This window comes from Lagopus leucura, unplaced genomic scaffold (assembly GCF_019238085.1).
Source record: "Lagopus leucura isolate 7727_CA_CO unplaced genomic scaffold, USGS_WTPT01 Super-Scaffold_100017, whole genome shotgun sequence".
NCBI classification, from domain to species: Eukaryota; Metazoa; Chordata; class Aves; order Galliformes; family Phasianidae; genus Lagopus; species Lagopus leucura.
Genome location: NW_024962271.1, coordinates 14,471,712 through 14,532,659, shown reverse-complemented (window position 1 = coordinate 14,532,659; position 60,948 = coordinate 14,471,712). Strand labels below are relative to the sequence as shown.

At 41.2% G+C, this 60,948-nt stretch overlaps 1 protein-coding gene and 1 long non-coding RNA gene across 2 annotated transcripts; one reads left to right on the top strand and one right to left on the bottom strand.

Annotated features, from left to right (window-relative positions):
- Positions 1 to 230: 230 nt before the first annotated feature.
- On the top strand, positions 231 to 2,641 carry LOC122183295. The gene is made up of 2 exons (XR_006180204.1): positions 231 to 868; positions 2,342 to 2,641. It is a non-coding gene; the product is annotated as an uncharacterized LOC122183295 (long non-coding RNA).
- A 13,744-nt stretch (positions 2,642 to 16,385) lies between these two features.
- SMPD3 (sphingomyelin phosphodiesterase 3) lies at positions 16,386 to 50,065 on the bottom strand. Its single transcript, XM_042877303.1, has 7 exons — positions 48,487 to 50,065; positions 38,179 to 38,254; positions 30,213 to 30,368; positions 25,431 to 25,520; positions 24,119 to 24,182; positions 18,325 to 18,487; positions 16,386 to 16,832 (listed from the first exon to the last, which is right to left on the bottom strand). The coding sequence occupies exons 1-7, from the start codon at positions 49,822 to 49,824 to the stop codon at positions 16,731 to 16,733; spliced, it is 1,989 nt and encodes a 662-aa protein (XP_042733237.1). The 5' UTR covers positions 49,825 to 50,065; the 3' UTR covers positions 16,386 to 16,730.
- Between the last annotated feature and the right edge of the window lie 10,883 nt (positions 50,066 to 60,948).

The following is a 60,948-nucleotide window of genomic DNA, read 5'->3' as shown; positions in this document are numbered from 1 at the left end:
AATATGGAACACTTTGCATATTTTAGCACCTGCGTGTTCTTTAGAGGAACAGAATCTGATGAATGTACTCAGGAAACCTGGTTTGCCATGAGTGATATTAACATTGTTAATGCTTTCTGGTTATGTTCATGTGCTTAGGCATTGAACCTGCTTTGGGGATTTGATTAGAACACATGGAAGTTGTTAGGTTGAACCAATGATTTGCATCAGCCACACCATTCATTAAATTCTGTTCGCTAGAAACATAAAAATATTGTTAAGAATCTGGGTGAATCAGGGGAAGCTTTGTTCACCTGTTATGAGGAGCATATCATCATAGAATCATCAGAGTATGCATGGGGAGGAGACCCTCATCTTGTTCCAACCCCTGCTGTGAGCTAGTTGTCACCCACCAGGTCAGGCTGCCCAAAGCCCCATCCAGGAGTGGGGCATCTGCAGATGTTCTGCAGCCAGCCCTGTGGTGTAGCAGTATTCCCTGGCTTCTGTAAATTCCTTGGGGTGGACTTAAAAACATAGTGTGATCTGTAATTGTGTGGAAAACAGCTTCACGTAGGAGGCAACTCTCCATTCCTTGTATATGTGTATTTTTAAAACAAAGCGCTTATCTCTGTCCTTTTCCACAGGGTATTTTACTGCAAGCACACTGCAGGAAAAAAAAAAGCCACATTATCAGAAAAACACATCTACCCAGTAGCAACATTTCAACTCCTATCTGTTCCCAGACTTGACAGAAGCGTTGCTGTGATGTGATGAGTTGGAAGAGCTCCTGGCTATTGGCATCTCAATAAGTTGATCATCCTGTTTGCTCCAGGAAAGAAACTTATTCACTGCTGCTTCCAAAGGCATTTCCCCCCCTAAATGACGACAGGTTTGATCCTGACTAAGCCTGCAGGCATAGATGCATGTCTTAAAAGAAACAAAATCTCCTGCCACCACTGAACTGACATTACAGCTCATATGTTGCATGAGAGCCAGTAATGGGCTGATTTTTGTAAGTGGCACAAGAAGAAATACTTCCAGTAAGGACAGGTTTTATTAAAATACTAAGAATGATCATACATGAAAAATTGTTGCCATCCACATTCCCTACCATAGTGCTGCTGCTAAATAACTTTTCTGTAGCTCTGAAGTTTTACCAACATTTGGTGGATGTTAGTACGTGGTTATCCTAGAGCCAGTCCACAAGAGGGTGCTGAGAATCCACTCCTAATATTTCAGTGCATTTTCAGTTCATGCATGTTTACTTCTGTTAGGGAAAGGTGCACGGACTTACAATGCAGCTGTCTCATCTGTGCAAATAAAATGTTTGTGATGCTGTAAGATACGCCATGCATACACACACTGAAATAGAAAAGGAGTACTAAAGCTGACAACTGCTGTTACGACTGATATGGACTTGTACTACAATGAGCAGGCAGGTGAAGTGTCCCATTTTAAATACATCACATGAATAATAGAACAGTGAAGTTGTCAGTCCTGATGAAGCAAAGTCTTGCATTTTATTTAAAAGGTGTTTTCTAAGTCATGGCAGCTGCAAGTTCTGTTTCTGTGTTGCAGAACTACTGCCTTTTGTCTGAAGGCCGGGCGACCCAAGGCTGGGATCCAGGAGCTTGCTTTTCTCCTTCATTAGCCCTTCAAAACTGCTCTGTGAAGGCTTCCTGCATTTAACGAGATAGAGGATGCAGTTCAGGACTAATTCATTTAGGCACTCATCTTTTGTATTCTATTTGTAGTTACAGCTGGTTGTTAGGAGAGGAGACTTGCAGCTTCATCACAGTAGATTTTTCTAGTGACGGTGGTGAGCTGAATACAAGAGGTGCTTGCGTCGTCATTTTACCTTATTGACCCTGCTGGCATTGCAGACTGTTAATGTGGTTTGGTACTTAATGGCCTTCAAGCTCCATGTTTCCAGGCATTTAATGTGGATTAATGATTCGGATGCTTCTTCTCAGAGAGAGGTAGCATTATCAGCCCTGTTTTTCAGATGAGGAAAAACCAGGAGTGGTTTGTGTGGGCGTTAAAGTATTTCATGTGCCCCAAGATCACTGTAAGATTAGGGCCTCGCAGCTAAAAATGACTTGCTCAGGGCTGTGCAGCATCTACTAATCCCCTGGCTCCCTTGCTCTGCTTTAATCATTTGTTTGCTTAGTGCAGTGTGATTTCAAGTGCAGCCTTAGGAGGTTTGACCGAGATACGGCAGATAAAGGCTCGGAGGCAGCAAATCCTTGGATACTTCGTAATTAAAGCCATGGTTTAAAAATATATATAGAAGGCCATAGGGCTTTGTTGTTGTTTTGAAGGCTGTCACAAAGTTGACCCACATTTTTTTTTTCCCCAGCAGGGTTCTTATCTAGGATTTGAGCACCCTGAAGATGCCACTTCTGTGGACACAGGCACTGATCAGAGAACGAGAGCTGCTCTGTGTGAAGAGAAAGCCCTTCGACTGAGGGCCGATGGCTGGCTGTGGGCACGGCCCCAGCCTGTGTTGGCTCTGCCACTGCTCGCAGGACCTTCTCCTCTTCCTCAGGGCTGTGCTGAAGGGCAGCTGCAGAACACAAACAGCGAGCACTGGTTTATTGCAGTCTGCTCAGCAAGGCTGACGGGTCCTGCTCCAATAAAGTGACTGCATGCCTCATGTTAAGAGTATCTGAGAAACCAATTATTCACAGCCCTAAGAATCAGCAAATAAATCAGGCTGCTGCGATGAATGGCATTGAGAGGGAGAGAGGCAAACAGCCCTCGTTGCAGCACTTGAAGATGACAGCTGAGAGGAAACACGACATATTTCTAGGAACCTTCGAGGTGACTGTACTGCAGGTCTGCATGCACAATCTTACACTCCCCCAGAGGCAACAGCACGGGCATTTACAACAAGGGATCGGCGCCCAAATCGCTGTTCCTGGATGGCTGGGGGTGTCTGCGCTGGGGAAGGTCAGGGCAGCTCCTGTGAGGAGGGCTGTGCTGCAGCCCCTCGGCCGCTCCCGCCTGTTTTCCCCTCCGCGCGGCGGCGCCCGCTCCTGACTGGCCGAGCCCACTCCTCAAGGCGGTGGGCGCCATTTTGGCCGCCCGCAGCCTCGGCACTGGGCGCACGTGTTCTCCTCGCTCCGCCCGCTTTCCTTGACCAGGGAGCGGCCGCTGGGGGCAGCACTTCGCCTGAGCGCCGCTGGACGCAGCCGTGAGGTGTTACGGTGAGGAAGGGCTGGGCTGGGCTGGGCTGGCAGAGCTGGAGAGGATGGCCCTGGGGTGTGAAGGCCGGGCGGGGGCCGCCGCCGTGGGCCCTGGGCAGTGCCCGTCTCGTCGCGGTGGCTCTGCCCGGCGGGCTGCGGCTTCACCCTGCTGCTCGGCCTGGGCTCCGGTGGTGTTTTCTGTGTGAAATAAGCAGTGCCAGCTGTTTTCCAGGCTACAGGTTTGCACGAGGGAGCAAACTTTGCCTGGGTTGGAGGTCTGCTGTGTGCCAGGAGTCACAGTGGAACTTCTGAAACAACACCTGTGGTGTTGAGTCTGTCTGTGTGACTGTCAGACCAAAGAAACTGTGCACAACTGTGGGTGTGGAAAAATGCTGTGCAGTTTTGCTTGCTCCTTTGTGCGTAGCTTGACATACCAGTCTTGTTCCCATCGAGCAAAAGCCAGTACAGCCACTTTGGTACTGCATGTGCCCACCTCTGGTGTGCTAAAAGGTGTCACTTTTGTATTCTATCACTGAAATTTTGTTGCTTTCAGATCTAATTTGCAGGATAACTTTCGTTTTCCTTGCAGAACTGTCTTTACAAATAAGAAAATAACTCGTGCTGTCAGACAGAAAAGCGGAATGTGGTGTGGGGGGTCTGTTTGTTTTGTGGTTTCTGAGTGGCATTTATATCCTACTTTTCCTTCACCAAGAGAAAAGAGGAGGAAGGGTAACAAATGAATGCATATTTATTGTACCTCCTGTGTGATGTGAGCCAGCTGAGACAGGCTGACCTCAGCTGTATGCCTACAGCAGTCTGTCATTCTGTCTCTCAGGTAGAGTGCTTCCATCCAAGTGATTAAAATGGCTTCTGAACTTCAGTCTGGTGGTTTTATTCTGCTCACAGAAGTAATGTGGTGGTCCCTGAAATGAACTTGGTGTCACATCTCCTTGAGCTATGGCCTTGCCCAAATCAACGGCCGTCTCTTCCATTCCTCCCACCTCTATGTGAGGAATGAGCTGTCCAGCCATGCAGAGTTTCAAGAAGCTCACAGAAAAGCAAGCCAGAGGCCTCCCAGAATTAACATTATCAGAATTAGTAGAGTTTCTCTTAAACAAAAGGTGTTTCTGCCATTCAGCTAAAGCTCGTGTTTCTGGAACTGCGCTGTGGAAAGAAAGCCACAAAACTTTTATGTGAAGGAACCGACAAGGCATGTGGAAAATGTGGTAAGATGACAATGAAGTCAGTCTCATTTGGACTGTGTGGCATTAGAGAGCACTGTTCCTAGGCATAGCATGCAGAAGGATGGAGGTCTTGTGGAGGCATGTTAATGTTTTATGGTCTTGTGTAGAAAACTGGGCTAATGTATTATGTTACGATGGGTCTTAGCAGCTCTTTTCTCAAGAGGACATCAGAAGTTTGTGGTTTTGGGTTTAACTGCATGTGTCTGGATGTTTGTAGTTAGTAGGTTGTCTTCTGTTAAGTTTTTTCATTTCATTATTTATGTCCTTGACTCAATTTTAGCTTCACACAGATACTTCTTCCATGGTAGTTCAGGGCTGTGATTCTAACTGTAGTATGATGGGTTGTAGTCTTTGCCACTTCTTTTACAGGTCATTTCTTGTTATGTTTCTGTTTTGTATGAATCTGGCAGGGAAAATGCAACTCTTCTACTTACCTATCCCCACCTTTCTCTGTGCATAATACACAACAGCCAGCATTCAGCAAAATCTAGCAGTGCCCTCTATGTCAAGCAGCAGAATAAATAGTACAGTATATAGTATAGTAAATAAAAGTAAGGTCAACTTTGATGTTAAATGTATGTTTTCACCCTCTGGTATTATCTTGGTGCATACATTGCAAGATGTGTCAAAGAAGTCTCCAAAAGAGAAGTCAGGGAGAAATCTAGGAGGGACTACATCTTTGTCTTTCAATACAAAACAGTACTTCTGTCTATTTTAGCAGGGTACTCACCTCCACAGGTTTCACAGGTATATATTGACAATACGTTCAGTTTCCTTGTGATTTCCTTTGTGTTTGTCACAGAGAGGAATCTCTTCAAGATCGGTCTCCTGTTGTCTTCATATGCACTGCCCTTATTGTTGGGCTGTGACATTTATGTGAGGTTTGTAGATTATATGAGCAAAGCTGGAGGGGGGAGAGGAGGAGAAGTAGCGTTTCGTTTTCCACAGCACCTTGACTCATCAAAGCAGTTCATCCTAAAATGAGTTAGGGCCAGGGTTGTGGGAAGTTGAACTCCTAATTTTCCTCTGTAGGTATGCTAATGTACAAATGTGCTGGCAGCAGGTTCCTTGTTCCACAGTGGAAGTTGTCAACGGGGGTTTTGTGATTAGGTTACGAAGTGATGCTTCTGAGTGCTGGCTAGTCTTTTCTTTTCTTCTTTTCTTTTTGCTTTAAGCCTTGCTCAACAGGAAGACATCCCATTTAGAATGCTGCCATGTTTGTATTTGTCATGGTGCCAGTCAGCCAAGCCATGTAGTCTGCCTGAATAAATAAAAGTATTCTCTCACAGGAGATCTTCTGTTTGGATCAATGCAGTGCCTTATATCCACTGCCAGCTTCCTGCTGCTTTCTTGGAGGCTGCTGCCTACATCCCTTTGCTGAAGGGAAAAATATTCCACTTGTGTCAGCCTCTGGCTGAAAACGAGGTACACTGCTCTGTTCTTTGCCTCTCCAAAAAGCTGAGAGCTTTTGACTCTCATTTTGAGGCAGTGTGTATTTGCATTCCCTGGGTTGTCTGGGCAACAGCTTATCAAAGAATTCTATTTAAAATAAGATTTTGTCCAAGCATCCGTAAAACTAAAGGGAATATCAGTACAATCGTGCTTCTCAGAAATAGAGCTAGCCAGAACTGTACATTCTGTTGAATGGCTGCAAAATAATTAAGGACCATTTAATATTTTTTAATGTTCTTAACTTTATTTTTTTTTCCTTTGTATCTTTATAACACACCTGCAGACCCAGTATCTCCTTTCCTCTTCCCTGTGCCTCCCCTGCTCTGGATGGAAGCTCCAAGTATACAAACAAGCTCCTTGCCCAGAGCAGTGACAGGGAGCCATTTGTATTGGAGTGTCTGCTAGCAAAAGCCAGTTCTGCCCATGTTTAATACATGAATAGAAGTATCTTTTTTTCTCTCTCTTTTTTTTTAAGGAGCAAGCAGGGTCCCAAACAGATCATTATGCATGCACTTGTAAATAATCACTACTTAAAGTAAAAGAAATTCTGTATTTTTCTCCTGACCTCAAACCAAAAGCAGAGCTGAATGGAACCTTCTGATTTGCTCTGTCTGGTCCCCTCCTGTGGTAAGCCTTAAACATAACATCTTTCTTCTCTTTTCAAATACAACAAACCACTGAAGGACAAAAACAGTTAGGTTTTTTCTTTTTGCATTCCACTGTGGTTTGTTGGAAGCTGCATTTGAACTTGGCAGGTCTTGTGGTTGGAAACCTCCTTCTAATTGTCAGCCCTGGGAGCTCAGTCCAAGACCAGGGCTTTCTGTACTGGGTGGGGAGTCACTGCCCAGCACCTAACCAGGCTCAGCATTTGTTTCTGTCAGTGTACAATAAATGCTGCATTTACAACATGTGATTTGCTCTAACATTGGGACAGACAGCTGCAGATTGGCGAGGGCAAGGATTTGCAGGGAGGTGGAAGCACGCACAGGGTCAGCTGTGGGCAGCAGGGATCTCAGCAGGGTAAGCGCCAATAGCCTGTGTGTGCCTCAGTTCTGAGAACAGGAGTCAATTAGGGAAGTAGCTGCAGCATGAAGTCCTTCTTATGTGCTTATTGTGAGTTACAAGACGTGTTCTGTTAAAAGTCTGAGTTTGAGGCAGCTATAAATAAGGAAAAGTGGCAGAGGGAAATTATAGAGTTTAAATACCTGTTTCATAACACTTCTAATTTAGGGCTGAGATAATGGACCAGGCTGCATACTGAGAATCAGTTTGTCTTGTGTGATACACCTTTCATTAGAAATATATTTAGCATAGTGCTTGGCACCATACTAGGCCTGGGATTTATTTATTTTTCTTCAATTGGTGTCTTGTAGACCTTGTGACAGCCTGTTCCCAGATGGCCCAGAGGTCTTAGCTGAGCTTTCCAGTAGCTGACAGTATTGCTGTTGACTTCAGGAAAATTTTTTTAGTTGTAGAGAAAGATGAAGCTGGATTTTGCTGGGATTCAAATCTCTGGATTTGCATTTGGAAAGCATTTAGGAATCTGCTACATCCATTTTAAAATATTATACCTAACTAGATTAGAAAAACTAATGAGGATATTAACTCTGGACCTGCTGTCGCAGGCCAGAGCATTTAAGCTAATTGAGAAGCTCTCAACAAGGGTACCTTATTGCCTTTGATGTGGAAAGCTTTCTTCTTCCCCCCCTCATGCCCTTCTCTTCCCACTCATTGCAGCAGGATCCATTCAGAGTACACTGCCGTTGGGTGATGTCAGGTTGCACGCTGCCGTGTTCTGGTGTTCCCTGCAGGATGCCCATGCGGACCCTGCGGCTGCCTGCTCTGCCATGTGGTGCTGTGGCAGCAGTGGAAGTCGGTGCCTTTGTTTTTACTGCAGCTTTCAGAATCTTAACATTACAAGAGTCTTACTGTGGAATGGGGCAGCTCTTGCTATAGCTGCATCATGACCTCTGCTGTGTGAGTCATACTAGGCATTTGTGAGAATCACAGCTCACAGGCTAGATGTGAAGGTCTGCCTTTTCCCTCCCTCCATTTAAGAGGCTGTTGCCATTCTTTCTATGTGCAGATCTGTTTCTCTGGCATAACTCTGCAATGACTTACTAATTGTCTTCCATTTTGTATCGTTAAGGTGGAAGGATTTATATCAATTACTTGCTATTATCGTGTTCCATGTGTGTCTCTGTGAGGCTGATTCCGTTTTGGCTGGTTTGAGAGTGGTCAGAGATATCAATATTCAGTACACTAATGATCGTGTGGCATTCAGGGAACACATTAAGGTCTGCACTGAGCTCATCAGATTGACGCATCTCGTTGCTGTGATTTGGAAGAGTAAAACATTTGCAGATAGGAGTGGGACATAAAAGGCTTCAGGCTGCTTTTGACACATTCTGTTGACTTGAGGAGTTTCAGCAGAGCTTTGCAAAACTGATGCAATCTAAGTGATGGCCATGAGAAGCTTTTACCAGATAGGTTTGATGTGGCTCAGTGTCCTTGTTGTAGAAGCTGGAGGTTTTCTGTTTGAGTTGTTCTGGGCTTGCTTTCAGCTAGCTGGATTTCTGTTGCAGTGTGTGGGTTCTGTGGGCGAGTTGGGTTCCTCTGAATCTGTAGATTTCTACCAGGTTTCTGATGCAACAAATGGCCTGGGGAGTCCAGGTCATTTTTAACCTGGAAGGTGGCCTTTGAAGCCTGATGTGTGTAAGCTGCTACTGGCTGCTGAGTAGGAAGCCCTGTGTTGTTTTGCTCAAGGATGCACAGCAATGACTTCTTTATTTTTTCATCTTTCCCACTGCATGTGTTATGTAGGGACCTTGGGAATTCCTCTGAAATTATTAGAACAAGACGTTAATGCATGGTCTGAAACTTGATGTGAATGAGACGACTGGACCTCTGCCATGAAGCTAATGTGGGGATACATTCTGGAGCTGGTTTTTGATACCTTTCATGCTAACACCTCTGGAGTACTTCCAAAATAAAAATCACTGCCTGGAACCTATTATAGGTTTAGAATAAAGAAATGAATGAAAATAGCAATGAAACATGCAACCACCGCTCCAGCCTTAGATTGATAGGGATTACAAGTTTCTCTTCCTTACTGCAAATTGCTTTGCCTGTTTGGGATCTTGAAAGTGGGTTGTGTAATCTGAATTTGAAATTCCTGTTCTTGAAGTACTGCCCAACCTGTCTGTGCACTTTCACATACTTATGTTGAGCAGGGATCTTCTGCTTTGGCCGTGTGAATAGATCACTCTAAAAGCACATGTAGGAAAAGGAAGAAAAAAAAAAAAAAAGAATTTGAACAGCAGTGAATTTTTTTCAGGTTATTATTGTTCTGGAGACTTAGTAACAGCCCAGCCATGTATAGTTGTATTCAAGTACTAGAATTGCTACCTTTTGGAACTGCAGGTGTCTTGTGTGAATTCCTAAATAAAGGCAGCAAAAATAAAAAAATCAGTTTCAGTTTTCTGTATTGTGACATTGTGCCCAATATGATGCTAAGGTCTGTTCAAAGCGATGCAAGTCTGTGACAGGGATACTCAACCAGTGCATCTGTAACAAAAAAGTGAATGAAGTTCACTTGAACCTTACTGATTTGCACGAAGTTTGGGGGACTTGAAGTTGTTTAAAATTTTTTGAAAAAGATGAGGTGCTCTGAAACATGACACGTAGCAGTGGAAATCACTTGATCTGTGAAGCTGTAGGCTTTTATTGCAGTGTTTAAAGATAAGGGGCGTTCTGAAACACGTGTTTCCTGGCACTTCAGGGGGTTTTGGAGTCGTTCTTCCAGACAACTGCAGGCGGTGTTGGAGGATGGCGTTCTGTGTGGGAGCTGGGGAAGGTGGAGTGTCAGCACGGGAACATTTCCAGAGCAACAGAGCAAAGGTGCTGTTCTCCAGGAATTGTGCAATTTACAGATGAATATTGACAGACAGAATGCTGAAAACTGGTATGTTAATAGGGAGGTATAGGGAAATGTCCGGTGATGTGATGTTTTCCATTATCATATTATAATTTAAAGCACACGGGAAGGCTGGAGCACTTCTGTTAATCTCATCTTTTGATTACTTGTTATTTTGTTGATGGCTCTCAGTCCGGAGGAACCATTTTATGTGACCACATGGTGCTGGGAACCGTAAAAGGGCAGTGATGTGCTCTTCTGACCCAGAGACTGCGGGAGACGGAAAGAGGAGGGTGCAGGTTGGGACTCGGCTGCCTTCATCCATTTGTTGGCTTCGAAGGCGGGGAAAGCATCCGGCATTGTGAGAGGTGATGGCATTGGTGGGCACTGAGATGTGTAGGCTGAGGACAGCTTGAAATGTTCTGCAGTCATAGATGTTCCTCAGACTTTTGTGGAAGGAAAGAAAGGCAATGAATGTAAGGCTTAGATTCAACGTTACAGATTCTGCGATCCATCTGCCTTCAAATTCTTTTTCTTCTATCTCAGTTGCCAGTAATGCATGTTTCTTCCCATGCACATCTGGTGGCTGTGAGGAGCGGTTGTTAAATCTCCCATTAGGTGAAGTAGGAGAATTGGGGTGGTTGTTTTCCTAAAGCAAGCCTTGTTTACTGATTTCACGGATGGCCACATGGAGCCTATCCTAAATGTCAGGGGAAAAAAGTATGGGGGAAAAAGTATGAAGGGCTTAAAAACCTAGGAGGTGGTAAATAGGAAATATGGATTAGTCATAAACAACAGTAGAAGGTAACAGCATGTGTTTTGAAAGGCCATGAAAATGTATATGAGCAACTTGAATTTGCATCAACAGAGGAGGAGAGTTAGTACAGCAAAGTATTAAATCTCCAAAGAAAAGGACTTGAAGAATACTGGTTCAGCAGAATTCTGAGCAGAAATTTCACTGGGTCGGGAGGCTTGTGTTTTAATGGATGCTTTGCCAAGAGAATCTGTATGATAGCCAAAGAGGCAGATGGCATTTTAGTTCTAGGGCTGGCTAAGAGGCAGCTGTGGGCAGCAGGTCGTAAGAAGTACATTAAACTCACGGGGCAGGGAGAACAGGAAGAAGGACCCACGCTTTTCTGTTCTTGTTCTTAGCAAAGTGTCTAGAAAATATTATGAACTCTCAGGAATGATTGTTTTTTACCTTGTGGTTCTGCAGTATCTAACACAAGGAACCCACTCTTGAGGGGCTGACACTATAGTTCAGACTCAGACAGTGGAAAGACAGATCAGGTATTGCAGAAGAGCCACATACTGTGCATCCACCACTGGAAACTGTCCAGGTGGAATGGTGGTAGCAACAGCATGCAGTCAGCTCTACAACAGTGGAGGAAGCAGCAGAGATGTGTCCAACATCCTGTCTCTCAGAGGGAGTGGTTCTTTCCTTAGCTGATTGCAGGAGATGTGTGCGTTGTGCTCTTCCTTAACTGCTAGCATTTCACTAATTTTTTTCCCTCCTTTCTGCTTGTGGAGAAAATGAATTCTTCATGGTGGGTTTCACTATCATCTTATGTAAAAGACTGGGGACTGTTCAAAAAGGCTGAATCACCGAAATGGATCATTTTCCCTTGACGTTCTTCTGTGAAATCTATGGACGTATGTGTGTTGTGTTCTTCTTTTTCTGTTTTTAAAGTTGTTCTGACTGTACAGTATACAGATCAAACCTGCTTTCAGTTCAGGGACTGGGAAACTGTTGAGATACCAAGGTGCTGCCCAGAGAGGCTGTGGATGCCCCGTCCATCCCTGGAGGTGTGCAAGGCCGAGTTGGATGGGGCCCTAGGCAGCCTGGGCTGCTATGAAATGTGGAGGTTGGTGGCCCTGCATATGGCATGGGGCTGGAGCTTCATGATCCCCGAGGTCTCTTCCAACCCTGGCCATTCTGTGATGCACAGCTGCGTAATAAACTGTTGTTGCGTTCATCTATAAAATGCTAGCAGAGTGCAATGCAGTATGAATATCCCAAACTGAAGGTGTGGACTTGGGATGAGGCGCAGAGTTCTGCAGCCTGCAGCAGGTGAAGTGCATGCTTGTGTGAACGCTGCAGGCCTTGAAACTGAGCAGGGTTTCTGTGCAGGGAGGTGTGTAAGCAGTAGAAGCCAGGCTGTTGAATTCAAAGCACTCGGATCTCTCAGCCTTTATTGTCTGCAGACTCACTGAAATGGGCACAACGCAATGGCGCTGCACTTGATCCTCCAATGAGACAGCAGGCAAGTGTTTAATTAAGGAGCTACATCTTAACAGTGAAACTTTTGTTAATGATATCAGACCCTACACCACAAAACCAGAAGAAGGGGACTGCAAAGAAACATTTGAGCCTTGAAATTTTATTATCTTGTCTGCATCAACCAGTAATTCCTTTCAGCACCAATAAAAGACAAAAAAAACCTCTCCCTGTTGTTCAAAATACCTTGTTCTTACCAGGTCAAAGGTTGTGGTTTTCTTACAGGCAAAGAAACCAATGAAAATATTTAATTTTTTATTTTTTAATACAGTTATAACAAAATGTCAGAAGGTGTGTGCTTACCATATAAAAACGTTAGGTCCCAGAAGGATACAATACCGAAAAAATTATTGAAATAAAAAAAGGTTGTTATTCTTACAGGATTCTAAACCTCAGCAATAATACAAGATTTTAAAATCATCGAGATTGTATTTAAAACAAGATGGCATGGAAAAACGAGACCTTCAGTAAGAATTTGAACCTCATAATAATGAATGGTAAAATTGGGAGTTTTTCAAAGTGCTCAAAATTGTAGGTATTTCTGTTCTCATCCTGCGGTGCCAGGAGGAGGTGAAAATGCTTCACTTCTGAGCTGATGATATGTGCTGACACCGATGTGATCTGAGGGTAGCTCAGAGACCAAACTGGAGACAGTCAGATCTGCTTCATCTGGACCACCAAACAAAGGCTATTTAAAAAATAAAAATAATGGATTTGTAAGTTCCTTAAACCCTACTGTCTTATCCAGCAAGCAGGACTGAGCTCTAGCCTGACTAGCTGAGAGTGCTTCTGGAACAAAACCTTGTAATAATTCTTGCACAAGACAAGTCAACTCATTAGACAAGATGGCTTCCTCCAGAGTTTCTCTAAGCTGGCCATACCTCAGAAGGCTGCAGGCTCCCCTCGGAGCCATTGTGTCACAGTTTGTTAAGCTGCTTTGGACTGCTTCAATTAAGCATCCAGTTGGCAATGACAATAGAGCTAGCTGGCCACTACTGTAACTATTTGGTAAACACTTTCTCACGTAGCATGAAGCATTACGACCCTCGCCTCAGTGGCTGAGCTGTGGTGGAAAGCAGGTGGCTCGTGTGTCCCTTTCAGGCCGCCAAACAGTGCACAGAGGAACTGGCTCTGAACGTGCCTGAGAAGCTACATTCTGTTCTCTGTAGGTTGTGTTCCTGAAGTGATCTAAAGGTACTGACTTTATAAGGACCTGACATCCTTGAATCTTCTGGAAGTTCATAGTTTTCAGCTGTCCTCATTTGTGTCTTTTGTTCACTTGTTCTAGAACTGCTATTGTGAAATGCAAATTGAACATGAGAAACAGAAGATGTTATCTAGCTTTTATAAAAACAGATGACACATCATCTACAGTAGCCATGTTGAGTGGCAGTTATTAAACCAAGAATAGCATTATCACCCACTTCTTGATGATATCTGAAACTCCTGTACAAAGTGGGGTAAGCAACAGTAGATTAAGCTTAACTCAAATTTCTTATTAATAACATCCTACTAATAAATTGTCGTGCCGTCCTTCAGCAAAGTAGGATTGACATCTAAAAAAGCTATCCAGGGTTCAATTTCCTGGGAATACTCTGCCCTTTTTTATTTTTCATGTGAATATGCTGTTACGTCTAAGGCTTGTCATGATTGATATCCTGCCAGTACTGACATTGTCGGAACGGTTCTTTGTGAGACAGGGTATGGAAGAGTAGTAGTAGTGTAGCTGAACTGTTTTCTACCCAGGATGTTGCTCTTCTGGAAAAGCAAGTTTCTGTACAGTTTACCGGTACATATGCTCTCTGACTTCTGCAAGATTATCAAGGCATCAGAAGGCACAGGATCAATGCAAAAAAAGCAAGGAGCATCTGTACAGTGGTGCCACACAGCTGTACCTCCCAGCATCAGTCTCTTGCAAAGGTAGATCCTTAAGACAGTAAATTAGTTAAGAACTACTTAGACTGGTTAAATGCGTGTGCACTGTTTAAAGAGAATGCTTTACATCTATCCATGTACTGATCACTGAAAAGCTAAGAACATCAAAATCTAAAACAGTTTACTTCGAATTTGAAAAAATATTTCTCAACATATTTCAAAAAGTTGACAAAAGTGCCTCATTTTTGGTCAGCACAAAGCTGTTGAACTAATTTTGAAGTAATTTAGACAAAGTTGGTTTTACTGTAAATAATGAAAGATTGTTTGGCAGTAGTTTATGACTATGTCCCACACAGTGTCAAATTCAGCTCCTGCAACTGACACTTAGCGAAATGGATATCAAATTGTAATTTACATTGTTAGGAAAGCTATTAAAAATACCGTACCTTATATTTAATCTTACTACTGAGAAATAGCTGCTGGACAGCACACAAATTGCTACTGATACTGTTTGTATTTTTTTTTTCTTTTTTAAAAAGGTTCATAAAATACAAGCAAGGTAGAAAATAGGATTAAAAGCATTATTTCAGGTACAAGTCTTTCTGAATTGGATGGAAAGATAAGAAACCAGAAAAACACATTGCACTTACGTGCACCCTCTGTATAAAGAGAAATGTACAAAGTGGGAAACTGGTGGTGCACTGGGACAGTACACTGAAGTCTCTGATGCTGTAAACTTGAATTCCTAATTTTATCAAAAGGGGGAATTGAGTCTGGATCCATTTTTTGAGTCCCCATGGGTTACTTTGCAGAGTACCGCATGGTTTGGCACAGTACACTTGCAAGAGGCAGTCTCTGCTGAAGGGAGGCCAGGACTGGGAATGAGGCGTAGGACACGTCAGTAGTAGAGGGGCCCTGGGAGAGCGTGAGCAGGGGCCTACAGCCTCCTGGGAATGAGCCAGTGCTGTCTGAGCAGTACTTCCGTGACTACGAAGAGTCTGCAACTTGCAAAATCAGGCTGATCTAAATATAAGTTCAGTTGTTTACTGTAGTTAATTAAGCCAGTACAAGAGGCTCTGCAGACTAGGATTTCTAATTTAAGTCTAATTTCTTTTGATTTAGCTCAAGCTGATTCCTAGCAGGTATAAACTAAACCATAACAAGATCATTAGGAGTTTGTGGCCAGCATAACTGAAAGAAGAGTTTATTTAATGGAGTTAGTATTAGACTAATTCTCCTCAACATGGGGAACTTGCAATATAGAAGTAAGACCTCAAATATTGGAGAGGAATTAAGCAGAAGAAACTAAGTATTGGTTAAAACACAAGGGGTTTCATTTTTCTATCAACACAAACCCTTTTGAATTGGAATCTCTATGGACCTGACTCTCAGCTTTTTTTTTTCTTTTTTTCTTTTTTTTTAATTAAATTAAGTTATAGAGTCTGAGCAGGTCAGGTCATTGGGATAAGATGGCAAACTGGGGGCGGCCCCACATTTAAGGAGCTGCAGTGGGAAGAATATATGAATTTTACTGTAAAACCCCTACTGGAAGTCTGCGAGTGTGTAACAAATGGGCTGTGTCTCACAGACTGCTTCTAGGCTCAGCTCAAAGGCAGTCATTGCTGAGTGCTGAGTCACAGTTCAGTTCTGTAGCTACCTGTGCTGTGCTTTCCCTTCAAGTGTACTGATTCCTTTGGAGAATGAAGTCAATCCTGCCTTATTGGTTAAACACTGTTCTATACTTTCCCCCAGAACGTCATTTACGTTAACTCTATATCTAACATGCATTTTACAAGCTATTTCCCATTCACTCTTCCTAGCTAAGGCAGAATGTTGGCTCTGGTGTTCCCAATGGTACTGCAGGAATCTATTCACTCTACTGTAATACATACATCATCCCATACCATAATTCAGAACTGCCCCACGTGGATAAGAGAAAAAAAACATTACAGGGGAACCGTATTTCTTCTTAAGGGAATGACTTGTGGTTAGAAAAGCAAAGGCCCAATTCTGGAGTCATTATTCAGACAAAACACTTAACAGTTCCAGTGGCAACGCAGCTGGAAGAAGGGTGATAAAATGTCTTAATGTCTTAATTCTACTTTTCGTTACAAATATCCTTAAAAGAGAGAGGATAATATTGGTTTTCAAATAGAACAGAGTTTTCCTTTGTTTGCTTTAATATCTTTCTGTAATGATGGAAGGGTTTGCTAGTCCCAGAATGCCTTGTTTTGGCTGGTATCTGATTTTTGAATTAACTTCCATTCTGATATTCCCCATGGTATCTTACTAGTTTATCTCAGAGTGGCATGCAGTGCGGGCGCATGCTACTGATGCAAGCACGCTACTACAACTTCAACAGGCTAAAGAAAAGAAAAAAAGCTTTAGCTTCTTAGTTATACAAAGAAATTAAGCAAAAAACCATTGAGCAGCACTAACCCACAGACTAATTACAAACTAAATTGTGCTATATATTAGTATAAAAACATGTTTTAGTAAGAATGGCACTGGTTCAGAAGGAGTTAGGACTTCCATCTTAGTTCCATTCGGTCCACAGTGAAAACATTGTAGTACAGGCCTGCCCTGTTGCCTGAGCAACTTGTGACAGTGGCTTTTGGCCACAGCCTTCAATTTCTTCCCTTTTTTTATACTCCATTGTTGGTACGTTCTGGGGAGTAGCCTGGGTCAGGTCTGGTCATTTTTCCTAACGTGGCACCAGAATAGTTCATTCCAATCTTGTGATATTTTCTTAATATCGTTAACATTTCCTTCTTCTAATCTCTCCAAGCTGGTAAGTTTTAAGGGTCATCTTCTCCTGTAGACACCATGAGACGCATTGCTACTGGTAGGTGATCTGTCAAGCCTGCTAGCTGGGTAATAAAGCTGAACTCTTCTACTTCCTGCAGGTGGAAATAAAAGCAAGAAAGAGGAAATTTGAAAATTTATCTGCTATATCATGCACTAAGATGCATCTTCTAGCCACTCTTTAGCTTTTGGCTGCCTTACAGTATTAGTAGATGTATGGGACTAGTCTGGCATTGGCTGGAACTGATGGTAAATCAGTGCTCTGTCGCACACGGCACGTCAGTGATGCAGTTAACCAGGAGCACCGCTTGGGCTATAGCTGTACCCTTTTCTTTCTGCTTATAGTAAACCACTGTTATTCCCAATAGGCTTATCTGTAATGCTGTGGTAGGTAATCCTTACCTGTAAGGAAATCTCTCTTGGAAGGGCAGGTTGTACTGCCGTGGGCATGGCGTACAGCTGAAAGGCTGACTTTGTTAGGCTGAGATTCTAAGCTTCATGCGAACATGAGGTGGTCAGGGCCCTGCTCCTTGTGTATCAGTTCCAGCCTTTGTCCTAGCAAAGTGTTGTACAATCAAATTAAATTTCTGTATGAAAGACTGCTTGCTTCCCAGCTTCTGAAAGCTGAATATTAACAGTCTTAATGTTCTCTTAACCCAATTCAGCTGTCCCCTCCTGTAGGCTAGCTACTAACTTCGCCAGTACTCTGAAATGGCTTGCAGAAAGCAGAGAGATGCAGCTCTGCAGGAGCTTTTTGGCCAGCGTAAACTAGCGTGTCCTAAGGGGAAGCAGTCCGTAGCCTCTTCATGGCCACGTATTTCTTTATGCAGTCAGCATGAATCTTATCAGAGGCATAATCTGGGTCAAATCCATTCAAATGTTGGCTTGACACGCTGATTGTGTGAATGGAAGATGGGTTTATCATACAGATGCTCTGTGGGCATTTTTGCATTTGAAATGGAAAGCCTTAAAAAAAGTTAGCTGCTCAGCAGCCGTGCCTGTGGAGTGTGCAGATGGATGGAGTTATCATCTGCTGAGCTATGCTGAATTGCTTGATTACCTGCTCTTCTGGTAATTGCGATGGGTTATACAGAATAAGTGTGAACTAGTTTGTCATTTTCATCCTGGAGTTCTGTTTAAGGCAAGGTCCCCTGTGAGGGAGCAGACAGTGCACTGCACGTTCTCATTCTAGTTACTCCACGTCAGCTCCTGCATTTGTATCACAGACTTGTAAATTTTCATAAGCATAATAAAAGCACATCCAGACACTTTAAAAGATTAAAGAATATTCAGATTGTTGGTAGGGGAAGCATCAGCCAGAACGTTTTGTCTGGCAAAAGTTTACGGAATGGAAACAAGGTTTACTGTTTATTTTGGAGGGCAGCATATGGTCAAGTGTTCCTACAGCTCCATCTAAAATGTATCTAGTAGGCTTACAAACTCAGTACTTGCATTAATGTAGAAGATACCAAAGCACTGTGTTTTTCTGGGAATGTAAGCTGGGACTCAGGCTGAAGGGGCTGCAGCGCCATCCAGACAAGTCTGTTGTGTGAGCTGTGGCTCTTCTTTGTTAACTGTGAAACTCACCACTTTCCATTCCAGGTAGAGACCTTCTTCTGTATAAAGCATGTAGTCAATCCTCCTGCCGTTTCCTTTCAATGATGCCTTCCTCCCCTTTTGACTGGAACCATGGTTCTTGCTGGTGGGATAGACTAAGTATCCTTTCCTTCCATCTTCACTTTCCAGCACCCTGTTTCATTGGAAAAAATAAAATTACATTCAATGTTGGCTCATCCTGTGCCTTTGTGCATTACGCTGGATTCTCTCCAACTCCCCACTAAGGGCAATGCTTGTCCAAAAGAACTGTTAAACGTGCAGCATGAAGAACAATTTCTTCCAGAATTTTTCAACATGAGGTTGCACCACTGCTAACGGTGCTCTTACAGCCTTGTTTGGCAGCACTGATGCTGTGTGCTGGTCCTGCAGACCTACTCTTGTAGCCAGGAGAGCAAAAAGCTGAGAGGAGAACCTTGCTGACCTGCTCTCTGTAGTGCAATGCAACCCCCAGTTGATTTCCAGCATTGCTGAATCCAGCAGAAAGGAGATGATTTGCAGATAACCTTACAGCACAGCTAAGGACTTTTGATACTCTCAATTCTGTGTTCCTCTGTTTGAAGGAAGACAGCCACGTTTACATAAAGGGTATGGATGAGCTGCGTGGTTTTCAGGAGCTGGCATTTGGGCATGCGGCAGTTGGTTTTGAGCAATCCTCTGCATCAAGTTAACGTGTCTTGAACCCTGAGCTTACTTTACTACCAAGTAACAGGTGTTTGATTCCTGAATGTGACACTATTTTCATTTCCCTCATCTTACACAGAGATTACACAGCCCCAGGCCATGCATTAAACAGTCAAAATGAAGAATTACTTCTCCAGGTACAAGTCTTGTATTTGGGCAGATAAGTTGCACATTTCCCATTAAAAAAATTTAGTTTGGGTTGTTAAACCTTAACAGTGTATTTTATACAGAAGGTTATTAAGGTCCTGAGTAACTTGATTTGACTTTGAAGTCAGCTCTGCTTTGAATGTGATTTTTGGACTAGATAGCCCACAAAGGTTCCCGTTACTCTTCTACAACAATTCTGTGTTGCTAAGCTATTATGTATTGTTTTACTGCAAACTTGCTTTACAATCTTGTGTTCTATTTAGAAGATCTACCACGGTGCCTCTACAGACAACAGGTGATTGTGCATGTCAATGCAGGAGCTGCAGTTGCAGGATAGCACTCAGTGTAACAAGTACAGTGATAGCTGTTTTGCATGGTTACTGCATGCAGAGAGGGACAGACTAGGTGGTGTTTTTTTCTGTCTGGCTCAAAATACAGAAGCAAATGTTTTTCAGTCACCTCCCTGAAAATCGTTTTCCTTTACTACTTACCTGCCAAAATCTTAGCATGAGGCTCTGTGGTTTCCATTGTAGAATCACAGAATTGCTCAGGTTGGAAAAGACATCAATGATCACCGAATTCAGCCACAACCTAACCAGAACTCCAACAGTCCTCCACTAAACCACGTCCCTGAGCACCACCTCCAGACGGTTTTTAAGCACATCCGGGATGGTGACTCATCCCTCTCCCTGGGCAGCCCATTGCAGTGCTTAACAACCCTTAATGTAGAGAAGCTTTTCCTGATATCTAAACCTCCCCTGGTGCAACTTGAGGCCATTTCCTCTCATCACCTGTGACCAGTAAGAGACCAGCCCTGCTCTGCTGTAAGCACCTTGCAGGTATTGGAAGAGAGCAGTGTCTCCCCTCAGCCTCCTTTTCCCCAGACTGAACAGCCCCAGTTCCTTCAGTTGCTCCTTGTAGGGCACATTCTCCAAGCCCTTCAAAAGCCCTGTTGCCCTTCTTTGTATCTGCTCCAGAGCTGATTGCACCATTAAGCTGCATCAAACTGCTGCAAGAGAAACACTGCGCCTGAGCTTGGGTCCTGGCGGGTACAAAGCCTTTAATTTCACCTTGGAAGAACATAAAGTGCTCTTGATCACCCAGTTTAGAATACTCGACTTCGGATAATTTTTATGGGTTTGGGAGATTTTTTATGTGAATATACAGAATGAAAAAAAAAAAACAAGAGACAATAACTAGATCTTCACAACATGTTTCTATGTTTGAGATTTAAATGGTTTCTCTGTCAAATTGTCTCTTTCAAGTCTCTGGCTGGTCAGAGAGGGGACAAAGTACTTGGTACAGTTGATTAGGTCTCATTAATGTTACAGTCAGTAAGACTGGGTCAGTTGAGATCTGCAAGTACTTCATGTGCTTCCAGAAGATAAGAGTGGCAAAGCTACAGTCATATAGTTAGCTACTTAGTCAGACATTTTCTAACTCCCTTTGGACTTAGTGAAGCATTGGAGATTCCTTGAGTTTACAGTAACCAGTTTACATAAAAGTAAGCTTCCTTTTATGTACTGTGCAAGTTTAGACTGTCATCTAATAACTGGTATGAAATTAGCTTACTCTCTGCAACCCATTTGCAAGCTGATTTTAGAGAACTACTGCAAATGACTGAATGCCTGAAAGCAATCTCTTTGATGGAACTGACCTCTTCCAAAAATTGTATTTATATTTGGCAAAGCCAATTAAGAAACAAAGTAGAAGAAACTGCTGATTAGTGCTGCAGTATCATCCACAAAAACTTGCATGCATTAATTTAAAAGATGGATTTGTTTTAGTGTCAGTTCTGTCTTTGTGAGTGTGAACACAGGGCAACTGGGCAAGGAGGAGAAATATTATTTTTCAGATACCTGCAGAGAACAAATTGCAAGAGGGGGTGCATCTACTTTTGGTTAAAACTTCTGTCACTTTATTCATAAGGGTTTCTCCCTATGAGAAATAGGGACAAGTACCAAAGATCAGGTTATGAGATTCTAACAGGTAAGGTGAACAGAACTAATGACTGCTGCAAAACTAAATCTGATTTATTTATTTTCAGAATAGTTGCCTTAATTTTTAGGCAAGATAACAAGTAATTGGGCCTTTTTTTCCTTTAAACATCTCCTATCCCAATTAATCCATAAGTGTGAAAGTTCTGTCAGGCATTGCTGTGTTGCTAGTTTGTAGTACTGCCTGCAGCTGCTTTGAGCAGAGGAGCGTGAGGAGCAGCAGAGGTAAGGCAGCCGTAAGCTTACTCCTCAAGGGACCACCTCCCATTCAGCTGAGAAGCCACTGAAACTTTTTCTGGTGTTCCTGCCGGTAGGCTGGAGCCACTGGTGGCAGCGGAGTCAAGAAAAATTTCCTTTTAAATCACTGTTTGTTTTTTTTTTAGCTGTGTTGTGAGGTGCTCTTCTGTTCTGGACTGTGTTTAGGGTTTCAGAGGTTAAAATGGCCTCGTTCCAGTCCTAGCTTTAATGCCAATGTTGCGATAGATCAGCTGTTTGCGTTTCATGAAGCCTCTGAGCAGAAGCTTGTGCAGCTTCTAGCACTGCAGCAGGGCCTCGGATCATTACGCCCAGCTTATTAGTTGTTCTATAATTATAAATGCCTTACTCATTATTTGTACCAAGTCGGTTCTCCAGTTCCAGTGTTCCACGTATGCTGCACTTAACGTTAAGTAGAGACTTAAGAACTAGGTTGTTCTGCTTTCACTGTCTAATTAGCTCGCTAACGCAAACTACTTAATTTTATTTATAAACTACAGCAGACTGCTGACGTAGAAATAATTCTCTGCATAGCTTACGTTGCCAATTGAAATGTCTGTTTTAAATATCTGTAAAGCTTGATCAAAGTTTATTACTGAAAAATTGTAAGAATGGTTCAATTTCAGGCCGTAACCTGTTTTGCTGAGTATCTGAATGCTATCTGTTAGCTAGAAGGGGCTCCACAGCTTCAATGCTGGCAATAACACTCCACAGTCTCTAAGTAATTCATTTAAATGTTTGGAAAGACACTTTAAAAATGCTTCCAACGTTTTTAAGGCTGGCTTTCATGAATGACTTTGAATTTAGCTGCATTTATTGGTAATTTCTACAACTGCAATTACCAGTACCTCGCAGGGATGAGAAGACAGGCTGTCTTGGCCTCTTGCAGAAGCAACTGTTTCTCTAATATCAAAGCACATCTACATAATTTACACATTCAGATCCTCATTATCCTGCAGATGTGCATAAGAAGCTACTGCTTTTTTCATAGGTTTAAAAGAATTGTCATATATTGAAGAAAACTGAATGCCACTTTTAGTAGTCAGAAAGTCTTAACGTATGTTCTGTTACCAGAATTTGAGAATGTTTTCCAGTTATCTCATGCTGAAGCCTTGTATACACACTTAGGAAGTACAAGTAACATTCTCAATCTCTGTGGGTCATCTAATGGCTATTTGTCTATCATTTGGATACGTCAGTGGAATTTAATTACAAGTAACTTGTAAGGGAATAAAGCAAAATATCCCCAAATTAATTTGGTGACAGATTGGCTCAAAAAGCTGCTTGAAAACACAGATTTTATCCTTTTATTTTTTAAAGAGCTCCAAGCCTGCTTTTGGAACCATAAAATAGAATGTTACTCCCACATACAGATTTGCATTTGCAAACTTGATTGTAGAGGCCAAATTACCTTTTACTTACCCAAAATCCTGTACTAAATTCATGTTTTTTAACATGTGAATAGAAATGTCCAGAAATTTTGCAGGTTTTTGAATGTGTAAAATAGGACTGAGTGTAAGGAATCCTTATCTTTTGAATATAAACGAAACCAAGACCTTAGAAAGGGAATAACAATAAACAATAGATGTACGTTTAAAACTGATAAGAGGAAAACTTCGGGGTGGCCTTGACCTGAGCGTCCATCGATACCATGCACTGCACTTCTGAATAAAAGCACCGAGGTGAATTGTGCCTGCGGGCTGCACCATTTCCTCTGCATGCACTAATTGAAGAATCTGCACACTTATTCATTCAGATATCTTAACTTCTTCAGTATATTCTCATAACAAAATGCTAGGACATCTTCTGTAGTTAGTCATGGTGATAATACACTTTGTCCATGAAACTGGCTATGAAGGCAGAGAAGGTGCACAAAGGCTGAGCGCATCATTAACTGCAGCTCTAAAGTGTACAAAGCTAATTAATTTCTTTCCACTGGCATATTACTCAGCATAGGTAATTCATATTCATAATATTAATGCATAGGTAATCAAAAAGTTCAGCTTAGGGCTCTTACAAATTAAGAGGGTTTCTGTATGTGGTGGAACTCCCCTAACACAAAACAAGTACTGAACTCTTCCAAAGCAGTGCTGTACTAGCATTTCTGAAGGACAGTCAGTTACATTCCTAGTTATGTCTGATGTTTTTGTTTTTAATAGATTCCTCTCTCTATATTTGTGAGCTTGCTGAGTGAGCTTACTGAGATTTGCAAGCTTTCTAGTTAATGGGTTGTTTCAAACCTTATGATATTTTTTTTCTTTTTAAATTTATTTGAGGAAAATTACATTTCACTTTTGTTTCTGTCCTTTACAGTGCCACTGCCATGGAACTGACTGCCTGTAGAGAGATCTTCAGACAAGCTGCCTGCATGCCCTTTTTGGCAGTGCTCAGAGTTCCTCCTCCTACGGACCTGTTCAGGTAGGACTAACTCTAGAAACAAAACACACTGACAGCAGTTGCTCTCATCTTTTCACCCACTGAAGCCAATTCTATCTGGCTTTGAGAAGGAGCAGTTCTTCCTTCCCTTTCTTCCCTCTACCCCAAGACTTCCATAGTTAAAAAAAAATTATATATGTATGTTACAGTCCAAAAACACCACAATTTATGAAATGTTAAATAGCAAGCAATGAACTGGCTTTTTAAAGAATTGTTTAGAATATGTGGGAGAACCAGGAGTTACGTACTTCTGTAGGTTGTCTGGAGTGAACACTTCTTCATCATATAATCCTTCAGGATCCAGCAAGGTACCTGTGGACAGAAAGGGAAATGTGACTGTCCCAGCACGTGCCTCTCAAAAAGCATCTGAGGACAGTGTATGTGGCAGGGATGGGGGACAACTCTGTTCTGATTTGAAAACACTGTTTATATTCACTTCTGTGTTACACAAGTAGTATCCATAGCAGTTATTACAGAGGCTGCATCTCACGCCAGACTAAATGATGCTTTCAGTCTGAGAGATTATTTTTAGAACAGACGTAATAATACACTTTGTAACAGTGAGGATGACAATACTTAGTACCTTCTCTTTTGCTGTCTCCCTCCATACGTTATTCTTTCCACTTTACCTACAGCACAGTGCTTAGTTAAGTCTCTTCTGTTTTCCTGGTAGGCTTTCCAATCAAAACTTGAACTTTACTCTTACCTGTTGCTGTCTCCTGTTCCTTACTAATTTTTGCCTTAATTTTTTTTCTTGTATCCTATTTTCAAACCAGATGCACAAGAAATTAGCAAAAGATAATTGGCTCTAATGATGAGGAACTGGCCTGTTCGTTACTTACACTCTAGATGAGCCTTTGCTTAGTCTTTAAAAGCAACTTCTCTCTCTAAACCTTTCACAATATTGTCTGCGCCTTTCGAGTTTAAAGGGCAGAGAAACTTCTTTTCTGTTACAACAGAGTAAAACCACATCAATAAGTAGTCCCAAATTCTTATATTTAGCATCTTCACAGTTGTAATTGCTCCTATAGGAAAAAAAGCTGTTTGTTCACTGAAAACTGTACTGAGCTCATCTGACTTTCAGCATGCTTGAGTATCTGAGTTCTGTGAAATCTTATATAAGGTGAGCCCTACAAGTTCCTAACATTGCTGAATTACTAGTACATCCTCACAATGTTTCTGTAACACCAGACAACTCTAATCAAAAGGTGCACCTTTTCACTGCATACAGAAAACACAGAAACAATAATTTTGCTCTCTTTGCAAAGTGATCTAGATATTATTTAAAAAGTAGAGTAAGGGTAGGAGGGCATTCAAGTGGCTTGATGCATAAGCTCTAGACTGGACTCGTTTGACATGTCTATTTCCTTCTAAATTAAAATTCAACAAAACATTGTTAAGATTTACAGAATACATGCTGCTGCCTTTGAGATAAACTCCTTGCAAATATTTGGTCTTAGTCAAACAGTTACTGCCAGTTAGCTGTACTGCCTGCTGCTGATAGGTGTTCTGTGAGTGACAGACAAGAGCTGATACACTGATGGCTAGAGAATATCTTACCTATTGCCCATGGTTTATCCTCCCCTGGACCAATTCGACATGGGTCTTTGTAGTGTGTAAACAGAGAATGCTGTTGCTCCAGCTTGTCCTCTGCAGGGAAAGAAGCACAAGAAAAGGGACATCAGCTGTGTATTGTAAGCCTGTGGACAATTGTTTGTATGTTCTACTGCAAAATAAAAGGTAAGCCTTCCTTCCTATTCAGCATTTTCTAGAGAACTGGTTGAACTAGTTTGGCAGTTTTACTGCACAGCAATATCCTGTCTTAACCAGAAATTCCAACAAATGCTGCTAATTAATGTCTGTTTTCCTACCAAGTCTATCTACAAAAGATAGTATTTATTAGTTTCTAAACTGAAGGTTTCCTGACACATTGCCTTACTCTGCCGTTCGTGTTTGCACTGTATATGCTTATACTCATAGAAAACTTTTGTTGAGATCAGATGATGCAGAGATTTGGACTGACTTCATAATGGCGCAGTAGGTGGCTGCTGGGGATTTATATATACACCTCAGTAAATCTGGAGATGAAAGTTAGTGCTGTGCTTGCTTCAGAAGAATTGACTGAATGTGTTTCAAGCTGTAATAGTAAGACAAAGGACAGGCAATTGATAATTCACTTGAGATATCATCTGAAGCATTAAAGACATTCTAAATATAATCATCATGATCTCTCAGCTTTCAAATTAATCTCTTGTTAATTGCTACTCTGTTTCTTGCGTTTAAAGCCCAACAGTGCATCAAGCTCCTAGGATCACTAAATTTAACAGTAGCCCTAGAAAAATACATACATTACAATTTCAGAAGCTCAGTATAAAAATAAGTGAGTTGTAGTTCTGTGCGCCCTATCACTATAACATAGTGATCATTGTACGTAGGAGCAAGTACAATCAGAACTTGAAAATACCAGCTGCTGCAATTCCAGTTTTGTTAAATAGCAAAGAAACTGGCAATAGGTCCCAATTACTTCCTTTCTCGAAGCACTTCCACCTTTTACAAGCTTAAAGTCCTTCTCTGGAGATGTTCAAGACCTGCCTGGATGCCGACCTGTGCGACCTGGTGTAGGGAACCTGCTTTGGCAGGGGGGTTGGACTCTATGAGCTCTGGAGGTCCCTTCCAACCCCTACAATTCTGTGATTCTGTGTAAAATTTCTAAGCAACACAGAGTCTTCTCTTGGGATTGGTGGATATTCACCTGCATTTGGAGCTGCTGCTGCTACCACTGACTATTGGCAAGACTACAGAGTATGAAAGTAGGCATGAGAATGGACCCCTAAAGTCAGAAACTTTTGAATTGTGAGCTGTGCATATTTAGAGACAAGGCAGCTTACACACCGTAGGAATCAAATTGGTTCTCCATTTGCAAAATAGTGTTCTTGCCTGATACAGGAGCTGTTAACCTCTCCCTGTTAAGGAGGAAGCACAACACAGGAGGCAGTGTGGAGTACAGTAATACTGAGTGTCCATAGCACTTTCTCATTTTGACATTAAGAGTGATTAACACAGCTGATGGTCTTTCAGCGAATGCATCCACCCCAGCTGATGAGCCTCACTACATGATTCCAGCTTTTTCCCCAACATCTAATCAGCTCTCTACATTCAAGATTACTTCACAGTTGCAAGGAGACTGTACAAGGATATCTTGGAGCCTGGGCAGAGGATTGAAGGACTGACCTCCTAAAAACTTGTCAGGTGTGCAATGCAGCAAATTGTTCTTTCAGTCTGAACAGCCAATTGGCTTGTTGGTTTCTTTCATTTTTCTGGAAGAGTCTAGAATGTAGTCTGTGCAATTGCTTATTTCCTTGGGCTTTCCCTTGTGATATCATATGGCTGCAAACTTCAAAAATAAGACAGGCTAAAATTTTGCCAGGATCAGTTTGCCACTGTGGCACTGATAGAAGTCAGAGCTGATGAGACAAACTTGGACTCATCTGACTGGAATGGTTTTTTATGATAAACTAAAAGGTCAAAAACAATCAAACTGTACACTGGTGAGACGAACCTGACAGGAAGGTGTTTCAAGTAAGTGAGAATTCTCTATTTGTGATATCGTTCCCCACAGCTAGGAGGGAGAACTTAGTTTCAGAATATTTGTCAAAAGAATAAGGTTATTCATGAACCTAGAGGTCTATGAAAACTGTGCTGTAAATACATCTAAGAATAGAAGCTTGATATTCACTGCAACAACGTTAATTATTTGCTGTATCAATCTGTGGCGTGGGAAAGAACACCAAAAACAACCCATACCCAGAATTACAGAAAGCTGATTATTGAAGGCAGAAAAACCCAGCAGTTCAGTTGCTGCAATCCTAACGAATGTCCTTAAAACAATGAGTAATGTAAAATGGACAAGAATACATGCCAATTTTAAAACACTGCATTAATCTTGCTTAGTGCATAAGGAAGCAAAGCAATCTACAAATAACAAATAGCCAGCTTAATTTCACTTCCCAGACCAAGTGAATTTTAAAGGAAAACAGAGTATGAATAAGTTACAGATAACAAAAACATTCTTATAAGCTATGTTTTAATTGTGTCTTTATTATTAGTTGCAACATTTACAACTGTATTTGCAAAAACAAATAGTTGTGTTTTCTTTTGCCTTAGAAAGACAAGTCACAAAGGCACTAATTTTGCTTTGTACTTCAAGGTATTGGTTAGAGTACCAGAACTACTCAGTCAGAGGATGCTGAGCACACACATTACCTCACAGCTTCACCCACGTCTTTCTCTTCATGCTATATGGCCCCTTATGCGGACTATCACAGTCTGACTGGGCAGGATCCCCTTTGGTATGCAGAAGATAGTTTATTTCCTTGAAGGATGTATTTGCCTTCAGCCGTTGCATCCATCCAAGAATACTGCAGCTGGAACTGCAGTCAAACAGAAGTAGCTGTGCCCATTTGTATCCCCCAGCTCCTGTCTCCCTTCACTGGGACTGCTCCAGTTACCTCTTCAGCCTTCTCTTGAAGCAGCGTGCCTAGCTGAAGACTGTTACTGACTGAATTTCCTCCTTTTTTCCCAACTCCTGCTACCTTTGTATTGTCCTGAAAAACTTGGTTTCACTGCAGCATTCTGTTTACTTTCTGCTTACTGTTCATTTCCACTACCCGTAATGGATTCGGAGTTGGAACACCTCCTCCAGCCGTTCTGAGTTTATTTCAGATCACATAGTTGTGATTAAATTACTTTTTGTACCGATGAGCTGGAAATGAACAGTAAGGCTGTTTTGGGTTGGTGGTCTCTTCTCAATTAATTGTTTCTCTGACTTCGCTAAAATCTTCCATTACAAGTATCTGATACAAGCCATGAGATGAGAGAATGGTACCTATTTTTATGATCTGACAATGCTTATTTTGCTTTATTTTGTTGTAAATTATTGGAGTAGTTGTTCCTCTCTGTCCCAATTACCTAGGCTTTTTATGAAGACTACAGAATTCACGTGTGATGATGATCACATATTCACCTGCTAATCTACAAACTCAATAGTCTGAAGAGGTTGTTCAGATATGTTGTTGATGCCCCATTGCTGGAGCCACCCAAGGTCAGACTGGATGGGGCTCTGAGCACATGATCGAGCCGTATTTCAAAGAATCACAGAATGGCCTGGGTTGAAAAGGACCACAATGATTATCCAGTTTCAACCCCCCTCCTATGTGCAGGGCTGCCAACCACCAGACCAAGCTGCCCAGAGCCACATCCAGCCTGGATGTGTATATGTCTTTTTTCACTGCAGGGAGCTGGACCAGAGGGCCTTTAGGAGTCCCTTCCTTCTCACACAATTTTATTTTTCTAATTGCTGAATCCCCAATTGAAAGCTGCAGCTTGAGCTTACCTGTACTCTGCACCCTGTAACGCAGTGCACAGATGAAATCTCTATGACTGAACACCCCCTCACCTACCTGGCTTATGCTCTTATCTCAGTACTTCAGTTCTGGCCCAGTCATGCAGCTGGCCTTGCAGCCGTCAGCTCTGCTGATCCACATGCCGGCTGCAAACCAGTAGTTCATTGCCACTGCATAAAGCAAGGAACTCTGCTGGATGCATGAACTGTACCAAGAGGGAAGCAGAGATGATATAGCACCACTCTGTTGGCTGTATAACTGTTAACAGTATACTATCTGTGTTTGAAAAGGCTGCTGTCTGTAAATTCACCAGCCATTAATTACGGTTCTCTGGTGTTCTTTTTTCCAGTGCCCCCTGCTTCCAAATATAGAAGAAAACATTTAAAATTCTTTGTTTTTCAACTCGCAATAAAAACAATTTCAACTCAAATAAAAGCCATGGAAGGTACACAGCCATCCATTAATTTTTTCCAAGATCGATTTAGTGATGTTGAGTTCTCTATGGGGCATTAATCTCTTGCATCTGTGTACATGCACAATCAAAAGGCTATTAATTGCAAGATTTTTTTTTCCTGCAAAAATCCTGTAGCACGCACCCCTTTTATTAATAACTGAAATTATGTGATGTGTTTTAGCACATTTACCTCACACAAGTAACATCAAACAACTAGATTCTTCTCACTGTTGCTACTGCAACAAGTTGCAAATTGCTGCCGTTTGTGCCTTAAAAACCATCATGTTTAATAACTTGGCAGAATTTACGTAAGCTGCTGTTCTTGGCTCATGACAAGACTTATCTTAAGACGTTTCTTAAGCCTTCCCTTGCACAAGCCAGTCACTAGTTAGTACACTGCTGTAACCCACAGAATGAATGTATCAAGAACTCTGCTATCCCATGTCGGATTAGGCACACGCAAGGAAAAGGCAAAGCTTATCTTACCAGAGGAGCAGTTATCGAAGTTGAGATCTCCGCAAATTACATCAAAAGCCACCAGCTCCTCTGGATTGGCTGTGCTGGAGGAGGAGGTAGATTTTCTGAATTCAGACAGCCAATCTTGAAGCATATCCAGTTGCTCACATCGAACAGTAGTGTCTCCTGCAAAGGAAAAAAGAAATGTCAAGAAATAAGGCCTTTCTTTTAGCGTGACACTCAGAACATTGCATGCCTGTGGTGCATCCAGCAAAATCACTAGGGCCATTGCTATGGCCCAGCAGACAGAGCAGAGCATGGTCAGAATCTTACCTGTTTCACTTAGAGGATATTGAGATTAAAGCAAACTAGGAAGAGAAAAATAACGTACAGCTATTCCGATCTCATTTTCTCTACTATCCATCAAACATAATCCCTTCAGCAGGGCAGACAGAGGCAACAAAATTAAAGGAGCGCCTTCTCTTTAAAATAAGGAAAGAACCCCACCAAACTTAGCACATGCATCACTGAGCCTAGACAAGGCCATTTGAAGCCTCAGATTTATGAGAGGTGTAAGTGGTATGCTAGCCTTGCAGGGCCTTTCTGCAATAAAAGGAATTTCACCTATACAATTAGGTGTATTCAAAATTCTTACATAGAATAACAACAGATGAAAATCCAGCCTTCGGTTATGAAACGCTGCACATATGAATTTGTGTAGGGAAGTGTCTTAGTTACGTGGTTTCAACCAGCTTTTTCTGTAGGATACCTGATACAGTATGAGCAGATAGAAGTCACAAGAATCTTTACAAACACTTCAGTAAAAGTCAAATTTCTGAAATAGTACTAACGGGTGAACAACTTCTGTAGTTGTTTAAGCGTGGACACATTTTTGTAATTAATAATATGGTGATATTATTTGCTATGCTGTTGTTAGACATCTTGAGAAAAAAAGGTGTGAAATTAAAAAATGGCATGAATAATAGCATACTCATTACATAAGGCTTAGCCCAGAATGGAGTTCGTTAGGAACCGTGTTTTGATGATGCAAATATCTTCTTCTGGAATCATAACAGGCACTCCTGAACAAACAGGAAGACAGGACACCTGTGCTGCAGGAAACTGACCAACAGTCATGTTCCTGGCCACAAGTGGAAGATGATACGCTAAATTAATGATTGGGAATTCAGAATAAATATCACCCTTTGGCCAAGTCTGGGCAGCATGTTCTGCAGTAAACCACTTGATCTTTCTTTGCTTTCTAAATTTAAAAAATGAAAAATCTAACTTTCAAATGTTACTAGGATTTATACGTCAACATTCAATTTACTCATACAGTAGTAATCCATCCAAGGAAGGGTTCTGTTTATGTTCAAGTAAGAATTACTAAGCTGAAAGTATTTTTTCATACTTCTAAAGGTCTGTGTACAACATGTGTACCTCAGGTAGGCTGTACTTCAGAAATGAACAGTCAGATCCTTTTCACTGGCTGCAGGGAAGTTATCTTATGACTACGAGTGCTGAAGTTGTGCCCCTGTGTTTATAAGTGACATGGATGATTGGTTGCCAAACGCTCTTTGTTTGTGAAACTGACACAAACCAGCTCTTTTAATTATGGCAACGACCTACCCTTAATTTCAAGCACATTAGGTGACAAAGTCTAAGAAAGAATTAATCACTGTAACCATTTTAAGAGAATCAGTGAAAGCTTTATAGGGGGAAAGAAGTAGGAAGAGACACATTCTAGGAATAATTGTTTACTACATTACCTTTCCTTTCCTTTTGTTTTCACTGTACGTGTCATGAAGTTACAACTTTGCTTGTTTCAGACATGAAATGATGTTGATTCAGGACATCTCTTCAAAGAGATTTGTTTTCAAATTCCACAATCATAAGCAAAAACAGTGAGCCAAAGTCACTTGTTCTTATTAGAATTTTCTTTTAACCTACAGACCATTAACCAAAATGATTCTACTTTGCTAGCCTGTGATGGCTGTTAAAATGTTGTAGTCACAATTAGGAACATCAGTTATGTATGTCCAGAGCCACTTTCAATGGTGATTCACTGTGGAGATCGTGAGTATTTAAGTCTGCATCCTCACAGCTTGTTAATCAGTCATCTTACCTGAGCTTGCCACCTGCACTTTATAGGCTTTTAAAATGTGAACTCTGCAACATGCTGTAACTGCATTAGCACACAGATTTCAGTCACCAGACCTTCATTCTCCTAACACAGTTAACCTGGGAGTGGTTGAACTTTCCAGAATACTGGGGGCAGGCTCTGTTAAAGTGATAGTTAAATGCAAACAGAATCAAAAACTTTCCACCAAGTGTGGTTTGATACAATCCTAAATAAATACATGAAATATTGAAAAGAACATGACCAGGAAAAGAGACCTTCAAGTAGGTTCTGACCGTGACTCATCTCTTCAGGCTGTTAATTCAAACAACAAATAATCTGATTTTTTTTCCTTCTAATCTTCAGGTATTCCCAACAAATCTGTAGCAGATGGGCTGTAATACACAAATTCATACAAGAGCTTTTTGGAACTATTCCCTGACCTACAGTTTCTAGCACTTGTACGTAACGTTCAGATAATACCCTAATCACACTGCTTGACACAAATCCAGTCCACTGAATTCTTGGAAAACCCCCTTGCTACCACAGTGCACATACAGTGCAGAAGTGCACTTGACATATTTGCTGATCGTGCATACCAGTATACTACAGAGCACAAGAAAACCCGACAGTTAAGATGTATTTAGACAAAAGCACAAGAAGTAGGTCACATGGAACAAATACAGCCCACAGCAGGTGATAGCAACTAACTACAAACAGAGCGCGTGACTAACGTTTGCATTCTGCTTAACTAAAGATGCAGCTTCAGGGAAAGGAAGAAGTTGCAAGGGCCTTTTGGTAACCATCTAGTCCATGGGCTCTGCCCAAGCATGCTCACATATAGGCCCCTCACAACTGTCCAGCTGGGCTTGCAGTGTCTCCATGGATGGAGACTCCCCAGCCTCTGGGCAGCTTGCTCCAGTGCTCAGTCACCTTCACTATAAAGGAGTTTTGCTTTGTTTAAATGCTCTTTCTTGCATTTGAGTTTGTGCTCATTGCCTCTTGTTCTGTTACTAGGTACAACCAAGGAGAGCTTGCCTTTGTCTTCCTTACACCCTCACATCAGCCATTCATGCACATTAATTAAAGATCCCTCCAGAGCCATCTCTCTCATAGCGAAGCTTATTCACACTCACAGACCCTCCTTTTGCATCACCTGCATCTTTCTATCCTAGCTTATCTCTAAGGAGAGAGAGATAACCTCTTCTGGCCTGCCTTGCAACTACTAGCTTGGTGTGTAATGACAAGACTACAGTAACTTATTTTGTTCTACACAAAGTCCTGATTTTATATTACTTGGCTGTCTAAGAGCTGTCTAATTGATCCCTGAATTGTCAGAATCCTGTTTGCATTTTCTGGAAGTATCTATCTGGCATATTTTCGCTTAGGATGAGTGATCAGATAATACAGCCACTACCAATGAGGGTATAAAACTATGACAACAACCTGAAACAGAACACAGCAAAGTCACTTACTAAACATAAAACCCACTTAATAGACACAAAGAGGCAAAATTCTCCAAAACAGGAAACTATTGAGAAAAACATAGAAGAAAGACATGCAAAAACATTTCAGGAAGACGTTGTGAAAGACAACAGGCAGCATGCCCCATCATTACTAAAAAAGCGTTAGCTGCACAGTGACATACATCTTCCTTGTTAACAATCACGAGCCTCGGAGCAGCACCGTACGCCGGAAAACCACAGAAGAAAGCACTGCAGCTCTAGAAATAGAGCAAGTTCAGAACCTGTGACAGTCTATCTCCGTTTCTCCCCTCTCTGACATCTCTGGTTCTCCCCACTAGAGGTCATGGAAGCAATTGCACTTAAGCACATGAAGTGAAGTGTGTGCAATGAAGTGAGCTACAGCTCTGTTACCAACAAAAAAATCCCCTAAACACAACTTGAATATAACTGTTTTCTGAGATTAGCATTAAACTAATGTTGTCTGCCTTCCTGTAGCTACACAGCAGGTGCTGATCATATCTGGGTGCAAAACTTCCTAGTGAGACTGAGTCTTAACAGCTCCCAGTGATCTGTAGCATTGGAGATGAAGGTAACTGACCTGGTTAGACACCGAAGTAGAGGAGAAGCCAAGCCTGAGTCCAGAACAGTCATTGAAAAAAAACAACACTTCAGAGCCTGCCTGCTGCTGCACTGAAACAGCATTGGTTAATATTAACAGAAGGCACTAGGAAATATCTCCCCAATATGACATTCCACTTTCCTTCTTCCAGCCTTCCCCTGTAATTAAACGTTCAGATAGAATCACTGATCTGATTGACTGCCACCAGTGATTAACCAGAGAATACAGATTTGTGCTAATTGCTCTACAACCTTTTCCTCAGTAACTGGGCTGGAAAACTGCAAGTATTCGTGTGGTGAGTGGTTCCTGCAGTCAGCATTTCCCAGTTCTTTGCTAGTTCCCTTCAGCTTCAGATTTCATGGAAGGATGAAAGGGTATTATGAGAAACCACAGCTAGCATAAACAAATACTTCACCTGCGTTCGTTGTAGGATAATCATAGCTGCCCATTTCATTCACATCTGAAATGATTATGTGAAATCTGGCTTTAGTTTGAACTGCAAAAGGAGGTGCCAAAGGAGAACTGCTTTGTCCTCCTCAGAAAGCTGTAAGGAGCACTAGGGAGAATTAACAAAGCAGCTGATAGCCCAGCCAGGGACTGAAATGGGAAGATTGCAAGTGCAAGCTTTTAAAAACAGTTCTCAGCAGTGATCAGTGCTGGAGAAGATGAGCAAAAAAAGAAAATGTAAGATGTGAAGCATAATCAAAGGGAGTATGGATTCCAAGTCACAACCAAAGGACCCACCCAGTTTAGCCACGAGACAGGCTGTGCCATGCTGACTGTGAGATGAACTAAGCTGCCCTGCGTAATCTATCCAAGCCAGAAGGAGCTGGGGAAAGCAAACACAACAACAACAACAAAAAAACACCAAAACAGCAACAGCAACAAAAGAACCTTGTTGTTCTGCTCATTTAGACTGCAGTTAGGTAAGGTCCCCAGTCAAGTACAGCACAGCCTGTAACAGCTGATAGTGTAAATGAGAGGAAAGGCAAGGGTACACTGACATGGTGTGCATAAACTAGCTTTGCTGCTTCGGAAATGTATATAGAATCACTGCCTAAGGATGCTTAACACCAGAGACATTGTTGATCACAAGCCATGATTTCAAACACTGAGAGATCTCTCACTCTCGAGTTGAGTTCTGCTTAAGCTACATATGGATTGGTAAAGCCAGTTCTGGAAAGGTCTGAGTTGCCAGCACATGCCAAAGACTGGATTTGCAATAAATGCAAAAAAAGAAGCAAGTCTGAGTTTATGAGAGAGCATCCAGCACATATTATCTGCACCTGGGCTGCAATAGCTTGAGGCTCCCTCCATTCAGTCTCTTGGTAGGACGTCTAAAAGGCATGACTCAAAGGGACTTGGGAAGTAGGTAGATTCTAGGCAGCAAAATCTTCCCAGAACATTAAACACTAACTGAAAAACATAGAAAAACCACGTAAAGTTAACAGCCCCCTGGAAAATAACATTCTAGACTCGTTAAGGACCCCCTCATTTGTCACTGAAATGCAGCTATTTCCAGAGCAGAAATGGAAAAGCTCCTTCGTAACAACATTCAGGAACAGGTACGGAATTGAGAGGTTAGATTAATCTACATCTATTTCTAAAGCTTTAGTGAAAAAGGTGAAAGTCAGCTCTGAACAAATTGTAATTGCTTGGAACAGGGTTTAGCTAGCACATCTCTTAGGAAAAAAAAAGCATTAGTTCTTCTCTGACCATGAACAGTTGCATCCCTTCATTTTATACTCATGTAAGTACCACAACTGTCAAGCACAAGTTTGTGTATCCTAGAGGGGAAGCTAAATTGCACCCAGTCGTGTGACAAGATGATTTAAATGGTTAACCTTTTAAGCAGTGCTTCTTGTTACAGATAACACAGCTTTACACAGTTGAACCTGAGGGTTTTTTTGACATTTTTTTAAATGTGTGAAATGTCTTGAATCAGATGATACACGTTGAAGTGCAGCTCTGCCAAACTGTTATGAACTTTAGTTTTCTATTTCATTGCATAAACTAATATGATTTATCAAAGGACATTTAGACTCTTAGATCCTTGTCTGTTCTATCTGAACGTTGCTTGAGCCAGATAAGCATAAAAATACAAAGCAAGAACATAAATAGGAAAATGTAAAATTACTTTTTTTTTTTTTTTGGATTTGGAGAAGCTTTAGACTGACAGTAAAAAAGAATGTTAACTTCCCAATACATACATATTTTTTTTCTCTCCCATTCCTATTTAGTATTTTAGTGATGTCATAATGTGGTTATAGCTAAGAAAACATGCAAAAAGAAACTGGACTAAAACCAGAGGCTTATAACACAAACAATAGCAGCAACAATCTTCAGCTCTACAACAGCAATCTCACCGTGCATTACCATAATTCCAGAGTTAGAAATAGAAAACTGAACAACGGTACACTGTTAAAATGTGTTTGAAAAATTCATGAATCTTCTTTAAAACTCTCCGTCTCTCTAACGCCCTGGGAATGGTGGCTGTTTGGGCTAACCTGGACATACTGTAGAGCACAGATTCAAAGTTCTGCTGTTCACGTTGCATTTCTGCCTTGTCTCAACCTGCAGCATACATTCTGTCTTCAGCTAGTCCAGGAGGGCTGCCTGGTGCTCTGCAGCACTCACTCAGGAGCCCAAGAATCACATCGAGTAAAACTAAGTGTTTGCATTCCTCCCTTTGCACAAAGCAAAGGCTTTTAGATTTGACTGTTACTTCATTACTACACCTGTTGTGAAGTCTGGAACTAATAGTTTTGATGCTAAGATAGGAGAGAGATGTGGAATATTTTCCATAGACATTTAATTAACAAGTGTTCAGACCAACAGCTAAAATGGAGAAACTTCACTTCAAAACATATGTGTAAGAACAGTAAAAATGAAACGGAACTACCAGAAGTTACTAACTTTTCCTGCTCTCTCTTCCTGGAGTTGGTTTGTAAAATGGAGATAAGGTCACTGTCTAGTTCTGCCTACTGACAGGAGGAGAGCCAAGTGTTGAGTGCTATCATCAGAAAGGTTTGCGATGGTTAAGGAGGAAACAAGCCCAGCCACGACCTGATGACCTACATGAAATTCCAGTCTGCTTATTATGAACAGTGGAATCCACATATCTCACAGTCAGACATCTGCTATTAAAGAACATCTCGTTCTTTTTTGTTAATTCAGTGAGGATTCTTAACAAATCCTTCCAAACCCCACTTAAGTGTTGTGGCATCTTATCCTTATGGATCTTAGAAAATGCTGTTTCACAGAACAAAGGAGACATAATGTGCTGGTTCATGCTGTAACGAATATAACAGTGGGATTCCTTCTGAAACACATCTAAGAAAAATTTTCAACAACAGTGTTGACTTGCTAGCTGTTTATGTATGAAATTGGCAGGTAAAACCAGGGAATTTAGGCTTCTTTCAACCTCTGATTTCTGCTTGCATAACTTTTGTTTGTACACTGGTAGCCACCATATGGGTTCATAAATGCAACTAATGGTGACAGTAATGCATTTGCTGAAATAATGGTATTTGGTCAAGAGAGCAAAGGGAAGAAAAGTTCTCAAGGGATTTTTTATAGTGCTTATATTGTAATACTTAATTACTCCAAGAAAGAAATGCAAAGATTTTGTGAAGTATTTGTCTACTTTCCTTTCTTCGCTCTTTCACCATTGTCCTCAATGCACACTGCTCTTTGTGGAAAACACTGGATGAGCAATGCTGGCAGGTTTTGCACAGTGCCACTGTTAGCATAGAAAAGTGACAAATTGTGAGAAGCAAATTAGGACAGTACCTGCAATAGCTTGCAAGTGAGTGCAGGAAATGTATCCCACAATTCTTTGGTCCTGAGGTGTACTTCCCACTTGCACCTGAAAGGAAAGGAAGAGACAAAAGGTCATCCATGGAGCAGCTCATACAGCTCCACTACCAACTGCAGTGGTGCAGTGCTCATACATGCCACCGGCCTTTTTCTCCATTTTTTCCACCTAGTTTGCTTTGGGAACACACAAACCCCTCAGGGAACACCTGATCATCACACTTGGCATTACCGAGGTCCCGTTTTGCATCTAAGACACACAACTCCTTCTTCATCACTGCTTAAAAAAAAAAAAAAAAAAGCCACCATCACACACAGTTTTGTCAGTTTACTCGGACAGCTGAAAAAACAAGAAAACTAAGAACCATCTGATAATTGTGTAACTGGAAAGCTGGCTTTGAAGCAAGTGAATTTAGAAGTCATTTGTACTTACCAATGCCTTGGTAACTTTCAGTATTTGGCTCAGCTAGAAAAGCATGCAATAAACACCTTGCATTATTCTGTCCTCAAGTGTGTTTCATCCTCGTTTAGACAGGATGAATATTGATGGTGCTCCTAGTGCTGTTTCCACAGAGTTAACCTCCTTCACAGAGGCTGAAGGCAGAGGAAGATGAGGAAGTACATCAGTGTTGGATTTACCTCTAAGCCAGAGGATTCTGTTAAACTCACAAGAAAGTAGCAAGATCTCAAGGAATGCAGAGATCCGCTGGTGGCTGTCACTGAGTACTGCAGGAGTTTGGCTGCAGAACTCTTCCTCCAGCAGGCTGCCTTGGTCTGAACCTGTCACAGTGTCAGAGGTGAATTAGAAGGAGGATCATTCCAATTTCTTACACTGTGTATATGGTTTCAAGAAAACACTGGGAAACATCTGTGTAAGTCTTCTACTATTCAGGGCAGGCAGGTGTATGGATACTGCTTTCCAAACTTAGTAACTCAGAATCAGATTTTGACGTCAGCATCAAAAACTGTCATAAAGTCTACTGGTTTGCAATTTTGCAATGACTCCTGCAGCAAAGAATTGTGCATGTGATACATCTTCCATTGTTACCTAACATAACCACACTGAAAACACTGCATGTAAAGTTTGTCTCAGAGCAAGAATGTGCTTCTTAGGATCCTCTCAGTGCATAACGCAGATGGAATTGTTTTCCAGAAAAGCATAAAAGATTGAAGTCTAAAAGCTGAATGTGCAAATAGAAGTTATAGTCATTTCAGAAAGTCAACTCAAATTGGCTTTAGAATTTCCTGTGCAGCCTTAATGGAGTGCTTCATAAGACCTTGTACTCTTAAACGAATTTATATGTAGCACCACACAGCCATTAATCAGAAATGAGGAATGCAGTGTCCCTGTACATGCGTATCTAAACTGAAACAGACTTGGGACCTGTAGCTCTCCAAGAATGACAAGAAATGGCCCAGACTGACTGCAGCTGCCTGCAGGTGAGTGGGCACAACACACCCTGCCAGGGGACAGCACCGTTTGGCTGTGCACGTGGTAGGGACAGAACGCACCTCTGAGGGAGTGGGAGAGGTGCTCTCGTGAGCACTGTTCTACTTCAAGAACCAAACAAGAACAAAACAATGAGCAGACATCAGTGTAATTCATTAACAGAATTAGAATTTCTTTGGAAAGTGCCAGAATGGAAGTATATCCAAAGTAGCTCATCTCCCAGATTTCCCATTTCCCCAACTTCTTTGACTTGTGGGTTTTATTTTAAGTGGCAGCACTGATGTAAACAGCCACGCAGAGTTGTTTTGAGTATAATCATAATGGAGGAAAATATAAATATGACAACTACTAAGGGAGAGAAAATAAATATTCTTGCAGCCTCTTGGTCAGTCCCCAGCTACAGGAAAAACATTAATACATTAAATATGGTTTGAAATAAAATAGTAATAAAAATCAGATTATTCAGTCTAGTTTGGTATTTCACAGATGAAAAAGGACAGTGAGGAAAACTACTTGACCTCCCAAATACTACAAGCCCTGTAATTTTGTGCAGAAACATTCCTTTGTGTGGCCAAGTGCTGTAGCTACATTTAGAATACTGCATTTTCAAGGCTATTTTATATTGTGGTGACTCTGCCCAACCACCTTCGTGGCAGCCCTGCAGGAAGAGAACAGCCACTGCTCACTTCAGCCTGCAACGTGGATCCTGGCAGAAAGGTTCCACTTCCACCAAGCCAGGTCAGCGCTTGACAGGTAGAACGTGCTTCTACCTTCTTAGTGCAGAAGGCACTTCTAAATTCATATTTACATAGAAAATATGTGCAAGTGAATAAGCCAGAGTAGTTCATTCCTCATAAGCCTAAACATAGACTTCAGTTGGTCTACATTAGTAGATCAGCGTCAGTAACAAATTCATTGATACACTTTTTTTTTTATAGGGAAGTATTCAGATATTGCATTTTTTAAGTCTTAGATGTCTTGTGCACCACTTTGCTACTTATACAGAAATTTATTGTAAAATATTACCTAAATCTAAGTTCCCAGCTTTCTAAAATAGGTCAGCCATTACAAGAGGGAAAAGTCATATGTGCTATACTGTTAAACTCTCAGTTATCTTGAGGTTTAGTAGCATCTCCTGCATAATTTCTGAGTCGACAAAACCTTTTCAATATTATTACACTGAAATATGCAAAATTCTTAATTCTAATTCTTACACATTTGCAAAGGCTAAGTAATCAAACTACTCAAACTTCTGGAAAAGTAAAAGCTCGAGGTGCATTCTGACCTCTATTACAGCACTCAACATCTGTATTCTCTTCGCTGCTGGTGCTGGAAGAAGCTCTCTGCAGATGAGGAGGAGGCATTTTTCCCTTAAAAAAACCTACTAACTCTGCTGTGGTTGTATTTGTGCCTGGAAATCAAAATGCCAGTTTGCACTGTAACATATTTACATTAATTCCCTGCCCGTGAATTAAATAAGTGCAAAAACCGACAGCTCTAGATTTTTCTTGTTAGTCACAGGAGAATGACATCAAGAACTTCTCATTAAAAGATTCCTTACCACTTTATGCCACAGAGCTTTAGTAGAATACACTGGAGGAACCATGCTGACACTGTCATGTACAGTGCAAAGTTGTGTAAATTCCTATTGCTGTGTATTGAAAGCTTCTCCAAGACAAAGTACTACTGTGTCCTCCAAGTGGATGGGGAGCAGGTAACAAATAGTGTTCATGAAAGAAATCACGTTAGCAAGGCTGCACTGGAAGGATTCTTGTTGACAAATTTCTCAAGTTGCAACAGTTGAAATTTTACAACTAGAGTGAATGAAATAAAAGAATGTTTACTTCCAGGTATTTGATGGTTTGCTAACACAGCAATGGCAGAGCTGAAGCTATTTGTTAAGCTGGTACTGAAATGCTCCCACTGTTTAGGTAGCATTTCCCTGTTCCTTTGTTTGCATATCTATTGAGACTCAGATAGGATTGAGCTGTTTTGCACTACTGGGACAGATGTGTATAAATGTAAACTGTTCAAGACCATGCTTGTGTTTACAGCTTTGTATACTTCTTATACTGGAGAATGATAAACATGAAATGTGCAAGATTTTCCAGGTAGCTCAGTAAATCCCCATGACAGCAAGTAATGTTATTTCATTCACTCTAGTTCATTCTTTTATGCTTAAAAATTGAAGCTGTAGTATTCAGGAAAAAATCACACTCAATTAAAGATTCAAACAAGATTCTTAAACACTGTCCAGTAATGTGTAGACAAAAATAGTTTGTTAAGAGGGAAGCAACCTTTTGTGACATTTTGTAGAAGCTTCACATCACCTAGAGGTACGTAGCCATTCTATGACAAGTAGGCAATTTCTCAACTGCTGTGTGTACCCTTTAATACGAAGGGTTTACATACATACATGTTTAAAGAATATGCCATTGCTTTTTCTGTCACGGGAAGGAAAACCAGGTGTGCAAACCAGAAAAGAACTAAGATTTTGGCAAACCGGAGAAAGAGCTGGAGAGCTCAGCAGCCCACAGTCAGCATGCAGCCAAAAACCCAAAGGTAGCTTCTCAGGGAGATGGGCTGTTACACAGAGCAGCTGTAGCTTTCACCATTACGATTCAATTACATCTTGCTCTGTAGATGAATCACACCATTCATTTTATCTGAGAATTTGACAATTAAATTGTCACTTTTGTTACTGGAATAAATGTGAATTGTAGTACTGATTGCTTCTCTATCTATTGAAGAAGGCATGTCTCCAAAGTGTACAGCTCTATGGCAGACGAGTCTGTGGTCATGACACGAACCAAGTAACGATGTTCTTATTAGGAGTTAAAACTAGTCAGGCTGAAAGCACACCTGCATGTTCCATAGGAAAAAAACCTCTCCTTTGAAGCAAACTCACGAGGAGCATCTTCTGTGCAGGGGCCAGAAGTTAGTTCATCAGAACACCACAGACAATAGGACCAGGGTACACAAGCAGACTTTACAGCAGATGTGACAGTGACATGCTCCCACAGAAACACTACTCTTGCCATACTAGCCAATATTAGTAGCATTAAAAATACGTGAGGAGAAGTTTAACGAATTACTGCAGATAAAGCAACTGTGTGCACACAGGAGCAGTGTCTCTGCACGCTCCTGGTTCAGGCCTGGTTTGATGCTCTGAGACAGCCAGGTAGCAGCACACAGCTGTTCCTCCCATTTCAGCTGCTAGGAGAACGTCATAAGACCTCCTGTGTAAATACAGTGAGTAAACTGTAGCATTAAGGAAGAAAAAAAGGAAGAGATAATATAGCTTTCCTCTTTCAACTTTTAGTCTCTGAGATTGTATCAGTTCCTCATAGACTTTTTTTCTCCCTTCACCTCCATTTTAACTATTTTCCAAGACTCAGAGGAAAGTCAGCACCAAGCTGGCATACTGAGTCAAACTGCCCTAATTCCCCCTCCTGTTCAGAGATGTTGCCAAGGAAAACTTGCAGCTACTTATACTTCAAACATTCCTGTCCCACAGAGGTGATTTAGATTAGAGGTAACTTGCAGAAAAGATGTACTGTATTCCTGCACCTTGCCCTCTTTGTTGTAGTTATTTTTGGTGAGCAGAGCCATTGCAAAACCATGCATCCTGTATTAGCACATTGACAACTCTGCTTTTTGCCTTCAGGGATATGTAGTGACTTCTAAAGAAGATATATTAGTTAAATTATTAATATATGATTATCAATATATTTAAGCATATTAAATAACTTTTTTAAAGGTTTTACATGTTAGAGATGAGCACAAAATTCTGTTTGGTGCTTTGCAGTTCTTTCTACCCACAGTAGTGCTTGATCATTTCATTCTGTTTTTTTGTAGCTGTTATGTGACAACAATTGCTGCTCTAGCAGCTGAGAGAATTAGCTATTTGGCAAAGCTTCATTAAGTTTATTTTTGAGGGAAAGTGGCTGTAAATTGGTGCCACGAATGAAGGGCTCTTTCTCTTCTGAAAGGGATAAAGCCTACAGCTCACTCTCTCCAACCTGCATTTCATCCTCCACAAAAGTTTTAGCACGTCCCTACTAATGAAGGAGAAAAAGGTCATGATTAATAGCTTAAATTATATCAAGGTGAAGTAAACATGGTAAAGTATCATGGGTAGAGTTACCTCTTTACTTTAAAAAAAGAAAACCATGAAAAACCTCTCAGCAAGTTTATTGGACTCTGTCCAATTCTTACATTAACATTTTAAAGCAAAAACTGAACATGTGGAAGATGTTTAGGTTACCCTCCTAAGTTAAATGGGGTGGCTTTACAGTTAGCTAAACAAATTCATGAGCAGCACTAGACATTTCTTTTAACATCCTGGGGTAACTTGAACACGGGACAACTGATCAAGGAGAAGAAAATCTGAAATCTCCAGATCTCCTATTGGCCTCAGCAGCCATCCTGCTTTTCTGTGTAATCCTTAAGGTTATATAGGCTGTGCAGCTGCGTAGCATAAGTTAGCCCTTCATAACCATCCACAGCACAGGAAAGCTGTTAAGAGAACGTAAAGAAAGCTTAAATGACCAAGCAGAATTTACATGCATCAGTAAAATGCAAAAGAATCAGGGAGGGTAATTCAGGGAACCTCCTTTTATCATAAATCGCAGATGCTTGGGAAGTAGCAAGTGAATTCTGCTTGGAAGCAGTTGTGCAGAGCTCCTTTTACTGTCTGTTAAAACCATATCACCTCTTTTGAGAGCAAGGCTAGGTTTGCACATGAAGCAAAGGTTGCTAAGTTTCCTTTAAAACAAAGAATAACAACATGTTCTCTGCACAGTTACTGTAATTCCTGTGAACAGCAGTAATTTTCAGAGAATTTGAAAACTAAATCTGCTAATAAGCTTAGGAATTAATATTAATTAAACACAAGTTCTTTCAGAAATTGTGCAAAACCCACAAGACTTACAATTTTTCCCTTTTGATTCCAACAGTCTATTATTCAAACTACCCACATCAGACTGTGCTTTTGCTTTTGCTTTGTTATAATACTGTGCCTTAAGTCAGAATTCTTATTTCTGCTAAAACCAGCGCTCTTGACAGATGCCAAAGAAGCGAACAGCCTCCTCCCAAATTACAGTGTGCAGAACAGCCATCTATTCCATATTCTTCCACATCTCCCAGTCTCAGTAGGAACAAAACCACTCCAAAACCTCTTCTCATTTAATAACCATCTTGAAAACCTCTCTCTTGTTGACCTCTGTGACCCAACTATGCATGTACATATCTTGCACAGTTTAGATGTGCGTTAGTTACAGCAATTACAATTTAAGGCTAGGGAAGAGGAAAGATTTGTCTGGAGAAGTTTGATTAGATGGGTACATCTGGAAAAACCTGGACAGACTCTCCAATCCAGGTGCTCAACAGGTGAGGTGAATTTTCTGCTTTTATTACACTAGAGCCCCACACTTGCACAGCATCCCGGAAAGCAATATCACTAAGGATATTGCTGCATACTGCCAGTACTGTCTCAAGATGAATGTTAAGACCTTGAAACCTTCTAGTAATTTACAAACTGGTGCTCTCATAATACATTTAAACTTGATTTGACTGCAATGTCATAATCCAATTTCTGCAAGGGATGGGTATTTTTAAACTCCCTTTAAATTCATCAGAAATACTGAGAATTAAAATTATGTAGTGTCAAACCAACAGCTGCAGAAAACCGAGTCTGCTGCAACACGCTATATATAGTTTCATGCAACCTCGTTTAGAATCCCCAGCCCAGGACAGCATCTGTGTCACTCACACGTCTTTCCTCTATCTGTAGCAGAGCAGCCGTTGGAGAAGTGAGAGCTGTAAGACCTACAGAGCTCAAGGGTTCTTTTCTTAGGCTTTGTAAATTAACGCGAAGTGCAGCACTAGAACACAGAGTCACAGTGGAGTCTCCCACGAGTCCTGCCTGTCAAGGTATGGAAATGGATTGGCTGATTTATGTATTTGCTGACTTCTCCTCCGAGCCTTCAGCAGCAAGTATGAATAGTGGTTCAGCACTTCAGACACAAAATTGTCACTTGGGTGCAAGTTATGTTTCCACCTTATTATACACTATTTTTTTTCTCTGACTGTGTTCCTTCTATGTCCCACTGAAAACCTCTTATACTGGACACAGAAACACTGCCAGAGTTTGAGGAGATCAAAGTGTTGGATACAAATTAGTCTGCCACTAATGCAGAAAACAGGCTTTACACAATAGTTGCTCACAACCGTGTCATCCTGCTGCCTTCATCTGGCCTGGAGAACATCAGCCTATCCAGACGGAAAAAAACAGCCTGTGATCTCTGTCAGGAATGTGCTAGCAACAGCACCTTTTGTGGCAGGTGTCTTTCGGAAGAGAACAGACCAAGACTGGTGGGATTCCTTTGCACAGGTCTTCAGATATCTCTTAGGTAGCATGAACTCATTAGCCTGTAATTTGCTTCCTTGTCTGTTTGGTTTGTTGCTGTTGTGACACCCCAGCTGTTAAAACCAGATTCAGATCACCTGAACTTCCTGGGCCATAGCTTCTCCTTCTGTTTAGCAGATAGCGACCTGTCTTTATTGTGCACTTAGGGACATATGAATGAAAGCAGTACATAGGAGCCAATCATTATTGTAGCTCCTAATAATAACCCTTGAGCTGGATAAGTCTCTCAGGTAAAATAATTCTGTGTGACTAAGCAAATCTTTCAAATCCTTCCAAATCTCAACCTGAACTTTACAATCCAGATGATAAAGGCAGAGAAGAAAAGATGGGGGCAATGGATAATTTCCTATTCGCTGGAAACAGAACCTGTTCCAAAAGGAAAAAATGTACAAGACACAGACCCCTGGCAGCAGGTATCTGCTACGTGACACAACTCTGCCAGAACAGTGTTGCCTTTCCATTCAAAATAATTCCATTTGCATTAAAAGTTTGATTCTGAGACCTTTTATTTATCTCAACAGTTAGATCTGTAGCAAGGAGAAAAACAGTACTCACTAAATGATAATCAACCATTCCCTCCTCTGAACATTCCTCTGAATTTAGTTGTTGGGTCTTCTCTGGGGTTCTGAAAGATTTCAATGAAGGTTTCACCCTCCCAGTAAGTGGAAACAAGGTGATTTTATCTGTATTTTCAGAATGTTCAAGTCTCCCCTCATTTCCTTTTCACACTTCTTTAAGCAGCATAGAAAGCAACTGGTCCTTGACTCAGAGATGGCAGCTATGCAAGAACAAGCTTCTAAAGTATACTACAGAAACAGTACTCAAGTAACCCATTTCCTACTCCAGAAATAGGAGCACTGTGCTTTCCACCAGAATTATAAGTGTAAAGAATTTGCACGGGTCAGAGACAATTAACACCATGCCACTACTGAGTGCAAGGCACTTGGGATGATGGTGTATTTTTGCAAGGCTGTATTGCTATCCTCGAAACCACACCAAGATAAACTCTAATGTAGATTAGATTACAGCACATGCGTAGAAGGTAATGCACGAGCTTTGGCCAGTAAAAGAAGTATCTAAAAGCAGTGACAAAAGCTGTCTGTTTAGAACAGCAAAGTACTGGCCAGAAGGACCCCGTGCTTCTCCACCCTCACTGTATGATGGTGGTTTGCTTGCTGGTGTCCCACTGTAAGACCTGAAAAATTCTGAAGTGAAGGAATTGATTCTCAGTGACTTCAAAAACAAGCCAGGCTTTTTGCTTACTGTAGCTTTTGTCTCAGGACTCCACATGCATGCAGTCAGATTAAGCTCTACATCAAGAACAACCTTCAAACCAATTTTGTTTCAAAGCTAAAATAGATCATTCTTACTTTCTTTTCTTTTTTGGTCAAAGAAGGAACTGACTGCTCATACAGCAAACAATTCAGAAAAAGCCACTTCATATCAGGACACATTCAGCTCACAATTAAAAGTATTTTATGTATAAGATGCAGTAACTCAGAATGACACAGACCCAAGGTAAAACAGTCTCTTAGTTGGGACAGAATTTTGTGATATTTAAGAGATAGTAGTCATCATTGAATCTTCATATTAATTGGTCCCTATTCCCTGCTTAACTGTAACATTATTTAACAACTTGAATCCCTAATTAAGTTCATCATCCCAGTGGAATTTTTAAAAGAGGCTTAATTCTCTGCAAAAGAAACGGAGACATTGCTGTGTGCCTAGCAGGGCAACAAATCATTGACTCAGCAACAGGCAGCTGAAGGCAGATTGTTTTTAATCTCTTAATCCGTAATATGTGCATATGCTGAAGGATAGTCTTTCTTACCCCGGTGTACGGCACAACACACGTGTTTTTTGCACACAACACTTCATGATGAAAGAATAAACTTCATCTGGTTATAAAAAGAGTACAGTACAGATCATTTAGATCCAACTTTTTGGAAAACCTATATTCAGATACAAACAGGCTTTTGTTTATGCCACGTACTATTACCAAAGAATACAAGAGCTAATACTTGCTTTTTTATGCGACTCACAGTAACACGTAACGCATGGCCTAGCATCTGACAGTAATGCCCGCTGTGCTGTACTTGTGTTATGACATTTAGAACAAGTGCATTTTGTTGATGAGGTTTTTGCAAAAAGAAACTGAAATTCCACAAAAATTACTTCAAATTTTGGTACTTAAAATTATACTCTGGTCTTACCTCCCCCATTATTCCATGCACGTCCAACACTTCAACATTTTATCTAGGCCACAAAACTTACAAATCAGTTATATCAGGTAATCTAGACCTGAAAATTGCTTTCTTCAAACAGAAACGACTGACAGAAAATAGCATAACTGGTCACATGTGTGGAGTCAATATTTATGGCTTCAAAAAAAAAAAGCTCTTACCTTGAGAAACAAGGCTCCCTTGGAAGCCAAGGAGTCCGTTCCTCTTCCATTGGGATAACAGTGATAGGCAGCATCCATAACAGGATAGCGGCTGGCAAAAAGCAGACCACTGTTCACAAACTTAAAGCTACAGCAGGCATGGCAACCGTAGACCCCAACATCATAGACAATGTATTCAAAATAGTGATGAAGCTGCTCTTTCAATTTCTCTGCAGCTCTTTTGTCAAACACTTCCTGCAAACACAGAAAGTCCAAGTTGGCAGGGAAGAAAGCAGAGATCTCATGATCAAAGGTCTCATCCATATGTTTCTTTTTCCGTACTGAAGTCTTCTTCATGATTGAAGCTTTATAGAGGAGCTTGTTGTTAACAGTGCTTTGGTCCACCGTCCCATCTCCAACACGAACCTTAACTAGTGACTCTCTTGAGGCAGAGTAGCTGTCTAAACTGCCAGAATCTCCATCCTTCTGTTTGTGGTTAGGCGTTTTTGAGATCTCCGTGTCGCCTTCCAGCGAGTGTTCTGCTGTGCCGCTAGCATTAGCCTGGCCATTGACAATGTCTGTTTCTATGTCTGACATGTGGCCGTTGTCCTCTCCATTTATGCGGACAATGCAAGTATTTTCCTCTCCTTCATTTGGCTCTCCAGATCCAGCTTTATCATCCCTACCATCCTCACTGTTGTTGGAGCCAGAATTGTCTCCTTTGTACTCCATTGATGTTGTCCTTTTCATGCCGGTGTTAACAGTGCGGTTAGTGCTATCTCCACCCTGGGGGGACACCAGGCTGCTGAAACTCGCTGCACTTATGGATGTGTTGGTAGGAGAATCTATATATATCTTGATCTGTGGTCTGCTTGCCCCATTTCGGATCCTCCGGCCAATCTCTTTAGCCCTAGCCTGTGTGTTGAAAACATTATTAAATCTCGCCAGAGAATCTGGCAGCAGGCAAACATTGGCACTGCCAAAGCAAAAGCTTTTCCCATTCCCTGCAGCCTTCCACTCACTGAGCAGCGCGGCTCCGTTGGCATGGCTCTTGTCTTTTAGTCTGGAGTAGATATATGGCCTTCTGGCTGACTGGAGAGGGGACCATAACAAGAAGCCTATCAGAGCAAAAGGAAGAGAGGCCACCAGCAGCGCCAGGTAGATGGGAGTGGTGATAATGATGCAGAGTGCATGGAAATAGCATGGATCGTCTGCTCTTTGACGTTTTTCATAGGTAGTTGGAACTAAAGAGGCCACAAGCCTATCTGCAAACCAGTAACATGGGAAAATTAGGCCCCAGGAAAAGGAATGCAGAACTGACAGAAAGCTGTTGGGAAATGGGGAAGTATATAAAACCATTGCAACTTAGTTATGACAACAATTCAGGGCCTACTACATGGTGTCTCTGTGTCAAGCATCCATAGCAACACTGGGAGAGGTTTGGGGAACAAAAGGTCCAGTCAGAAGTTTGTTTTTTCCAGTAAGAGTCAATAACAAAACTGTAAGAGCACCATTTCACTGTGTTGGAGTAGAAAGAAAAGAAGGCCACGGTTTCTGTTTGGCTTTTTGGCATCTGTATTTGTCAAAGCATGTCATTGTTCACTGCACGCTGCCATAACGAAATGCTCCAGAGACAAAAAGAAAATCTGTAAGAACAAGAGACATAATACATATGTAACAGTTACTAAAAGTTTAAAGCAAATTTTCTCATACTGGTATCCCTCACAGTCTAAATTATTTCCCTTTTTTATTTAATTTAGAATTTCCAGGTCAGTTACAGACCATGGATGTAGAACAACTCCAACCACGAGAGACTGGTATTTCTGTAAATTATGAGAGATGCTCTTAAAGTAATGCTTCCTGTTTTATTATATTGGCCCAGGATGCCAGAGGCAGATATTGGTACTTCAGTAGAAGTTGAACCCTCCCACCAGTACTCTTTTACACTTTGCCGCCATGAGACAGATGGCACAGAGGGGCAGTACGATAAAATGGCTTCTGATGTAAAAACGCACATGAAGTAACAGTGAGGAGCTGAATTCCTCAGTGCAGAAAAAGTGACACCACTGACATTTCATTGATGCTCGCTAAGCATTCCTGGGAGTGAACGGTGGATGTGAGCACAGCAAGGCAGTGGGTGGTGCATTTCAGCAGGGGCAACAGCAACGGTGACCACCTCTGATGGTGCACACTTTTAGGCTCTTGTTCATTGCTGGCAAAAATGAACAGCTACTGGCAGTAACTATTTTGTAAAGTCGTGTCTTGTGGTTGAGACTCTGCTCTATCACACGGTGTTACTGTGCTCGTTGTATCTGTTGTGGTTTCCATGGAAATAAATAGGAGGCATTACTTTTGGAGTGACCTATGTATTTCAGTACATAGGAAAAATGTAACCTATGTATTTCAGTACACTGATCACGCACAGGACTCATGCTGTCATAGAGGACATAGATTTCTACTCCAAATCTAAGCCTTGAATTGAAATATATACTTTGGAGTGTATTTCATCCACTCACGTTAATATTCATTTATTGATATCAGCTGCCTTCAAATCCTTACCAGCAGTGTGGAGCAGCTGTCTCTGGGCAGCTCGTGTTTCATCACTGAAGTTAAACTTACATAAATTGCCAGAGTTCTTGGGGAAAAAATGCATTCAAGAGCAAAAGCTACAACTGCTATGAAATGGTTTGCTTTGCTGCACTTCACAACAAAATGGTTTGACTGAATTGTAACACTTCATACAATTGAGTATGGTTTCAAATGTTTAACATTCAGCGTAGTAAAAGCAGTCAAACTACTTTGCTTTAATACCTAGGTATTGTACTCTCACTGTATGTTTAGAACTACAGTTCAGCATTACAGTTACTCCACAAAAAATGGAACAGGATTGCCTATAGACTTCTTACATATTCTGCGTATCTGCTATTTGGTGCATGCTTAAGCAAAACTTAAGCTATCATAGTTCATGGCATTGCTTTTAAATTCCAGTTTTCAGCTTTGAATAAAACAACACTGACTGCGTATATAAAACTAAAACAACAAAACCAAACAAAAAACAAAAAACCAAGCAGTTCCACTTATTTCCTCTGAAGATAGAGAATGTCTTTCAGGCACTATCATACCAGGTGCAATATTTGCAATATTCACAAATGCCATCACTAACCAAAGACACTGAAATGTTGGGGGCCTTGTAAAGGAAGCTCAGCAGTATAACAGTACATATAAGCTGTCTATGGAAGTCACTGAAATAACCTTAATGATTGTAGCAGGGGTTTTGATAACGTGAAATTTAAATGTTTCTTTACTAAACACGTAACCATGTGAATCAAACTTCATGAAGCTTGACAGTGCCATCACCAGTTAGCAGTGTCACTCTCCTCAAACAGAGCTGTGACAGTATCCAATAAGGGCAGCAAGAAAAGGAAAGAATGGAAACATGAAATCAAAGCAGCTCGATCACTTATCAGACGCTTTGCAGAAGCACAAAAGAAAGTGAGGAAGTTAAGAAAGGCACTTTTATAATGAACTGTTCTCTTCGACAGCAGTGACCAGTGAAGGCAGAATTCCCATTTATCGAGAATAAAACTTAGCATGCACTGAATGAAAACCATGCGCCGAATAAAAAAGTAGGAGAATGAATACTGAACCGTGCTTTAAAACTCTTCTTCAGTTTTGACATCTTGGAGTGATAAAAATTCAAAGAAAATGTTTATTAGCATAAGTTCAATTGAAATCTGGGGCTTTCAGAGAGCCAGATTCAGGAAAATGGTTTGATGCGTACTTTAAATACTCTGCAGGGCACATGGAGACAGATGGACATTTCTATTTCTAGCCAGTGGCAAATAAATCAGTGATAGAACAAAGAGGATACAGTGTGACAAAGCAGTGCTGCCTCAGTATCTGAATAAAAACGCAATTCCTCTGCTTTCTGTCACCTTTTAGACTTCCGCTCCTTCAAACCAAGCCCTCACAACGATTTGTGTTCCTGGCAGCACGTTTTTCTTGTGCTACATATGCGGTACCAGACTGCCTACCAGTGTGCTGTACGGGTCAGCAGGGATAGATAACGCGTTCAGATACGCAGCTCAGCTAAGTCTCTTTTTACCACACACATTTGTGTTCAATGATGATAAGAAAATCCTTCCTCCAGCCCTGCTGAAAAGGAATTTAGACTGATCACCGTCTGAGCACATCAGATTTGCAGCCATTCATTTTTGGTAGGCACAATGGATAAGAAAGGATTTTAATAAAGAAATAGCTGAAGATGAGTTGATTTTGCAGAAATTTCTTCTGTGAAAGGCAGCCCTGGGAAAAGCAGTAAGTGTTAATCTGAACAATACAGTTAGGTGGTGGCAGGGGCTCGTAACACAGACTGAAGGCAGGAATCAGCTCACAGCCGATAGCACATCCTGCTAACAACAGGCAGGTGGGCTTGTTTACTAGGACACATGGCCCTGTGTGTTTTGCCCTGATGTATTATCCAGATGGAAATTGCAAAAGTTGGATTAAAGAAGATTTTTCTTCTTAATGATTAGCTTAGCATAATTTTCACGATCTTATACACGTTTTGAGTTGAAATAAAAAAGTGACTAATCAAATGCCAAGTAACAAATGCTTGGCATTTACTACTTAGCAAAGGCATTTGAGAGTGTTGATAATAAGGAGAAGCCTAGCGGATTCATTTTTCTTTATGACTCTTCAGCAGGACTCCTCAAAAGAGATTCTGGCATCTACAAATCACATGTTAAAAATAACTTCAACCCTGTGCAATTATGTAATTACTATTACACAAGAAAAACTGTAAGAGACTGTAAAGAAGTTATTCTCTTGTACTGCTCAGAAAGCTTTCTAAAACCCTCAATGACTTACATAATCACTGCACACACAAGAGGGTTTTCTTCTCCACAGCAGTCCCAAGGATACAGAGAACACTGCTGGCTGGGGTACGTGAAGAGAGGATGGACTGCCAACCTCACATTCCAACTTGCAAACAGATGACCTTTATGGTCAGGAGCACAGTTGGGTTGCAGACTGTAATGTCAACTTGACCTTTGCTGTTTTAAAATCACATGCCAGGGAAAAAAAGCAGAACTACAACAGATTCATAACGATCTGCCTAATGACATTTCCTGTAGATAAATATTTTCTGAAGTACACAATGACAGGGTGCTACAGCTCCTAGGGAAACATGACATCAAGTGACACTTTGTAGAGCAGTCAACACCTGTGTGGTGATGTGATGCAGGAAAAATGGAGCCAAGGTACCGCATGCAGGTTCTGTTATGGACTGCAGCATCAATAAATTACACCATCAACAGCTGTCCAGAAAACCATAGAACCATCAGCCAGAATGGCCTCAGAAGAACAATTATTCATGAACGTACTAAATCTAACTACAGACATACTATGTATCAGTTAAAAAAAGGAAGAAAATTAATGTAAGTAGGAATGCTTTCAATTGACAGGATTACACAGCAAGTGCCATAAAGCAAATCGATTAAAACTGAAATCTGTTTTAAAAAAACATTTAGCAAGAATGTAATTACTTGTCAGCACTAAGGATTAAATGATGGTTCAAGGCTGCATGGTGACTCTTACCCCTCCTGTGCCTTACACAAGGACGGCACTTTTGGAAATCACGGCAGATCTGCTGGGCAGTTCTTGTCCAGGTGCTGGCCCAGCTGTAGTGCAGAGGCAGCAGGGATGCATGCCATCCACTTTATGCTATGAATCCTAATTGCGTTCTCCCAACAAATGGTAGAGCACCACAAAAAGTCTGGCACCAGAGCACATTTTAAAACCGATATTTGGAGAAAAAGGAGGAGGGAATGGTGATGGGAGGGAATGAGGAATGGAGGAGAGGATGTCCTTTAGTTAATTCTTCAGTATTGCAGATAAAGACATTGGCACATCAGGACCCTGATTAAAAAGCAGTCTTCTTGGAAGTAAAATGGTATTCTGATTAATAAATCTTATAGATGAAGGAAATTGCCGAGTTTGCCACAGCTCAGTCGCAGACTCGCTGGCACAGATGAACAGGAGCTGAGTTTCCTACTTGTTTCTTAGCTGCAAAACCATATGCTTGCTGGTGCCTTAAGGCAACCCAAAGAGACGAGAGAGAATCATAAGAAATATGTCTTATCATCTCTGCAAGGTCTTGAAGGGTGGGGGAAATGCACCTCGTGACTCAGCTGCACCTTGGAAAACATGACGTCAGTAACGTTTCTCCTGATGCAGTGGTTCGGATGGAACCCAAAGCTAAAGTGCCTAATTCCTCCTGACGGTGGATATTACTTGGTAATCCAATGCTTTATTCATAGGGGCTTGAGGGATTAAGGGAGAATTTAAAATACTGCAGTGAGACAGATATTTTTTCATATGCTACAAAGAGGTAAAACACAGCCTCACTTAGTTGTTTTTATTATATTCTAAGTGTTTGAAGGCTAAAAAAAGACCTTAATTTTTTTTTATGGTGCCACTATAGAACATCTCAACTGCAGTGATAACAAGATATCAGGTAGAAAGGTTTCAAAGATTTTTATGATTATAATTATGCCCAGAAGTGCACTAGAGACATCACAGATCAAAAGAGATGTTCCTAACTCCAACATAGCTTGCAAACTAAATAAAGGACAATAAAAGTTGTCAAATAATAGAGAAGGAGAAGGAAAACAAAGGTTGTAGTAATAAGGTTAGGCAGTCTAGAAATGGTCAGAAACTTTTTAACTTCCTTTTTCTCAGAAAACCAAATTACACTTTTGAACTCAGACAACTCAGATTTCTTCAAATTCACTATTGACACCTCAGCAGTTTTTAAAAATGTGTATAAAACACTGCAGGAACACAGTGAAATGAAATTGAGAAGTGACTGACTGATGTGGGAAGTTCCCCAGTGGGTACTGGGTTTATTCATATTGACATAAATTCCTTACAGCTTGCTTTTCTTGAATCCTGACAATCGCTTGGACTTCAGTAAGGAGCACATCTCTAAAACTGGATTTCAGAAAAACAGCTATTCAGAACGTATTAAATTTTTTCTTAGTTTCATTTCACTACTGCCAGCTGGTTATCATTTGAAGTAGAGAAACACAGCTTACAATAGTGCAACTGCTACACCATATGAAATTGCAAGAGTTAATGTTTGGAAGTGAGAATAGGCAAGATAAGGATCTGTGTGCTTGTTCCCTTTTCCATATCTCTTCAGAAACACAATACAGGGGATACGGAAGAGAAAAGCAGAACTCCCACACAGCTTGAAGGGAACAGACCAAATCAGGAAAGAGAGAGAAGGGTGGCAGTGGGTCGCTTTTATGAGCGTGGCACGCGGGCTCTTGTTCACTGATGGCCAAAATGCCAAGCTAGTGGTGGTGACTGTTGAAAAGTAGTGTTTTGTAGCTGAGAATTTGCTCAATCAAGTAGTGTTATTGTACTCTTTGTTTTAGCATCCATCGAAATAAGAGGTATTGCTTTTGGAGCAGCCAACGTAATAATAATAGAAGTTTTTCAGACATTTGGGTTGAGTGCTCAAAAGGAGCCCGTGAACTATTGATGTCCCTCTCTGAATGAACAGAACATTCACGTTTCAGCAGACAAGGAGCAGCTAATCACAGCCCTGGTAGCTTAAGATACCCCAACAAGGCCTGCGAAGCACTGACATCAACAGCTCGTGGGCTCCCATGTTCCAGCCTACCTGACAGGCTCTGAACCAGCAGTGCAGATACAGCTGCACCCCTGTGTAGGTCTGTGGGAGGGAACAGCCCTCCTCATTCAAAACAAGCTGGCCGTGGCTGCCCTCCTGCTAGTGACCTCAGCAGAGAAACCAGGCTTCACACTGGCATCCCATAAACCTCCTTGCTCAAAATGCAGGTTCCTCTACCGCAGAGCTGAAAAAGCTGCTTGTGATCAGACTGCTCAGCGTGCTCTGCGCTTTACATTCATGTGGCACGGCAGCAGATTCTCATCTCCAAAAGCAAATCGTGGCAAGATGGCAGTCCCAGATCACATTTTCCCTGGCCAAGATGAATACCCACACACTTCTGCTATGCAAGTTAAATAGAATTAGCGTTTAAACTTTATATTAAAATATAAAGACAATTATATCCATGTATGGAAACACATCAAAGATACCTAAACAAATACAACCGACTGAAAACATTGAAAACATTTTCTCTTTCAAAATGGATGGAAAATTGGAACCAGTTCTTGCAGAAAACAACTAGCTTTTATATTCCTGAGAGCAACTTGGATCCCACCCTGACACAACAGATGTTACTTGCTGAAAACTTACTTTTGGAGTCAAAACTGCTGATGGGATGCATCTTATCTTCTAAGCACAGAGGACTTTTTTTTTTTTCTTTACATACATAAACTGCAATGAATGTACAATCCGTGTGCAGCGTTTCTGAGGGATCCCAGCAGGCCTGACCCAAACCTCACCTGCCAATTCTAAAACACACTCCCAAAACTTAGTGCATTCTCTGACTCGAATGTGCCAGACCTGAACACGAACTTGCTTGGGTGCTACGTGGGATTGCTGTCCCAGGGTATTTCGTTCCACTCCATTGCAGAGGCAAGGGCTCATCTAAGAATCCTAACTCTGGCAACTTCTGTCAGTTATTTGGATTTCAGTGCCAACAGAAGCAGGCTGTGTTTCTGTAGTATCTTAGAAGGGCCAGTTGCACAGAAGCACCTGGTTGCCCCTAAAACTCCTATGGCCATGCAATCCAAGTAACACAGTAACTAGCTGCAGCGCAGGAAGCAAGGACGTTACTTGGAACATAGGTTTAAGTGCATCATTTTAGTAACTCTCTAAGGGCTTGATAATATATTTACATACACACATATCCTATATATAAGTCTTAAACCAGCAAAACTGTATTTTCTCATACAGGAGACAATCACCTATTTCAAAATTATTAATTCTTATTTATGGCCTAGGAACTGGGAATCCACTGGAAATGGAATCAATAGCAAATCCTCTTAAGGTTTAAAATAACAGCAAACATTTCTACAGCTTGAAGCTTTCCGGAAGGCTTTGCTATCAGGCAAGAAGTAGTCAAATAAATTCATCTGACCACTCGGTGATCTCACTTAGTACCTGCAAAACTAAACACTCCCTTTTCTGAGCCCTTATTTGGTGTACTTCAGTAGTGAGACAACTGCAGCATGCAAGCATGTGGAGCTGTGACACCAAGCTCTGTTTATACAATAGAAATGGAATGGGCTCTATTTACAAAATCACCTTTTGGTGTGCTTTAGCCTCATTTTTTATAAGAGCTGGCATAATTCAATAATGGCTAAATAAATCTGATCTTTGGAGATGGTTTGTTTAATGAATCTTAGAGAGATGGAACAATATTAGCTTTGGGTGTCCAAGAAACAATTGAAGATAACATTTTTCCTGCTCATCTTTCACCTTCTAAAACCCACAGAGGCCTTACTGCAGCCATGTCTGGCCCATTAATCGCCAGGGGGGTACGTGCTGCCTCGAAAATGAAAAGCTGTTCTTTCTCAAACAGCACTTCAAGCCTTCAGGCTTCTGGTGAGTCCAGTATGGCTCGTCAGATAGAATTATAACGTCATCAATTCTCCCCAGAGTGTGTATTTTTGTACTGTTGAAGTAATTCTCACCAGCTGGCAAATAAGTGACTTTAGCCTACAGTAAAAGCCCAACACAAATTCCTGCCAGTAAATCTCTGTTCTTAAAAAAAAAAAAGAAGAAAAAAAAAAAGCTCACCTAGAATTCTCACAATTATACACAAAGGAAATTAGAATACAACACAAGTTAAGACACAGGCATCCCTATGAAGAAAAATTAGTTATTAGTATTTGTTCATGCTCTACATAAGGAGAATTCCAAATCACAGCATTTGTATCTTAAGCAGATTTCTATGGACAGCCTGAGATTAGATTCCTCAAGCACTGCTTCCCTGCTGTGCTGACAGTTGTGCTTCCTGCAGATTCACAGACATCTGATTGGATGGCGCCCCATGAAAGAAGCGGCATTACTCAAACCTCAGCATCTACATTCTGAACTGTCCTCCAAGCACCTGCTATCTGCTCCTCTGATGAAAGTGCAGGAATGCCATACAAGAATTAAAACTCAGTAGAATTTCAAGCTTAAATAGTTCTGAGATGCGTAACAACAAAAACAACAATAACAAAACCCACTAGAGTGTTAAATAGCAACTGGCGTTCCCAAAAAAGAGAAGAAAAACCAAGCAAACAACACAAAACCACGCTCTACATTTGATTTTTTAAAACGTGCTCCAAATTCAATGAAAAATATATTTTATTTCTAAGTCCATTTCACTGTCAGACACTGTTAGACGAACGTACCGCAGGGCTTTTGTTTCTTCCTACAGAACAACAAGTAGAAGCAGGTAGCAGTTCCTGACTTTTCTTTAAAACACTGCACCCAATCAGTTTGTACTTCATCTGAGAGAACGCCTTCGTTTGCTGCCATCTTTACATGAGGTATGGGTGGATTTTGCTCGGATATGACAAAGCTTTTCATTTCCCAAGTACGTGAATCCAATATTTAAAGCCACAAGATCTGTTTGGCGATTTGTATTAAAACCACTCCGAGGCACAGAGAAGATTTTGGACAGGTTCATTCCCTGTTCCAGCTGTGAAACACAGAATTAACAGCAGTGCAGAGCTGTTACCACTCTTCCTTTTCTGCACTGGACTCATCGTCCGCTATTCTGGATTCTTTTCAAAGAGCAGTAAGTTTTACCTAATAAGCAGCATGCCAAGAATCCACTCAGTATCCAGCTATGCAACTCTGCTTCTATACGTTTCCAGATACACCGTGCAGCACCTTTTTAATGTTATTTGTCAGCAAAATAGTACTCCTGGAACAAAAATTCTAGACTCTTAAGAATGCAAAACAGGACTGTTATGTGTTTTCCAGTCATCCAAAACTTATTTCACTTTTTTTTAAGCATTGGCTTATTCAGAAAACACTGATCCTTCCTCTGCCTTCAGAGACATCCTGACAAACCAGGAAACGTGCTCGGCATGTTCCAGCCACCTTTCTGTCACAGCACAGGAAGCAGCGTTCAGTCACAAAACATCCTTTCAAGTCTACAAACACTGATATTTTCTCACCCTCTGCACTAAATTGCCTAAAACTCTCCTTGTTTCTGCTGGTAGAACAGACCTCAGCTCAGGCCAGGGTGCTTCCAGCTTTCCAGATTCCACGTCTTGAGATGCCTGCTCCACACGCACGCATGCTATTGTGCCTAGTCAGTGGGAACCTGGTAGAACAAAGTAAAGTTTCCACCTCTTCTACCTCTAAATAAGATATGAGCATAAGACAGTAGAAAAATTTCACAACATTTTAATGGAAAACACAGTGAACAAGTAGAAATGAGCAGCTACTGTTCGGTTATGCATGGTTTACCATTCCAGGGGCTTTTAATATTTTTCCTCTTTAAAAGAAAGAAAACCCAACAAAATAGTAACTTCAATGCTTTTTTCTTTCTTTCCTTCTTTTTCTTCCCTTCTGTTCTTAAATGCAGTTGTAAAGACCAGGACCATCTACAGGTACTTTACTTCATGCCTCCCCGCCTCCATTTTTTTAATGACTCTTGCAACAACAATGAAATACCAAGTTTTCCACACCGCCATGAGCAACAGAAACAGAGTAACTTATTTGAAAAGGAAAAAGGAATCCCTGCAGTATCCTGGCACCATCGCCAGCAGATGATGCACACTAGATGTTTCTCTCAGCCATTAGCAGACCAATTTGTTTAAATATTTAGTATGCTGTCTGAAATTTCTACTGAGTCAAACTATCATCAGTCTTTTCATTGTGCCTGAAAGTAAAATGTTTAATTGAAATAACTGTTACTTAAACTGCCAGAGGCTGCGTGCATGAACACACGATATTTCCAGGCTGTATGTGTACTGGAATACAAGGCAAGTCTGAAGAAGACAATTTTTGAGAATGGGAAGCTTTGACTCCTAAGTAGGCCTGGGCTCAGCCCATAAACAACTTGACCTCACCATTACACCTAGGATGCACAGCAAGCATCCAGAATTCTCCCTGCTGCTTTCACTCAGTCCACTAAGCTTCACTGTTTCACCTATTTAACAAGAGTGCGAGACCACAAATAAATACTGCTATTCTAGTCTGTGGGGGGGAGGGAAGGGGCAAACAAACAACACCTGAGCATATTAAAATTTGGTCAAAGTATGGTCAGTAAAACAAACAAACAATAATAGATATTTCTTTTTCACCCACCAGAGTTCTGAGGCAGTTACACACAGAATGTGTGTACCTCCATTTACTTGACATGATTTGTTCTTGACAGTCTCTGTACAGTTAGTTCCACCACCACAACTTAAACAGAGCTTTGGTTTTGTAAGACCTGCATCAATATAACTGTCAAGTTTGTTCCATTTCCTGGAGCACATGTACAGCCTGTTACTTGCAAAAACCACCTTCAGATATGCACAATTCCTATACACATTAAT

Coding starts and splice junctions, on each gene's coding strand:
- SMPD3 (XM_042877303.1), bottom strand. CDS start 49,824: ATGGTTTTATATACTTCCCCATTTCCCAACAGCTTTCTGTCAGTTCTG. Junction 30,369..38,178: donor TCACTTGCAAGCTATTGCAG/GTACTGTCCTAA, acceptor TTTCCTTTGCAG/GAGACACTACTGTTCGATGT. Junction 25,521..30,212: donor CTTCGATAACTGCTCCTCTG/GTAAGATAAGCT, acceptor CTTTCCCTGCAG/AGGACAAGCTGGAGCAACAG.